Here is a 72,089-nt window from a genome sequence, read left to right on the forward strand (position 1 = left end):
CTGAGCATGCACCCATTCTCATCGATGGAGCTGAAGTGGAGCAGGTTGAGAGCTTCAAGTTCCTTGGTGTCCACATCACCAACAAACTAACATGGTCCAAGCACACCAAGACAGTTGTGAAGCGGGCACGACAAAACCTATTCCCCCTCAGGACAATAAAAATATTTGGCATGGGTCCTCAGAAGGTTCTACAGCTGCACCATCGAGAGCATCTGTTTGCATCACTGCCTGGTATGGCAACTGCTCGGCCTCCGACCACAAGGCACTACAGTGGGTAGTGCGAATGGCCCAGTACATCACTGGGGCCATTCGAGCTTCCTGCCATCCAGGACCTCTATACCAGGCGGTGTCAGAGGAAGGACCTAAAAATTGTCAGACTTCTGCCACCCTAGTCTTAGACTATTCTCTCTGCTACCGCACAGCAAGCGGTACTGGAGTGCCAAGTCCAGGTCCAAGAGGCTTCTAAACAGCTTCTAACCCCAAGCCATAAGACTCCTGAACATCTAGTAAAATGGCTACACAGACTATTAGCATTGCCCCCCCCCTCTCCACACCACTCTCGCTTGTCATTTATGCATACTCACTTAATAACTCTACCTACCTTTACAGCTGATGTCAGAAGTTTACATGCACCTTAGCCAAATACATTTAAACAAAGTTTTTCACAATTCCTGACATTTCATCCTAGTTAAAATACCCTGTCTTGGGTCAGTTAGGATCACCACTTTATTTTAAGAATGTGAAATGTCAGAATAATAGTAGAGAGAATGATTTATTTCAGCTTTAATTTCTTCCATCATATTCCCAGTGAGTTAGAAGTTTATATACACTCAATTAGTATTTGGGTGCATTGCCTTTAGATTGTTTAACTTGGGTCAAACATTTCGGGTAGCCTTCCACAAGCTTCCCACAATAAGTTTGGTGAATTTTGGCCCACTCCTCCTGACAGTGCTGGTGTAACTGAGTCAGGTTTGTAGGCCTCCTTGCTCACACACACCTTCTCAGTTCTGACCACACATTTTCTATAGGATTGAGGTCAGGGCTTTATCATGGCCACTCCAATACCTTGACTTTGTTGACCTTAAGCCATTTTGCAACAACTTTGGAAGTATGCTTGGGGTCATTGTCCATTTGGAAGACCCATTTGCGACCAAGTTTAACTTCCTGACTGATGTCTTGAGATGTTGCTTCAATATATCCACATAATTTTCCTTCCGAATGATGCTATTTATTTTCTGAAATGCACCAGTCACTCCTGCAGCAAAACACCCCCACAACATGATGCTGCAACCCCCGTGCTTCATGGTTGGGATGGTGTTCTTTGGCTTGCAAGCCTCACCCAAACATAACGATGGTCATTATAGCCAAAAAGTTATACTTTTGTTTCATCAGACCAGAGGTCATTTCTCCAAAAAGTATGATCTTTGTCCCCATGTGCAGTTGCAAACCGTAGTCTGGCTTTTTTATGGCGGTTTTGGAGCAGTGGCTTCTTCCTTGCCTTTCAGGTTCTGTTGATATAGGACTCGTTTTAGTGTGGATATAGATCATTTTGTACCTGTTTCCTCCAGCATCTTCACAAGGTCCTTTGCTGTTGTTCTGGGATTGATTTTCAGTTTTCACACCAAAGTATGTTCATCGCTAGGAGACAGAACGCGTTTCCTTCCTGAGTGGTTTGACGGCTGTTTGTCCCATGGTGTTTATACTTGCATACTATTGTTTGTTCAGATTAACATGGTACCTTCAAGCATTTGGAAATTGCTCCCAAGGATGAATCAGAATCTACAAAAAAAAATCTGAGGTCTAGGCTGATTTCTTTTGATTTTCACACGATGTCAAGCAAAGAGGCAGTGAGTTTGAAGGTAGGCCTTGAAATACATCCACAGGTACACCTCCAATTGACTCAAATGATATCAATTAGCCTATCAGAAGCTTCTAAAGCCATGACATAATTTTCTGGAATTTTCCAAGCTGTTTAAAGGCACAGTCAATTTAGCGTATGTAATCTTCTGACCCACTGGAATTGTGATGAAGTGAAATAATCTGTCTGTAAACAATTGTTGGAAACATTACTTGTGTCATGCACACAGTAGATGTCCTAACCGACTTGCCAAAACTATAGTTTGTTAACAATAATTTTGTGGAGTGGTTGAAAAACAAGTATTAATGACTCCAACCTAAGTGTATGTAAACTTCCGACTCCAACTGTACATACTACCTCAACCAACAGGTGCACGCACATTGACTCTGTACCGCCACCCCCCTGTATATATTGCAAAAATGTTTTCACTGCTGCTTTAATTACTTGTTACTTTCATCTCGTATTCTTATCCGCATTTTTTTTAAACTGCACTGTTGGTTAGGGGCTCGTAAGTAAGATTTTCACTGTAAGGTCTACACATGTAGCACTCGGCGCAAGTGACTATAAAAATTGGATTTGATAATTATCTGTACAAAACAGTTCATACTTGTGGAATATAAAAATACTTACTGTTTTACAGTTTCTTGAAATACTTGGCAAATGCAACTTATTTCTATGTATTTAGTATTTATTATGGGTCGCCATTAACTGCTGCCAAGGCACTATCTTCCTGGGGTCCGGACAAAGTAAGGCAGTTATACATGTATTGTAATGTTTTTAACATTGTATAACATATTTCACAACACACTGTGTGCCCTCAGGCCCCTACTCCACTACCACATAAGTCTTACACATAAAATCCATGTGTACGCATGTGTATAGAGCATATGTTACATGTGTGTGTATGTGTCTATGCTAATGTTTGTGTTGCTTCACAGTCCCCACTGTTCCATGAGGTGTTGTTTTTTAAATCTGATTCTACTGCTGCCATCAGTTACCTGATGTGGAATAGAGTTTCATGTAGTCATGGCTCTATGTAGTACTGTGCACCTCCCATAGTCTGTTCTGGATTTGGAGACTGTTAAGAGACCTCTGGTGGCATGGCTTGTGTGGTATGCATGGGTGTGCTAACTGCAGCTCTTTGTTAAGTGTTGCAGTCATTTCAGTCACTGTGGTAGCTGACGTGTATAGTGTTGAGTCATCCACATACATAGGCACACTGGCTTTACTCAAAGACAGTGGCATGTCGTTAGTAAAGATTGAAAAAAGTAAGGGGCCTAGACAGCTGCCCTGAGGAATTCCTGATTCTACCTGGATTATGTTGGAGAGTCTTCCATTTAAGAACACCCTCTGTGTTCTGGTAGATGGGTAACTCTTTATCCACAGTATAGCAGGGGGTGTAAAGCCATAACACGTGTTTTTCCAGCAGCAGACAGAAGGCAAAAGGCCTCCTGCGGGAACAGGGGCTGGGATTATAAATAAATATATTGGACGAACACGCATCACGACCAGAGAGAGACCACAACACTACATAAAGAGAGACCTAAGACCTCAACATAGCATGGCATCAACACATGATAACACAGCATGGTAGCAACACCACATGACAACAACATGGTAGCAACACAACATGGCTGCAGCACAAAATGTTAGCAGCACAAAACATGGTACAAACATTATTGGGCACAGACGACAGCACAAAGGCAAGATGGTAGAAACAACAAAACATCACGCAAAGCAGCCACAACTGTCAGATATAGTTACCCTTGAGTATGGTAGTCACTCTAATCACCTACTATGAAGCTCTGCTGTGCCCAGATATTTGTGTTCAAAATACACTTTTGTGGTAGAGTTTCTGTTACTGACATCCACCCAAATGGGTTATAAGATTGGTGAAATCCTTTTGCAAGCTGCTTGAACACACAGGCTTAAAATTAAAGCCATGGACTTTAAGTTGGAAGCATTTGTGGAAAACCCTACATGGGAGATGCTAGCTAAAAGTACAAAGGTGAATCTGCATGTCATTTCAAAGCATTATGATATCAAGGTGGCACCTGGCGATCCAACTGCAGTAGTCAGAGTTGATTGGTGCTGCTTTGGTGGAGGAGGAAACCCTTCCGGAGAGGGAGGTTGATGGACGGGGTCCTACGGGGGGTAGAGTACACCCCCATAGATGTGCAACTGAGAGAGGTAGAACTAAAGGCAAAATTTAAGCAACATAAATGAGCTTCAGCACAGGGAAAAACATCAGGAACGTGAGCATGCCATTCGCCTACAAGCGATACAGTGGATTCGGAAAGTATTCAGACCACTTGACTTTTATACATGTTGTTACAGCCTTATTATAAAACTGATTAAATTGCTTTTTCCCTCATCAATCTACACACAATACCACATAATGACAAAGCAAATGCAAGTTTAGAAATGTTTGCTAATTTATTAAAAATATAAAACAGAAATTCAAGAATTCAAGACCCTTTACTATGTACTTTGCTGAAGCACCTTTGGCAGCGATTACTGCCTTGAGTCTTGTGTATGACTCTAGATTATCATAATTGTTTTAATCAATTTTAGAATAAGGCTGTAACGTAGCAAAATGTGGAATCAGTCAAGGGGTCTGAATACTTCCCGAATGCACTGTAGATCTGGAAACACTCCAAATCACAGTCAGGCCATCCTGCACCTGTAAAAGAGTTTGATCTTGGTCGCAACAGCCGGCTTGTACCGCCTTTCAATGAAAAAGAGGTGGATGTATATTTTACTCTGAGCGAATTGCCACATGCCTAAATTGTCTGTGACATAGTTGGTCACTGCTCCTCTGAAGTGTTCTTTTTGAGAAAGGTTCAGAAAGTGTGCAACGCTTTAACTCTTGACCAGAGTTCCGATTATGACACTGTTAAAAGCTGCTATCCTTCAGCCTATCCTTCCGCCTATCCTTCAGCCTATCCTTCAGCCTATCCTTCAGCCTATCCTTCAGCCTATCCTTCAGCCTATCCTTCCGCCTATCCTTCAGCCTATCCTTCAGGCCATCCTTCAGCCTATCCTTCAGCCTATCCTTCAGCCTATCCTTCAGCCTATCCTTCAGCCTATCAGGCTGATTCCTTCAGCCTCATCCTCAGCCCAATCCTTCAGCCTATCAAGTTTCAGCCTATCCTTCAGCCTATCCTTCAGCCTATCCTTCAGCCTATCCTTCAGCCTATCCTTCAGCCTATCCTTCAGCCTATCCTTCAGGCTATCCTTCAGCCTATCCTTCAGCCTATCCTTCAGCCTATCCTTCAGCCTATCCTTCAGGCCATCCTTCAGCCTGTAAAAAGTTTATCCTTCAGCCTATCCTTCAGCCTATCCTCAGCCTATATTTCAGCCTATCCTCAGCCTATCCTTGACAGGCCATCCTTCAGCCTATCCTTCAGCCTATCTCTTCAGGCTATCCTTCAGCCTATCCTTCAGGCTATCCTTCAGCCTATCCTTCAGCCTATCCTTCCGCCTATCCTTCAGCCTATCCTTCAGGCCATCCTTCAGCCTATCCTTCAGCCTATCCTTCAGCCTATCCTTCAGCCTATCCTTCCGCCTATCCTATCATTCAGGCCGTCCTTCAGCCTATCCTTCAGCCTATCCTTCCGCCTATCCTATCATTCAGCCCATCCTTCAGCCTATCCTTCAGGCCGTCCTTCAGCCTATCCTTCAGCCTATCCTTCAGCCTATCCTTCAGGCTATCCTTCAGCCTATCCTTCAGCCTATCCTTCAGGCCATCCTTCAGCCTATCCTTCAGGCTATCCTTCAGCCTATCCTTCAGCCTATCCTTCAGCCTATACTTCAGCCTATCCTTCAGGCATCCTTCAGCCTATCCTTCAGGGAACTATCCTTCAGGCATCCTTCAGCCTATCCTTCAGCCTATCCTTCAGCCTATCCTTTGGCCTATCCTTCAGGGGTCTTCAAGAGGTCATGGACCTTGAGGATTTAAAGACGCTCATAATTCTCAAGCAGTTAAGAAATTCCCTTCACGAAAGGGTGCAACCTACATTTATGTGCACAAGGATCTCACTCTTGAGAAAGCTGCAGTTCTTGCAGATTAGTTAGTGTTCAAACTACCTTCACATACAACACATCCAGTAGTTATCCTTACGCACAAACCAATCCAGAGAAGTCACCTCCTACTGCGAGGTTTCAGTCCATTTCTACTGCGCCCAAAGATAAAGATCGGCAGAGAACTGGGTTTTCGTGTCCGCCAGTTAGTCATTACAACCATGAGAAAGGACACATTGTCTCTGTGTCCTAAGTTGAAGCCAAAAAATGAGAGAGAAAAAGCAGTTTCTTCTTGTGGGAGCACCCCAGCCCATTAAGTCTCTGGTTGGGAGCAATGTATCTCCTAAACAAGATTTTAGATCAGATGAAACCTTTGTTTCAAACGGGTTTGTGTCTCTTGCGGAGTGGCGATGCTGTTAAGCAGCCAGTGAGAATCCTTCATTTTGGAGGGTGTTTTGCCTTTGTCTGACACTGCAGCAAATGGCTACAGTGTGTTAGTACAAGCATGGAGATAAGTTGCATGGAAGTTCCTTTGTATAATATGGAACTCAAGTCTGATCTTTTTTCTGGTTCCGTTGAAGCCTAGCCTACCGATGAAGGGGTCTCGTTCATTTTGGGAAACATTTTGGCCGGAGGGAAGGTCGTGCAAAATCCTGTCATTTTGTAAGGAACCCAGAGAAGAGGAATTAGGTTATCAGTAAAGTACCCTAGAGTGTACGTGCTTTGTCTAAGAAAGTCGCCAGGATCAAGTTTATTGTTGAGGAGGATGTCAGCAATCTCACCATGGTCGAGCTGTCTAAGATATTTATGGGCCATCCTGATTTTGCTAAACCTGGTTGACCTTTCCTTTGAGAACCCAAAAGATTTGTGAGTTTGTAGTACCGCTGAAGGAAGAGAGGGTGCCTAAAGTGGAAACTTCCATGTCTAGGATGCAGCTGATTGCGAGAACAGTTAAAAGATGTTTCCCTCTCCCCTGTATTTGCTGAGATGCTCCCAGAGGAGGTGTTTGATGAAGTTTGTGTGGGTTAGTTTGACAGAGATGACGTTCTCGCACCACTTCTGGGCAAGACGATTGGCCCAGTATATCTCAAATTGTCGTTCCAGTTACGCTCCAACTAGAGCTACTGATGTTTGCTCACGATAGTAGTATGGCAGGAGAACCCCACCTGTTTTGTTTGGTTGTTGTCAGTGACTCTTTGTTCATTCCGCCTTCTGTTTGAGTTCCATTTTTGCTGGGGAACATAAAAAAACTGAAATAGTCTATTCATTCCTTTTCCAATTTAGTAGACATTTATCCAGAGCAACTTACAGAAGTTTGCATTCATTTGTAATACTTTTTTGAACTGGTCCCCTGTGGGAATTGAACCCACAACCCTAGCATTGCAAGCACCATGCTCTACCAACTGGGCTACATCATCACAACCCACTTGATGTCTCTATGAACTCAGTTACTGTGTTGTGCATTGTTTTTCTCCATGGTACACCTAGGTACAAACCTAGATGACCAGCCTATGTACAATACAGCAATGTACATTTACAGTGGCTTGCGAAAGTATTCACCCCCCTTTGGCATTTTTCTTATTTAATTTCCTTACAACCTGGAATTAAAATAGATTTTTGGGGTGGTTGTATCATTTGATTTACACAACATGCCTACCACTTTGAAGATGCAAAATATGTTTTATTGTGAAACAAACAAGAAATTAGACAAAAAAAAACAGAACTTGAGCGTGCATTACTATTCAACCCCCCCAAAGTCAATACTTTGTAGAGCCACCTTTTTCAGAATTTACAGCTGCAAGTCTCTTGGGGTATGCCTCTATAAGCTTGACACATCTAGCCACTGGGATTCTTGCCCATTCTTGAAGGCAAAACTGCTCCAGATCCTTCAAGTTGGATGGGTTCCGCTGGTGTACAGCAATCATTAAGTCATACCACATATTCTCAATTGGATTGAGGTCTGGGCTTTGACTAGGCCAATCCAAGACATTTAAATGTTTCCCCTTAAAACACTCAAGTGTTGCTTTAGCAGTATGCTTAGGGTCATTGTCCTGCTGGAAGGTGAACCTCCATCCCAGTCTCAAATCTCTGGAAGACAAACAGGTTTCCCTCAAGGATTTCCCTGAATTTAGCACCATCCATCATTCCTTCAATTCTGACCAGTTTCCCAGTTCCTGCTGATGGAAAAACATCCCCACCGCATGATGCTGCCACCACCATGCTTCACTGTGGGGATGGTGTTCTCAGAGTGATGAGCGGTGTTGGGTTTGCGCCAGACATAGCATTTTCCTTGATGGCCAAATAGCAACATTTTAGTCTCATCTGACCAGAGTACCTTCTTCCATATGTTTGGGGAGTCTCCCACACGCCTTTTGGAGAACACCAAACGTTTTTTCTGGCCACTCTTCCGTAAAGCCCAGCTTTGTGGAGTGTACGGCTTAAAGTAGTCCTATGGACAGATACTCCAATCTCCGCTGTGGAGCTTTTCAGCTCCTTCAGTGTTATCTTTGGTCTCTTTGTTGCCTCTCTGATTAATGCCCTCTTTGCTTGGTCCATGAGTTTTGGCAGGTCTTGGCAGGTTTGTTGTGGTACCATATTCTTTCCATTTTTTAATCATGGATTTAATAGTGCTCCGGGTGCTGTTCAAAGTTTATAACCCAACCCTGATCTGTACTTCTCCATATCTTTGTCCCTGACCTGTTTGGAGAGCTCCTTGGTCTTCATGGTGCCACTTGCTTGGTGGTGCCCCTTGCTTAGAGGTGTTGCAGAATCTGGGGCCTTTCAGAACAGGTGTGTGTGTATATATACTGAGATCATGTGACACTTAAATTGCACACAGGTGGACTTTATTTAACTAATTATGTGACTTCTGAAAGTAATTGGTTGCACCAGATCTTATTTAGTGTCACGGCTGTCAAAAGATTTGGACCAAAGCGCAGCGTGGTGAGGGTACATATTCCTCTTTTTTTTAAATGACGCCGACAAAACAAACAATACAAAACAACCGTGAAGCTTAAGGGCTATGTGCCACAAACAAAGACAACTTCCCACACAGAAAGGAGGGAAAAGGGATACCTACGTATGGTTCCCAATCAGAGATAACGATAGACAGCTGTCCCTGATTGAGAACCATACCCGGCCAAAACATAGAAACACAAAATCATAGAAAACAAAACATGGAGAATAGAGACATAAAAAGGCTTGTTTTTTGAAACAAGTTATTTTTTCATTTCACTTCACCCCTTTGCTATTTTGTGTACGTCCATTACATGAAATCCAAATAAAAATCCATTTAAATTACAGGTTGTAATGCAACAAAATACATTTAAATTACAGGTTGTAATGCAACAAAAAAAATGCAACAAAATGCCAAGGGGGTGAATATTTTTGCAAGGCACTAAGTGGTTTGTAAGGATGGTAAATTAATACTGCACATAAAGTGGTTTGTAAGGATGGTAAATTAATACTGCACATAAAGTGGTTGTTTTCCATGTTATTTGTTCAAGAAAAGTATTGAATTTGATGTTGGCTTGTCTTTGCCCATAACCTTGCATCTTTTGATGTAAATATTTGAGGACAGGGTTTTGTTCTTTCTGGAATCCATTAGAATAACAATCACAGAGAAAAGGAACAGCGTAACTCTAACCATTCCAGCGATTGAATCCTGCCAGATACTGTTCTTAACCCTTTAGAACCCAATAGAATTGTAGAATGCTGCTGTATATAACTGAGCATTTTCAAATATAAAGCTAATTTTATCACACATTTCAAACCCCAAATAACTTGCAATAGTAATTTGTTCTTGAGCTAACTTAGTTTTAAAGAGCACAATCTCTTCTTTAATATGACACCACATCCATGTCAACAGGAATAACCCTCATTGTGTCTTCCGTTGTGTGAAGACACTGAGAAAAACTATTAAAACTCAACTAAAAGTATTTAAATTGTAGTAAATTTCACTAAATTACTCACTTAAAATGTACAAACATATTATTATTATTTACATATAAATACAATTATACAAAATGTGACCAGAAGATAATATTCAGAAAGTATTTCAAGTCCCACACAAGGTAAGCTATTTGACGAACAACGATTCTTACTTCTGTAAAAATGCAAACAAATATTCAGAGACTATTTAAAAATAAAAAAATAAATTGTAAGACAAATTCCTATTTCACACTGTCACTTTAGTGTTTGAATTTAGCCTACAACATGTCATGGAACTTCTAGAAGCACGGCCCCATCTTGAAAAGTGGCACAGAACATGTCTGAGCACCCAAAGGAGGTTTCTACACATCTCCCACCCTCTCCCTGCGTCCACTCCAGATGCACACCACCCACCCTCTCTTGCACCCTTCAAACTTCACCTGCTTTCAAATGAGTTCAAACTTGGTCCACATGCCCTGGTGCCACACTCTTGGGAAGGGGCATCTGCAGGGTCCCCCACACAATGTACACATTTATGATGACAATGTTGAGCATCCCCCAAAACACACACTTCCACCATTTTCTACCTGTGTGTCCAACATTGTAATTGCTCCCCAGTTTACTTGGTGTAATCCATTACAAGTTCTGGAAAGAGTATAAGTTCCTACCACTTTTAAAAACAACCCCAAAACCCCTGCCATTGTCACTTTAGGCCCAGGTTGTGTGGTACAATGGTGAATGATGGGACAAGCCATGGAAACATAGGCTCCCCTATCGGGTGGGCTCTCCCTCTTCCCTCCCTCTTCCTCCTCTCCCTCTGCTTTATCCTCTCTCTCTCTCTATTCTCCCTCCTCTTTCTCTCTCCCTCCTGTCTCCCCTCTCCACTCCACATCTCTTTCCCTCCAATCATCTCTAACTCCTTTTCCTCTCTGCCTTTTGCTGCTGAGCCCTGATTCTCCACATCACTTCCTTTTCTTTCACTGACCTAGAGTAACAGAGGGAGAGGAGAGGAAAAACACATAGGATACAATTGTAGTCAGGAACATTCTCTCTCTCACTGTCTCGCTCACCGTCTCTCCCTCTCACTGTCTCTCTTCCTTCCTCTCTTTCTTTTTCTCAACCATACACATACTCTCTTCCTAATGAGTGGTTTCCATAATAAATTGTGTGATAGTTACACGCCTCCCAATTACACGCATGCACACACTCACTCTCTCTCTCTCTCTCTCTCTCTCTCTCTCTCTCTCTCTCTCTCTCTCTCTCTCTCTCTCTCTCCCTCTCTCCTCCAATAAACTCTTGCTTTCTTGCCTGACAGACTAACTAAAGAGTTTGCCAATGTAAGCTGATTAGTTACGAAGCTGGGACAGATTAATTGCATCGGTAGAAACAGGACAAAACCAGTAACTTGTTAGCTGGCTATGGAAACAAATATCCAACTCCTCATATGAGCTACATTGCACGGGCTTCTACTACCCTATAACACGACAGCTAAGCTGTCAAACAAGAAGAAAACAACACAAGCTCTCGCCAAATTTGCTGCTAAACACAACTTTTTCTTGCCTAACAGACTGACTAGTTAACTAACTAGCTATAGCAAGCAGCCTGGGCCATTTCCATAGGAATGACATCAGTATAAACAAGACTAAACAACCAACCAGTTAGCTGCATATATACAGCTAAACACTACAACTATTTCCCTGAGACAGAGAACAATCATTCTAATTCCACCACTGATGTGCTTGCCTGTACCAAGCAAGTAATCATGACAGGACCTGCTAATCTGTGAGCTATTCCCCAAGTGTTACAGCATCAAACATTGACAACAACAAACATATATCTGTTGTTTACTTATTTCACTCGTGTGTGAATCCGTATCACCAACCAACATAGATAAAGCCTCTTTCACAGTGAAGTGATGTCTTCGGTGCTGTGATTTTTAGTAATGAATTGAAAAAAAAATCTACTTCATTATACAACTACCTTTCCTGCCGAAGCAGAGATGCTGAAACATTTTTTTGCCTGCGCTAAGTACAGTACATCTACAATGCATTTAGAAAGACCCCTTGACTTTCTCCATTTTGTTACGTTACAGCCTTATTCTAAAATGGACTAAATATTTTTTTCCCTCATCAATCTACACACAATACCCCATAATGATGAAGTAAAAACAGGTTTTTCTTAACTTTAAAACCACATTTACATAAGTATTCAGACCCTTTACTCAGTACTTTGAGGCATCTTTGGAAGCAGCTACAGCATCAGGTCTTCTTGGGTATGACGCTACAAGCTTGGAACACCTGTATTTGGGGAGGTCCTCCCATTCTTCTGTGCAGATCCTCTCAAGCTCTGTCAGGTTGGATGGGGAGCGTCGCTGCACAGCTATTTTCAGGTCTCTCCAGAGATGTTGGATCTGGTTAAAACATCTTCGGGATCGTTATCCCTTCCACGGGACTGTTGAGCTAACGAAGACCAATGCGATTAGCATGCGGTTGTAAGTAACAAGAACATTTCCCAGGACATAGACATATCTGATATGGGCAGAAAGCTTAAATTCTTGTTAATCTCCCTGCACTGTACAATTTACAGTAGCTATTTCTGTGAAATAATACCATGCTATTGGTTGAGGAGAGTGCACAATTTTAAACATGAGTTATTAATTAACAAAATAGGCACATTTGGGCAGTCTTGATACAACATTTTGAACAGAAATGCAATGGTTAATTGGAACAGTCTAAAACTTTGCACATACACTACTTTGTACATCTAAATTGCACCTGGGCTGGAATAATACAATATGGCATTTCTCTTGCATTTCAAAGATGATGGTACAAAAAAATATACAAAAGAACGTTGTTATTTTTTCTTCTTTTGTATTATATTTTACCAGATCTATTGTGTTATATTCTCCTACATTCCTTTCACATTTCCACAAACGTCAAAGTGTTTCCTGTCAAATGGTACCAAGAATATGCATATCCTTGCTTCAGGGCCTGAGCTACAGGCATTTCAATTTGGGTATGTCATTTTAGAGTGGCTGGGCCACTCAAGGAAATTCAGAGACTTGTCCAGATGCCACTCCTGCATTGTGTTGGCTGTGTGCTTAGGTTCATTGTCCTGTTCGAAGGTGAACCTTCACCCCAGTCTGAGGTCCTGAGTGCTCTGGAGCAGGTTTTCATCAAGGATCTCTCTGTACTTTGCTCCAATCATCTTTCTATCGATTCTGACTAGTCTCACAGTCCCTGCCCCTGAGAATCATCCCCACAGCATGATGCTGCCACCACCATGCTTCACCGTAGTGATGGTGCCAGGATTCCTCCAGACATGACGCTTGGCATTCAGGCCAAAGAGTTCAATCTTGGTTTCATCAGACCAGAGAATCTTGTTTCTCAAGGTCTGAGAGTCCTTTAGGTGCCTTTCGGCAAACTCCAAGCGGGCTGTCATGTGCCTTTACTGAGGAGTGGCTTTCGTCTGGCCATTGGTGGAGTGCTGCAGACATGGTTGTCCTTCTGGAAGGTTCTCCCATCGCCACAGAAGAACTCTAGAGCTCTAACAGAGTGATCATTGGGTTCTTTGTCACCTCCCTGACCAAGGCCCTTCTCCCCTGAATGCTCAGTTTGGTCAGGTGGCCAGCTCTAGGAAGAGTCTTGGTGGTTCTACACTTCTTACATTTAAGAATGATGGAGGCCACTGTGTTCTTGGGGACCTTCAATGCTTCCCTTCAGTGTACCCTTCCCCAGATCTGTGACTCGACACAATCATGTCTTCGGAGCGCTACGGACAATTCCTTCGACCTCAGGGCTTGGTTTTTGCTCTGACATTTACTGTCAACTGTGGGACCTTATATAGACAGGTGTGCCTTACCAAGTCATGTCCAATCATTTGAATTTACCACAGGTGGACTCCAATCAAGTTGTAGAAACAACTCAATGATCAATGGAAACAAGATGCACCAGAGCTCAATTTCGAGTCTCATAGCAAAGGGTCTGAATACTTTTAAGTAGTTATTACTTTTAAATACTTATGAATACTTTTACATACTTGTTAATTATTTTCAATATATTTGCAAAAATGTCTAATCCTGTTTTCACTTTTCTTAATTTTTACAATTTTCTATATTGTAGATTAATAGTGAAGACATAACCTATGAAATAACACGCATGGAATCAAATAGCAACCACAAAAGTGTTAAAAAAAATAAAAATATATTTGAGATTCTTCAAAGTAGCCACCATTTGCCTTGATGACAGCTTTGCGCATTCTCTCAAACCAGCTTCATGAGATAGTCACAGTCTTCCACAGAGTTCCCACATATGCTGAGCACTTGTTGGCTGCTTTTCCTTCACTCTGCGGTCTGACTCATCCCAAACCATCTCAATTGGCTTGAAGTCAAGTGATTGTGGAGGCCAGGTCATCTGATGCAGCAATCCATCACTCTCCGTCTTGGTAAAATAGTCCTTACACAGCCTGGAGGTGTGTTGGGTCATTGTCCCGCTGAAAAACAAATGATAGTCCCACTAAGAGCAGACCAGATGTAATGGCGTATTACTGCAGAATGCTGTGGTAGCCATGCTGGTTAATTGTGCCTTGAATTCTAAATAAATCACTGATGGTGTCACCAGCAAAGCACCATCACACCTCCTCCTCCATGCTTCACGGTGGGAACCAGACATGCGGAGATCATCCGTTCACCTACTCTGCATCTCACAAAGACACGGCGGTTGGAACCAAAAATCTCAAATTTGGACTCATCAGACCAAAGGACAGATTTCCACTGGTCTAATGTCCATTTCTCGTGTTTTTTGGCCCAAGCAAGTCTCTTCTTCTTATTGGTGTCCTTTAGCAGTGGTTTCTTTGCAGCAATTCGATCATGAAGGCCTGATTCACGCAGTCTCTTCTGAACAGTTGATGTTGAGATGTGTCTGTTACTTGAACTCTGTGAAGCATTTATTCATTTATCCTCTGCAGCAGAGGTAACTCTGGGTCTTCCTTTCCTGTGGCGGTCCTCATGAGAGCCAGTTTCATCATAGTGCTTGATGGTCTTTGAGACTGCACTTGAAGAAACGTTCAAGTTCTTGAAATTGTCCAGATTGACTGACCTTCATGTCTTAAAGTAATGATGGACTGTCCTTTCTCTTTGCTTATTTGAGCTGTTCTGTCCATAGTATGGACTTAGCCCTATTTTGTAAAAGACCATCTTCTGTATACCATCCCTACCTTGGCACAACACAACTGATTAGCTCAAACACATTTAGAAGGAAAGAAATTCCACAAATTAACTTTAACAAGGCACACCTGTTAATTGAAATGCATTCCAGGTGACTGGAATAGTTATGATGTCTTCACTACATTGTAGAATAATAGTGACAATGTCAAAACTATGAAATAACACATATGGAATCATGTAGTAACCAAAAAAGTATATATTCAACTGTTCTCCAATGAGAGCTGGGCAAACAGAGAGAGACAGCTATGGTTTAGTCTCTGTGTACATGCTGTGTTTATTTGGGGTTGTACTTACTATGACTGTGATACGTGGTTGTCCCACCTAGCTATCTTCAGATGAATGCACTAATTGTAAGTCAGTCTTGATAAGAGCGACTGCTAAATTACTAAAATGTAAAATGCTGTACATGTAGGTGCCCATATTTTATGTATGGGATTTTACTATATGTGTTTCCACAGGTTTTATTTGTGGGTTTAATATGTGTTGATGTATAAGATATGAGTGTGGTAATGAGTATATTGACCTAGAGTCATGCCCGTCAATGGTGGGGGGTTGGGGTAGTGAGTATTGTTTATACGTGTGCATGCTAGTGTATCAGTCTCCTGCAGCTGCTGGCTCGTGGAGTGTGGCTTTTTGTGCTCTTCTCCCTCGGCTTTCCTCTCCTCTCTTCACCTTCAGAGGGAAGGACACACATTCCAGTGCTACTTCCCAATTCTGGCCCTGGGCGACTGGGCCTGGGTGACGTTCGGCCGGAGCTGATAAGTTATGGGGCCCCCAGCCTCCACAGCGCCAGCGCCATCCTTCCCCCACCATCCCCCTCCTCCTCCTGCCCCCCCCCGCGGCCTGGCTCATTGCACAGACGAGCCACTCCGGAATTCTACCCTGTGCCCCACTTCTGCCCCGTCCCTCCCTGCCAGAAAGGAGGAGGTATTTAAAGAGATAGGCCTGCTTATATTTTGGTGCTGATGGGTGACAACGCAGCCCCCCTTCTCCTCCTACTCTTTGTATTGGTTGGGGTGGGCTGGGGTGTGAAGAGTGGCAGCGACCTGTCTCAGTGGTCTCAGTGACACAGTCACCGTTGTATTGACCAGTGACTTGAGAGCAGAAGTAAAGTCATGCAACTGTGATCAGGTGTTGCCAAGGTTTTCTACAAATGGCTGCACAGTTAGTTAACCCGCGGAGAGGACTGCTTTCTTCTACTCCGTTTGCATTGACAGAGCTGAGAGTTCATCGGTTTGATGTTTGGCTTTGGGTTTCAGGCAGAATATTCGGCCTGGGTTGGGGCAGTTTTTGGTTTGTTAAGACAGGTTAGTCTGGTGTGTAATTTCTACCTCCAGAGAGGTATCAGGTTAACCTTCCTCACATGGATATATACACAGAGGGATGAAAATATAAATGAAAAAATAAAACATTTCAACACATTGAACACTGGCACTCTCAAACACGTGAAAGCGCGCGCACACACACACACACACACACACACACACACACACACACACACACACACACACACACACATATACTGTACATGTACTCCTTGCATTAAGCTTTCCACTCAGAACCAGTACCAAAACCCCAAGCGCAAAAAAGCCTCTGACCATGAATGTGTGTGTTACCCTGTGCCTGTGTGTGTATGCGAGCGTGTTTGTGTGTGCGTGCGTGTATGTGTGTCCGCCTCAATTGCTGGAGCCTATCCAGGGTTTCCGTGGCGACCACACAACACAGCGAGACAATCAGAAGCAGGCCCACGCAGCGCGGCGAGAGGACATTAACACAGGAACCGCGGGTCAGGGGGCTGAGGGAGAGGGGGAGAGATGGAGAGGAAGGGAGGGCGGCAGAGGAAGGCTGAGGGAGGGGGGGAGAAACGGGGGGGGGGGAGACGGAGAGGAAGGGAAGGCGGCAGAGGAAGGCTGAGGGAGGGGGAGAGGGGAGAAGGGAGGGTGGCAGAGGAAGGCTGGGGAGGGGGAGAAACGGGGGGGGGGGGAGAGACGGAGAGGAAGGGAAGGCGGCAGAGGAAGGCTGAGGGAGGGGGAGAAACGGGGGAGGGGGGAGACGGAGAGGAAGGGGAGAGGAAGGCTGAGGGAGGGGGAGATGGAGAGGAAGGGAGGGTGGCAGAGGAAGGCTGAGGGAGGGGGAGAAAGGGGAGGGGGAGAGACGGAGAGGAAGGGAAGGGAGAGGAAGGCTGAGGGAGGGGGGAGAAACGGGAGGAGGAGGGCGGCTGAGGGAGGGGGGAGAGATGGAGAGGAAGGGGGCAGAGGAAGGCTGAGGGAGGGGGAGGAGGGAGGGGGGAGACGGGAGAGGAAGGGAGGGGGGAGAGACGGAGAGGAAGGGAGGGAGAGGGAGGGGGAGGGAGAGGAAGGGGGCGGCAGAGGAAGGAAGGGGGGGAGGGAGGGAAGGGAGGGGCAGAGGAAGGCTGAGGGAGGGCAGCAGAGGGGGAGGAAGGAGGGCAGCAGGAAGGCTGAGGGAGGGGGATGACGGAGAGGAAGGGAGGGCGGCAGAGGAAGGCTGAGGGAGGGGGAGGACGGAGAGGAAGGGAGGGCAGCAGAGGAAGGCTGAGGGAGGGGGGAGGACGAAGAGGAAGGGAGGGAGCAGAGGAGAGGGGGAGAGATGGAGAGGAAGGGAGGGCGGCAGAGGAAGGCTGAGGGAGGGGGAGAAACGGGGGAGGGGGAGGGAAGGGGCAGAGGAAGGCTGAGGGGGGGAGAGATGGAGAGGAAGGAGGGTGGCAGAGGAAGGCTGAGGGAGGGGGAGAAACGGGGGGGGGGAGACGGAGAGGAAGGGAAGGCGGCAGAGGAAGGCTGAGGGAGGGGGGGAGAAACAGGGGGGGAGACGGAAAGGAGGGCGGCTGAGGGAGGGGGAAGGGGGAGAGGAGAGGAAGGAGGGCGGCAGGGAAGGCTGAGGGAGGGGGAGAGACAGGGAGGGGGAGAGCGGAGAGGAAGGGAGGGTAGCTGAGGGAGGGGGAGGGGAGAGGAAGGGAGGGCGGAGAGGAAGGCTGAGGGAGGGGGGAGCGACGGAGAGGAAGGGAGGCAGCAGAGGAAGGCTGAGGGAGGGGGAGCGACGGAGAGGAAGGGAGGGCAGCAGAGGAAGGCTGAGGGAGGGGGAGCGACGGAGAGGAAGGGAGGGGCGGCAGAGGAAGGCTGAGGGGGGGGGAGCGACGGAGAGGAAGGGAGGGCAGCAGAGGAAGGCTGAGGGAGGGGGAGCGACGAAGAGGAAGGGAGGGCAGCAGAGGAAGGCTGAGGGAGGGGGGGAGCGACGGAGAGGAAGGGAGGGCGGCAGAGGAAGGCTGAGGGGGGCAACGGAGAGGAAGGGAGGGCGGCAGAGGAAGGCTGAGGGAGGGAGGGAGCGACGGAGAGGAAGGGAGGGCAGCAGAGGAAGGCTGAGGGAGGGGGGGAGCGACGGAGAGGAAGGGAGGGCAGCAGAGGAAGGCTGAGGGAGGGGGGGAGCGACGGAGAGGAAGGGAGGGCGGCAGAGGAAGGCTGAGGGAGGGGGGGAGCGACGGAGAGGAAGGGAGGGCAGCAGAGGAAGGCTGAGGGAGGGGGAGCGACGGAGAGGAACGGAGGGCGGCAGAGGAAGGCTGAGGGGGGGCAACGGAGAGGAAGGGAGGGCGGCAGAGGAAGGCTGAGGGAGGGGGGGAGCGACGGAGAGGAAGGGAGGGCAGCAGAGGAAGGCTGAGGGAGGGGGAGCGACGGAGAGGAAGGGAGGGCAGCAGAGGAAGGCTGAGGGAGGGGGGGAGCGACGGAGAGGAAGGGAGGGCAGCAGAGGAAGGCTGAGGGAGGGGGAGCGAGGAGAGGAAGGGAGGGCAGCAGAGGAAGGCTGAGGGAGGGGGAGCGAGAGAGAGGAAGGGAGGGCAGCAGAGGAAGGCTGAGGGAGGGGGGGAGCGGAGAGAATGGAGGGCAGCAGAGGAAAGGCTGAGGTGGCGGGGGAGTGAAACAACGAAGGAAATGAAAAACAACAAATGAAAAGGAAATCCTTTAAAGCTCGTTTAGGCCTCTCTCTTTCATGCCACACCGCTATCAAGTGTTCACTTCAAATCTTCTTTGGCCATAGAACTGAATGGCTGGGCTGCATACAGAACTTCTACACGTGTGTCTGACTTTTATGAGGTGGGGTTAGTCAGAGATGGGCGCATGCGTGACTGAGTCTGTGTGTGTGTGTGGTTATGTGTGTGTTGGAGAGAATGTGGTGTGGGCGACCATGTGTCTGACCAATCTATATGTGTTGTAAAATGAACGTGTGTGTGTATGCGTGAGTGTGTATGCGTGAGTGTGTATGCGTGAGTGTGTATGCGTGAGTGTGTATGCGTGAGTGTATATGCGTGAGTGTATATGCGTGAGTGTATATGCGTGAGTGTATATGCGTGAGTGTATATGCGTGAGTGTATATGCGTGAGTGTATATGCGTGAGTGTGTATGTGTGAGTGTGTATGTGTGAGTGTGTATGTGTGAGTGTGTATGTGTGAGTGTGTATGTGTGAGTGTGTATGTGTGAGTGTGTATGTGTGTGTGTATATGTGTGTGTGTATATGTGTGAGTGTGTATGTGTGAGTGTGTATGTGTGTACACATCTGTGTTCCCCGGGGACGGCTCTAAAAATACTCTGCTCCTCAAGCCTTGTGGTGTCTGTCTGCTCTCCATCGTTGTCCCTGCAGCCCTCCTCTGCTCCTCAAGCCTTGTGGTGTCTGTCTGCTCTCCATCGTTGTCCCTGCAGCCCTCCTCCTCTCCTCTGCTCCTCAAGCCTTGTGGTGTCTGTCTGCTCTCCATCGTTGGCCCTGCAGCCCTCCTCCTCTCCTCTGCTCCTCAAGCCTTGTGGTGTCTGTCTGCTCTCCATCGTTGGCCCTGCAGCCCTCCTCCTCTCCTCTGCTCCTCAGCTCCCATCCCGCCATCCCTCAATTACACCCCCTCACAAACACTGTGGCCTCTCTCTCACAAACGCACACACTACACCCAGCTGCGTCCCTGCTCCACTTCCTCTGAGGATGGCCTCCAGTCTGGCAGACCACAGCCCAGAAAGAACGAGTTGGAGAGAAAGGGAGAGTAGGAAAAGAGGGAGGAAGAGGGGTAGAGAGAACGGGAGAAAGGGAAAGCACAGAAATAGGTGGAGATGGAATCAGGGAGAATATCCCATGAATAATAGGTGAGGAGATGGAATCAGGGACAATGTTCTGTGAATAATAGGTGAGGAGATGGAATCAGGGACAATGTTCTGTGAATAATAGGTGAGGAGATGGAATCAGGGACAATGTTCTGTGAATAATAGGTGAGGAGATGGAATCAGGGACAATATCCCATGAATAATAGGTGAGGAGATGGAATCAGGGACAATATTCTGTGAATAATAGGTGAGGAGATGGAATCAGGGAGAATATCCCATGAATAATAGGTGAGGAGATGGAATCAGGGACAATATTCTGTGAATAATAGGTGAGGAGATGGAATCAGGGACAATGTTCTGTGAATAATAGGTGAGGAGATGGAATCAGGGACAATGTTCTGTGAATAATAGGTGAGGAGATGGAATCAGGGACAATGTTCTGTGAATAATAGGTGAGGAGATGGAATCAGGGACAATGTTCTGTGAATAATAGGTGAGGAGATGGAATCAGGGACAATGTTCTGTGAATAATAGGTGAGGAGATGGAATCAGGGAGAATATCCCATGAATAATAGGTGAGGAGATGGAATCAGGGAGAATATCCCATGAATAATAGGTGAGGAGATGGAATCAGGGAGAATATCCCATGAATAATAGGTGAGGAGATGGAATCAGGGAGAATATCCCATGAATAATAGGTGAGGAGATGGAATCAGGGAGAATATTCTGTGAATAATAGGTGAGGAGATGGAATCAGGGAGAATATCCCATGAATAATAGGTGAGGAGATGGAATCAGGGAGAATATCCCATGAATAATAGGTGAGGAGATGGAATCAGGGAGAATATCCCATGAATAATAGGTGAGGAGATGGAATCAGGGACAATATTCTGTGAATAATAGGTGAGGAGATGGAATCAGGGAGAATATCCCATGAATAATAGGTGAGGAGATGGAATCAGGGAGAATATTCTGTGAATAATAGGTGAGGAGATGGAATCAGGGAGAATATCCCATGAATAATAGGTGAGGAGATGGAATCAGGGAGAATATTCTGTGAATAATAGGTGAGGAGATGGAATCAGGGAGAATATTCTGTGAAAAATAGGTGAGGAGATGGAATCAGGGAGAATATCCCATGAATAATAGGTGAGGAGATGGAATCAGGGAGAATATCCCATGAATAATAGGTGAGGAGATGGAATCAGGGACAATGTTCTGTGAATAATAGGTGAGGAGATGGAATCAGGGAGAATATTCTGTGAAAAATAGGTGAGGAGATGGAATCAGGGACAATGTTCTGTGAATAATAGGTGAGGAGATGGAATCAGGGAGAATATCCCATGAATAATAGGTGAGGAGATGGAATCAGGGAGAATATTCTGTGAATAATAGGTGAGGAGATGGAATCAGGGACAATGTTCTGTGAATAATAGGTGAGGAGATGGAATCAGGGAGAATATTCTGTGAATAATAGGTGAGGAGATGGAATCAGGGAGAATATTCTGTGAATAATAGGTGAGGAGATGGAATCAGGGAGAATATTCTGTGAATAATAGGTGAGGAGATGGAATCAGGGAGAATGTTCTGTGAATAATAGGTGAGGAGATGGAATCAGGGAGAATATTCTGTGAATAATAGGTGAGGAGATGGAATCAGGGAGAATGTTCTGTGAATAATAGGTGAGGAGATGGAATCAGGGACAATGTTCTGTGAATAATAGGTGAGGAGATGGAATCAGGGACAATGTTCTGTGAATAATAGGTGAGGAGATGGAATCAGGAGAATATCCCATGAATAATAGGTGAGGAGATGGAATCAGGGACAATGTTCTGTGAATAATAGGTGAGGAGATGGAATCAGGGACAATATCCCATGAATAATAGGTGAGGAGATGGAATCAGGGAGAATATCCCATGAATAATAGGTGAGGAGATGGAATCAGGAGAATATCCCATGAATAATAGGTGAGGAGATGGAATCAGGGAGAATATCCCATGAATAATAGGTGAGGAGATGGAATCAGGGAGAATATCCCATGAATAATAGGTGAGGAGATGGAATCAGGAGAATATCCCATGAATAATAGGTGAGGAGATGGAATCAGGAGAATATCCCATGAATAATAGGTGAGGAGATGGAATCAGGGACAATATTCTGTGAATAATAGGTGAGGAGATGGAATCAGGGAGAATATCCCATGAATAATAGGTGAGGAGATGGAATCAGGGACAATGTTCCATGAATAATAGGTGAGGAGATGGAATCAGGAGAATATCCCATGAATAATAGGTGAGGAGATGGAATCAGGGAGAATATTCTGTGAATAATAGGTGAGGAGATGGAATCAGGGACAATGTTCTGTGAATAATAGGTGAGGAGATGGAATCAGGGAGAATATCCCATGAATAATAGGTGAGGAGATGGAATCAGGGAGAATATCCCATGAATAATAGGTGAGGAGATGGAATCAGGGAGAATATCCCATGAATAATAGGTGAGGAGATGGAATCAGGGAGAATATCCCATGAATAATAGGTGAGGAGATGGAATCAGGGAGAATATCCCATGAATAATAGGTGAGGAGATGGAATCAGGGAGAATATCCCATGAATAATAGGTGAGGAGATGGAATCAGGGAGAATATTCTGTGAATAATAGGTGAGGAGATGGAATCAGGGAGAATATCCCATGAATAATAGGTGAGGAGATGGAATCAGGGAGAATATCCCATGAATAATAGGTGAGGAGATGGAATCAGGGAGAATATCCCATGAATAATAGGTGAGGAGATGGAATCAGGGAGAATATTCTGTGAATAATAGGTGAGGAGATGGAATCAGGGAGAATATCCCATGAATAATAGGTGAGGAGATGGAATCAGGGAGAATATTCTGTGAATAATAGGTGAGGAGATGGAATCAGGGAGAATATTCTGTGAAAAATAGGTGAGGAGATGGAATCAGGGAGAATATCCCATGAATAATAGGTGAGGAGATGGAATCAGGAGAATATCCCATGAATAATAGGTGAGGAGATGGAATCAGGGACAATGTTCTGTGAATAATAGGTGAGAGATGGAATGGAATATTCTGTGAAAAAGGAGGAATGGAATCAGGGACAATGTTCTGTGAATAATAGGTGAGGAGATGGAATCAGGGAGAATATCCCATGAATAATAGGTGAGGAGATGGAATCAGGGAGAATATTCTGTGAATAATAGGCGAGGAGATGGAATCAGGGACAATGTTCTGTGAATAATAGGTGAGGAGATGGAATCAGGGACAATGTTCTGTGAATAATAGGTGAGGAGATGGAATCAGGGAGAATATTCTGTGAATAATAGGTGAGGAGATGGAATCAGGGAGAATATTCTGTGAAAAATAGGTGAGGAGATGGAATCAGGGAGAATATCCCATGAATAATAGGTGAGGAGATGGAATCAGGGACAATGTTCTGTGAATAATAGGTGAGGAGATGGAATCAGGGACAATGTTCTGTGAATAATAGGTGAGGAGATGGAATCATGGGGAGAATATCCCATGAATAATAGGTGAGGAGATGGAATCAGGGACAATATCCCATGAATAATAGGTGAGGAGATGGAATCAGGGACAATGTTCTGTGAATAATAGGTGAGGAGATGGAATCAGGGAGAATATCCCATGAATAATAGGTGAGGAGATGGAATCAGGGAGAATATCCCATGAATAATAGGTGAGGAGATGGAATCAGGGAGAATATTCTGTGAATAATAGGTGAGGAGATGGAATCAGGGAGAATATTCTGTGAATAATAGGTGAGGAGATGGAATCAGGGAGAATATCCCATGAATAATAGGTGAGGAGATGGAATCAGGGAGAATATCCCATGAATAATAGGTGAGGAGATGGAATCAGGGACAATATTCTGTGAATAATAGGTGAGGAGATGGAATCAGGGACAATATTCTGTGAATAATAGGTGAGGAGATGGAATCAGGGAGAATATCCCATGAATAATAGGTGAGGAGATGGAATCAGGGAGAATATCCCATGAATAATAGGTGAGGAGATGGAATCAGGGACAATGTTCTGTGAATAATAGGAGAGGAGATGGAATCAGGGAGAATATCCCATGAATAATAGGTGAGGAGATGGAATCAGGGAGAATATCCCATGAATAATAGGTGAGGAGATGGAATCAGGGAGAATATCCCATGAATAATAGGTGAGGAGATGGAATCAGGGAGAATATCCCATGAATAATAGGTGAGGAGATGGAATCAGGGAGAATATCCCATGAATAATAGGTGAGAGATGGAATCAGGAGAATATCCCATGAATAATAGGTGAGGAGATGGAATCAGGGACAATATCCCATGAATAATAGGTGAGGAGATGGAATCAGGGAGAATATCCCATGAATAATAGGTGAGGAGATGGAATCAGGGACAATGTTCTGTGAATAATAGGTGAGGAGATGGAATCAGGGAGAATATCCCATGAATAATAGGTGAGGAGATGGAATCAGGGAGAATATCCCATGAATAATAGGTGAGGAGATGGAATCAGGGAGAATATCCCATGAATAATAGGTGAGGAGATGGAATCAGGGACAATATCCCATGAATAATAGGTGAGGAGATGGAATCAGGGACAATATCCCATGAATAATAGGTGAGGAGATGGAATCAGGGAGAATATCCCATGAATAATAGGTGAGGAGATGGAATCAGGGACAATGTTCTGTGAATAATAGGTGAGGAGATGGAATCAGGGAGAATATCCCATGAATAATAGGTGAGGAGATGGAATCAGGGACAATGTTCTGTGAATAATAGGTGAGGAGATGGAATCAGGGAGAATATCCCATGAATAATAGGTGAGGAGATGGAATCAGGGACAATATCCCATGAATAATAGGTGAGGAGATGGAATCAGGGAGAATATCCCATGAATAATAGGTGAGGAGATGGAATCAGGGACAATATCCCATGAATAATAGGTGAGGAGATGGAATCAGGGAGAATATCCCATGAATAATAGGTGAGGAGATGGAATCAGGGACAATATCCCATGAATAATAGGTGAGGAGATGGAATCAGGAGAATATCCCATGAATAATAGGTGAGGAGATGGAATCAGGAGAATATCCCATGAATAATAGGTGAGGAGATGGAATCAGGGAGAATATTCCATGAATAATAGGTGAGGAGATGGAATCAGGAGAATATCCCATGAATAATAGGTGAGGAGATGGAATCAGGGAGAATATCCCATGAATAATAGGTGAGGAGATGGAATCAGGGAGAATATCCCATGAATAATAGGTGAGGAGATGGAATCAGGAGAATATCCCATGAATAATAGGTGAGGAGATGGAATCAGGAGAATATCCCATGAATAATAGGTGAGGAGATGGAATCAGGGAGAATATCCCATGAATAATAGGTGAGGAGATGGAATCAGGGAGAATATCCCATGAATAATAGGTGAGGAGATGGAATCAGGGAGAATATCCCATGAATAATAGGTGAGGAGATGGAATCAGGGAGAATATCCCATGAATAATAGGTGAGGAGATGGAATCAGGGAGAATATCCCATGAATAATAGGTGAGGAGATGGAATCAGGGAGAATATCCCATGAATAATAGGTGAGGAGATGGAATCAGGGAGAATATCCCATGAATAATAGGTGAGGAGATGGAATCAGGGAGAATATCCCATGAATAATAGGTGAGGAGATGGAATCAGGGACAATATCCCATGAATAATAGGTGAGGAGATGGAATCAGGGAGAATATCCCATGAATAATAGGTGAGGAGATGGAATCAGGGAGAATATCCCATGAATAATAGGTGAGGAGATGGAATCAGGAGAATATCCCATGAATAATAGGTGAGGAGATGGAATCAGGAGAATATCCCATGAATAATAGGTGAGGAGATGGAATCAGGGAGAATATCCCATGAATAATAGGTGAGGAGATGGAATCAGGTAGAATATCCCATGAATAATAGGTGAGGAGATGGAATCAGGTAGAATATCCCATGAATAATAGGTGAGGAGATGGAATCAGGGAGAATATCCCATGAATAATAGGTGAGGAGATGGAATCAGGGAGAATATTCTGTGAAAAATAGGTGAGGAGATGGAATCAGAGAGAATATCCCATGAATAATAGGTGAGGAGATGGAATCAGGGAGAATATTCTGTGAATAATAGGTGAGGAGATGGAATCAGGGAGAATATTCTGTGAAAAATAGGTGAGGAGATGGAATCAGGGACAATATTCTGTGAAAAATAGGTGAGGAGATGGAATCAGGGAGAATATTCTGTGAATAATAGGTGAGGAGATGGAATCAGGGACAATATTCTGTGAAGAATAGGTGAGGAGATGGAATCAGGGAGAATATTCTGTGAATAATAGGTGAGGAGATGGAATCAGGGAGAATATTCTGTGAATAATAGGTGAGGAGATGGAATCAGGGACAATGTTCTGTGAATAATAGGTGAGGAGATGGAATCAGGGACAATGTTCTGTGAATAATAGGTGAGGAGATGGAATCAGGGAGAATATTCTGTGAATAATAGGTGAGGAGATGGAATCAGGGAGAATATCCCATGAATAATAGGTGAGGAGATGGAATCAGGGACAATGTTCTGTGAATAATAGGTGAGGAGATGGAATCAGGGACAATATTCTGTGAATAATAGGTGAGGAGATGGAATCAGGGACAATGTTCTGTGAATAATAGGTGAGGAGATGGAATCAGGGAGAATATTCTGTGAAAATAGGTGAGGAGATGGAATCAGGGACAATGTTCTGTGAATAATAGGTGAGGAGATGGAATCAGGGACAATGTTCTGTGAAAATAGGTGAGGAGATGGAATCAGGGAGAATATTCTGTGAAAATAGGTGAGGAGATGGAATCAGGGACAATGTTCTGTGAATAATAGGTGAGGAGATGGAATCAGGGAGAATATTCTGTGAATAATAGGTGAGGAGATGGAATCAGGGAGAATATCCCATGAATAATAGGTGAGGAGATGGAATCAGGGACAATGTTCTGTGAATAATAGGTGAGGAGATGGAATCAGGGACAATGTTCTGTGAATAATAGGTGAGGAGATGGAATCAGGAGAATATCCCATGAATAATAGGTGAGGAGATGGAATCAGGGACAATATCCCATGAATAATAGGTGAGGAGATGGAATCAGGGAGAATATCCCATGAATAATAGGTGAGGAGATGGAATCAGGGACAAGGTGAATAATAGGTGAGGAGATGGAATCAGGGAGAATATCCCATGAATAATAGGTGAGGAGATGGAATCAGGGACAATGTTCTGTGAATAATAGGTGAGGAGATGGAATCAGGGAGAATATCCCATGAATAATAGGTGAGGAGATGGAATCAGGGAGAATATCCCATGAATAATAGGTGAGGAGATGGAATCAGGGAGAATATCCCATGAATAATAGGTGAGGAGATGGAATCAGGGAGAATATCCCATGAATAATAGGTGAGGAGATGGAATCAGGGAGAATATCCCATGAATAATAGGTGAGGAGATGGAATCAGGTAGAATATCCCATGAATAATAGGTGAGGAGATGGAATCAGGGAGAATATCCCATGAATAATAGGTGAGGAGATGGAATCAGGGAGAATATCCCATGAATAATAGGTGAGGAGATGGAATCAGGGAGAATATCCCATGAATAATAGGTGAGGAGATGGAATCAGGGAGAATATCCCATGAATAATAGGTGAGGAGATGGAATCAGGGAGAATATCCCATGAATAATAGGTGAGGAGATGGAATCAGGGAGAATATCCCATGAATAATAGGTGAGGAGATGGAATCAGGAGAATATCCCATGAATAATAGGTGAGGAGATGGAATCAGGGAGAATATCCCATGAATAATAGGTGAGGAGATGGAATCAGGGAGAATATCCCATGAATAATAGGTGAGGAGATGGAATCAGGGAGAATATCCCATGAATAATAGGTGAGGAGATGGAATCAGGGAGAATATCCCATGAATAATAGGTGAGGAGATGGAATCAGGGAGAATATCCCATGAATAATAGGTGAGGAGATGGAATCAGGGACAATATCCCATGAATAATAGGTGAGGAGATGGAATCAGGGAGAATATCCCATGAATAATAGGTGAGGAGATGGAATCAGGGAGAATATCCCATGAATAATAGGTGAGGAGATGGAATCAGGGAGAATATCCCATGAATAATAGGTGAGGAGATGGAATCAGGGAGAATATCCCATGAATAATAGGTGAGGAGATGGAATCAGGGAGAATATCCCATGAATAATAGGTGAGGAGATGGAATCAGGTAGAATATCCCATGAATAATAGGTGAGGAGATGGAATCAGGGAGAATATCCCATGAATAATAGGTGAGGAGATGGAATCAGGGAGAATATTCTGTGAAAAATAGGTGAGGAGATGGAATCAGAGAGAATATCCCATGAATAATAGGTGAGGAGATGGAATCAGGAGAATATTCTGTGAATAATAGGTGAGGAGATGGAATCAGGGAGAATATTCTGTGAAAATAGGTGAGGAGATGGAATCAGGGACAATATTCTGTGAAAATAGGTGAGGAGATGGAATCAGGGAGAATATTCTGTGAATAATAGGTGAGGAGATGGAATCAGGGACAATATTCTGTGAATAATAGGTGAGGAGATGGAATCAGGGAGAATATTCTGTGAATAATAGGTGAGGAGATGGAATCAGGGAGAATATTCTGTGAATAATAGGTGAGGAGATGGAATCAGGGACAATGTTCTGTGAATAATAGGTGAGGAGATGGAATCAGGGACAATGTTCTGTGAATAATAGGTGAGGAGATGGAATCAGGGAGAATATTCTGTGAATAATAGGTGAGGAGATGGAATCAGGGAGAATATCCCATGAATAATAGGTGAGGAGATGGAATCAGGGACAATGTTCTGTGAATAATAGGTGAGGAGATGGAATCAGGGACAATGTTCTGTGAATAATAGGTGAGGAGATGGAATCAGGGACAATGTTCTGTGAATAATAGGTGAGGAGATGGAATCAGGGAGAATATTCTGTGAAAAATAGGTGAGGAGATGGAATCAGGGACAATGTTCTGTGAATAATAGGTGAGGAGATGGAATCAGGGACAATGTTCTGTGAAAAATAGGTGAGGAGATGGAATCAGGGAGAATATTCTGTGAAAAATAGGTGAGGAGATGGAATCAGGGACAATGTTCTGTGAATAATAGGTGAGGAGATGGAATCAGGGAGAATATTCTGTGAATAATAGGTGAGGAGATGGAATCAGGGAGAATATCCCATGAATAATAGGTGAGGAGATGGAATCAGGGACAATGTTCTGTGAATAATAGGTGAGGAGATGGAATCAGGGACAATGTTCTGTGAATAATAGGTGAGGAGATGGAATCAGGGAGAATATCCCATGAATAATAGGTGAGGAGATGGAATCAGGGACAATATCCCATGAATAATAGGTGAGGAGATGGAATCAGGGACAATGTTCTGTGAATAATAGGTGAGGAGATGGAATCAGGGACAATATTCTGTGAATAATAGGTGAGGAGATGGAATCAGGGAGAATATCCCATGAATAATAGGTGAGGAGATGGAATCAGGGACAATGTTCTGTGAATAATAGGTGAGGAGATGGAATCAGGGAGAATATTCTGTGAATAATAGGTGAGGAGATGGAATCAGGGAGAATATCCCATGAATAATAGGTGAGGAGATGGAATCAGGGAGAATATTCTGTGAATAATAGGTGAGGAGATGGAATCAGGGAGAATATCCCATGAATAATAGGTGAGGAGATGGAATCAGGGAGAATATCCCATGAATAATAGGTGAGGAGATGGAATCAGGGACAATGTTCTGTGAATAATAGGTGAGGAGATGGAATCAGGGAGAATATTCTGTGAATAATAGGTGAGGAGATGGAATCAGGGAGAATATCCCATGAATAATAGGTGAGGAGATGGAATCAGGGACAATGTTCTGTGAATAATAGGTGAGGAGATGGAATCAGGGAGAATATTCTGTGAATAATAGGTGAGGAGATGGAATCAGGGAGAATATCCCATGAATAATAGGTGAGGAGATGGAATCAGGGAGAATATCCCATGAATAATAGGTGAGGAGATGGAATCAGGGACAATGTTCTGTGAATAATAGGTGAGGAGATGGAATCAGGGAGAATATCCCATGAATAATAGGTGAGGAGATGGAATCAGGGAGAATATCCCATGAATAATAGGTGAGGAGATGGAATCAGGGAGAATATTCTGTGAATAATAGGTGAGGAGATGGAATCAGGGAGAATATTCTGTGAATAATAGGTGAGGAGATGGAATCAGGGAGAATATTCTGTGAATAATAGGTGAGGAGATGGAATCAGGGAGAATATTCTGTGAATAATAGGTGAGGAGATGGAATCAGGGAGAATATCCCATGAATAATAGGTGAGGAGATGGAATCAGGGAGAATATCCCATGAATAATAGGTGAGGAGATGGAATCAGGGACAATGTTCTGTGAATAATAGGTGAGGAGATGGAATCAGGGAGAATATTCCATGAATAATAGGTGAGGAGATGGAATCAGGGAGAATATTCTGTGAATAATAGGTGAGGAGATGGAATCAGGGAGAATATTCTGTGAATAATAGGTGAGGAGATGGAATCAGGGACAATATCCCATGAATAATAGGTGAGGAGATGGAATCAGGGAGAATATTCTGTGAATAATAGGTGAGGAGATGGAATCAGGGAGAATATTCTGTGAATAATAGGTGAGGAGATGGAATCAGGGAGAATGTTCTGTGAATAATAGGTGAGGAGATGGAATCAGGGAGAATATTCTGTGAATAATAGGTGAGGAGATGGAATCAGGGAGAATGTTCTGTGAATAATAGGTGAGGAGATGGAATCAGGGAGAATATTCTGTGAATAATAGGTGAGGAGATGGAATCAGGGACAATGTTCTGTGAATAATAGGTGAGGAGATGGAATCAGGGACAATGTTCTGTGAATAATAGGTGAGGAGATGGAATCAGGGACAATATCCCATGAATAATAGGTGAGGAGATGGAATCAGGGACAATGTTCTGTGAATAATAGGTGAGGAGATGGAATCAGGGACAATGTTCTGTGAATAATAGGTGAGGAGATGGAATCAGGGACAATGTTCTGTGAATAATAGGTGAGGAGATGGAATCAGGGACAATGTTCTGTGAATAATAGGTGAGGAGATGGAATCAGGGAGAATGTTCTGTGAATAATAGGTGAGGAGATGGAATCAGGGACAATGTTCTGTGAATAATAGGTGAGGAGATGGAATCGGGGAGAATATCCCATGAATAATAGGTGAGGAGATGGAATCAGGGACAATATTCTGTGAATAATAGGTGAGGAGATGGAATCAGGGACAATATTCTGTGAATAATAGGTGAGGAGATGGAATCAGGGAGAATATCCCATGAATAATAGGTGAGGAGATGGAATCAGGGACAATGTTCTGTGAATAATAGGTGAGGAGATGGAATCAGAGTGAATAATAGGTGAGAGATGGAATCAGGGACAATGTTCTGTGAATAATAGGTGAGGAGATGGAATCAGGGACAATATTCTGTGAATAATAGGTGAGGAGATGGAATCAGGGAGAATATCCCATGAATAATAGGTGAGGAGATGGAATCAGGGACAATATTCTGTGAATAATAGGTGAGGAGATGGAATCAGGGACAATATTCTGTGAATAATAGGTGAGGAGATGGAATCAGGGAGAATATCCCATGAATAATAGGTGAGGAGATGGAATCAGGGACAATGTTCTGTGAATAATAGGTGAGGAGATGGAATCAGGGAGAATATTCTGTGAAAAATAGGTGAGGAGATGGAATCAGGGAGAATATCCCATGAATAATAGGTGAGGAGATGGAATCAGGGACAATGTTCTGTGAATAATAGGTGAGGAGATGGAATCAGGGAGAATATTCTGTGAAAAATAGGTGAGGAGATGGAATCAGGGAGAATATCCCATGAATAATAGGTGAGGAGATGGAATCAGGGACAATGTTCTGTGAATAATAGGTGAGGAGATGGAATCAGGGAGAATATTCTGTGAATAATAGGTGAGGAGATGGAATCAGGGAGAATATCCCATGAATAATAGGTGAGGAGATGGAATCAGGGACAATGTTCTGTGAATAATAGGTGAGGAGATGGAATCAGGGACAATGTTCTGTGAATAATAGGTGAGGAGATGGAATCGGGGAGAATATCCCATGAATAATAGGTGAGGAGATGGAATCAGGGAGAATATCCCATGAATAATAGGTGAGGAGATGGAATCAGGGACAATGTTCTGTGAATAATAGGTGAGGAGATGGAATCAGGGACAATGTTCTGTGAATAATAGGTGAGGAGATGGAATCAGGGACAATGTTCTGTGAATAATAGGTGAGGAGATGGAATCAGGGACAATGTTCTGTGAATAATAGGTGAGGAGATGGAATCAGGGAGAATATCCCATGAATAATAGGTGAGGAGATGGAATCAGGGACAATATTCTGTGAATAATAGGTGAGGAGATGGAATCAGGGACAATATTCTGTGAATAATAGGTGAGGAGATGGAATCAGGGAGAATATCCCATGAATAATAGGTGAGGAGATGGAATCAGGGACAATGTTCTGTGAATAATAGGTGAGGAGATGGAATCAGGGAGAATATCCCATGAATAATAGGTGAGGAGATGGAATCAGGGACAATATTCTGTGAATAATAGGTGAGGAGATGGAATCAGGGAGAATATCCCATGAATAATAGGTGAGGAGATGGAATCAGGGACAATATTCTGTGAATAATAGGTGAGGAGATGGAATCAGGGAGAATATCCCATGAATAATAGGTGAGGAGATGGAATCAGGGACAATGTTCTGTGAATAATAGGTGAGGAGATGGAATCAGGGACAATGTTCTGTGAATAATAGGTGAGGAGATGGAATCAGGAGAATATTCTGTGAATAATAGGTGAGGAGATGGAATCAGGGAGAATATCCCATGAATAATAGGTGAGGAGATGGAATCAGGGACAATGTTCTGTGAATAATAGGTGAGAGATGGAATCAGGGACAATGTTCTGTGAATAATAGGTGAGGAGATGGAATCAGGGACAATGTTCTGTGAATAATAGGTGAGGAGATGGAATCAGGGACAATATTCTGTGAATAATAGGTGAGGAGATGGAATCAGGGACAATGTTCTGTGAATAATAGGTGAGGAGATGGAATCAGGGACAATGTTCTGTGAATAATAGGTGAGGAGATGGAATCAGGGACAATGTTCTGTGAATAATAGGTGAGGAGATGGAATCAGGGAGAATATCCCATGAATAATAGGTGAGGAGATGGAATCAGGGACAATGTTCTGTGAATAATAGGTGAGGAGATGGAATCAGGGAGAATATCCCATGAATAATAGGTGAGGAGATGGAATCAGGGAGAATATCCCATGAATAATAGGTGAGGAGATGGAATCAGGGAGAATATTCATGAATAATAGGTGAGGAGATGGAATCAGGAGAATATCCCATGAATAATAGGTGAGGAGATGGAATCAGGGAGAATATCCCATGAATAATAGGTGAGGAGATGGAATCAGGGACAATGTTCTGTGAATAATAGGTGAGGAGATGGAATCAGGAGAATATCCCATGAATAATAGGTGAGGAGATGGAATCAGGGAGAATATCCCATGAATAATAGGTGAGGAGATGGAATCAGGGAGAATATCCCATGAATAATAGGTGAGGAGATGGAATCAGGGAGAATATCCCATGAATAATAGGTGAGGAGATGGAATCAGGGACAATGTTCTGTGAATAATAGGTGAGGAGATGGAATCAGGGAGAATATCCCATGAATAATAGGTGAGGAGATGGAATCAGGGACAATATTCTGTGAATAATAGGTGAGGAGATGGAATCAGGGAGAATATCCCATGAATAATAGGTGAGGAGATGGAATCAGGGACAATGTTCTGTGAATAATAGGTGAGGAGATGGAATCAGGGAGAATATCCCATGAATAATAGGTGAGGAGATGGAATCAGGGAGAATATCCCATGAATAATAGGTGAGGAGATGGAATCAGGGAGAATGTTCTGTGAATAATAGGTGAGGAGATGGAATCAGGGAGAATATTCTGTGAATAATAGGTGAGGAGATGGAATCAGGGAGATATCATGAATAATAGGTGAGGAGATGGAATCAGGGACAATATTCATGAATAATAGGTGAGGAGATGGAATCAGGGACAATATTCTGTGAATAATAGGTGAGAGAGATGGAATCAGGGGATGGAATATTCTGTGAATAATAGGTGAGGAGATGGAATCAGGGAGAATATTCTGTGAATAATAGGTGAGGAGATGGAATCAGGGACAATGTTCTGTGAATAATAGGTGAGGAGATGGAATCAGGGAGAATATCCCATGAATAATAGGTGAGGAGATGGAATCAGGGACAATGTTCTGTGAATAATAGGTGAGGAGATGGAATCAGGGACAATGTTCTGTGAATAATAGGTGAGGAGATGGAATCAGGGAGAATATCCCATGAATAATAGGTGAGGAGATGGAATCAGGGACAATGTTCTGTGAATAATAGGTGAGGAGATGGAATCAGGAGAATATCCCATGAATAATAGGTGAGGAGATGGAATCAGGGACAATGTTCTGTGAATAATAGGTGAGGAGATGGAATCAGGGACAATGTTCTGTGAATAATAGGTGAGGAGATGGAATCAGGGACAATGTTCTGTGAATAATAGGTGAGGAGATGGAATCAGGGACAATGTTCTGTGAATAATAGGTGAGGAGATGGAATCAGGGACAATGTTCTGTGAATAATAGGTGAGGAGATGGAATCAGGGAGAATATCCCATGAATAATAGGTGAGGAGATGGAATCAGGGATAATAGGTGAGGAGAGAATCAGGGGAATATTCTGTGAATAATAGGTGAGGAGATGGAATCAGGGATGGAATATCCCATGAATAATAGGTGAGGAGATGGAATCAGGGAGAATATCCCATGAATAATAGGTGAGGAGATGGAATCAGGGACAATGTTCTGTGAATAATAGGTGAGGAGATGGAATCAGGGAGAATATCCCATGAATAATAGGTGAGGAGATGGAATCAGGGAGAATATCCCATGAATAATAGGTGAGGAGATGGAATCAGGGAGATGAATCTGAGGAGATGGAATCAGGGAGAATATCCCATGAATAATAGGTGAGGAGATGGAATCAGGGACAATGTTCTGTGAATAATAGGTGAGGAGATGGAATCAGGGACAATGTTCTGTGAATAATAGGTGAGGAGATGGAATCAGGGACATGAATAATAGGTGAGGAGATTCAGGGTGAATAATAGGTGAGGAGATGGAATCAGGGAGAATATTCCATGAATAATAGGTGAGGAGATGGAATCAGGGACAATGTTCTGTGAATAATAGGTGAGGAGATGGAATGTTCTGTGAATAATAGGTGAGGAGATGGAATCAGGGAGAATATCCCATGAATAATAGGTGAGGAGATGGAATCAGGGAGAATATCCCATGAATAATAGGTGAGGAGATGGAATCAGGGAGAATATCCCTGTGAATAATAGGTGAATGGAATCAGGGAGGTGAGTGAGATGGAATCAGGGAGAATATCCCATGAATAATAGGTGAGGAGATGGAATCAGGGACAATGTTCTGTGAATAATAGGTGAATAGATGGAATCAGGAGATGGAATAGGTGAGAATGGAATCAATGTTCTGTGAAAAATAGGTGATGAATAATAGGTGAGGAGATGGAATCAGGGACAATATTCTGTGAATAATAGGTGAGGAGATGGAATCAGGGACAATATTCTGAATAATAGGTGAGGAGATGGAATCAGGGGTGAATAATAGGTGAGGAGATGGAATCAGGGACAATATTCTGTGAAAAATAGGTGAGGAGATGGAATCAGGGACAATGTTCTGTGAATAATAGGGAGGAGATGGAATCATAGGTGGAGAATGGAATCCCATGAATAATAGGTGAGGAGATGGAATCAGGGACAATGTTCTGTGAATAATAGGTGAGGAGATGGAATCAGGGACAATGTTCTGTGAATAATAGGTGAGGAGATGGAATCAGGGACAATGTTCTGTGAATAATAGGTGAGGAGATGGAATCAGGGACAATGTTCTGTGAATAATAGGTGAGGAGATGGAATCAGGGACAATGTTCTGTGAATAATAGGTGAGGAGATGGAATCAGGGACAATGTTCTGTGAATAATAGGTGAGGAGATGGAATCAGGGACAATGTTCTGTGAAAAATAGGTGAGGAGATGGAATCAGGGAGAATATTCTGTGAAAAATAGGTGAGGAGATGGAATCAGGGACAATGTTCTGTGAATAATAGGTGAGGAGATGGAATCAGGGAGAATATTCTGTGAAAAATAGGTGAGGAGAGAGAATCAGGGAGAATTTTCCATGAATAATCAGACTTCTATCATTAGCATTCCCAGTTACAGGGAGGCTTTGCAACTGACCAAGACATAGTAACTAACACACCAAGACATAGTAACCAAGACATAGTAACTAACACACCCAGACATAGTAAATAACACACCAAGACGTAGTAACACACCCAGACATAGTAACTAACACACCCAGACATAGTAACTAACACACCCAGACATAGTAACTAACACACCCAGATATAGTAACTAATACACCCAGACATAGTAAATAACACACCAAGACGTAGTAACTAACACACCAAGACGCAGTAACCAACACACCAAGACGTAGTAACCAACACACCAAGACGTAGTAACCAACACACCAAGACGTAGTAACCAACACACCAAGATGTAGTAACCAACACACCAAGACGTAGTAACCAACACACCAAGACGTAGTAACCAACACACCAAGACGTAGTAACCAACACACCAAGACGTAGTAACTAACACACCAAGACGTAGTAACCAACACACCAAGACGTAGTAACCAACACACCAAGATGTAGTAACCAACACACCAAGACGTAGTAACCAACACACCAAGACGTAGTAACCAACACACCAAGATGTAGTAACCAACACACCAAGACGTAGTAACCAACACACCAAGACGTAGTAACCAACACACCAAGACGTAGTAACCAACACACCAAGACGTAGTAACTAACACACCCAGACATAGTAAATAACACACCAAGACGTAGTAACACACCCAGACATAGTAACTAACACACCCAGACATAGTAACTAACACACCCAGACATAGTAACTAAAACACCCAGACATAGTAAATAACACACCAAGACGTAGTAACTAACACACCAAGACATAGTAACCAACACACCAAGACGTAGTAACCAACACACCAAGACGTAGTAACCAACACACCAAGACGTAGTAACCAACACACCAAGACGTAGTAACCAACACACCAAGACGTAGTAACCAACACACCAAGACGTAGTAACCAACACACCAAGACGTAGTAACCAACACACCAAGACGTAGTAAATAACACACCAAGACGTAGTAACCAACACACCAAGACGTAGTAACTAACACACCAAGACATAGTAACTAACACACCCAGACATAGTAACTAACACACCCAGACATAGTAAATAACACACCAAGACGTAGTAACCAACACACCAAAACGTAGTAACTAACACACCAAGACGTAGTAACTAACACACCAAGACGTAGTAAACAACACACCAAGACATAGTAACTAACACACCAAGACATAGTAACTAACACACCAAGATGTAGTAACCAACACACCAAGACGTAGTAACCAACACACCAAGATATAGTAACCAACACACCAATACATATTAAACCAAGACATAGTAACCAACACACCAAGACGTAGTAACCTACACACCAAGATGTAGTAACCAACACCCCAAAATGTAGTAACAAACACACCAAGAAGTAGTAACCAACACACCAAGAAGTAGTAACCAACACACCAAGACGTAGTAACCAACACACCAAGACGTAGTAACCAACACACCAAGACGTAGTAACCAACACACAAAGACGTAGTAGCCATAGTCCGCTTCAGCTCTATTAGTTGATGCAAGACACCTCTAACCGTTCATCTGTTTCTCTCTCTTTTTCTGTTTTTCTCTTTCCCTCTCTGTCTCCCCCCTGTCTCCCCGCCTGTCTGTCTGTCTCCCCCTGTCTCCCCCCTGTCTGTCCCCCTGTCTCCCCCTGTCCCCCTGTCTGTCTCCCCCCTGTCTGTCTGTCTGTCTGTCTGTCTGTCTGTCTGTCTGTCTGTCTGTCTGTCTGTCTGTCTGTCTGTCTGTGTCTCTTTCTCTCTTTCTTTCTGTCTCTTTCTTTCTGTCAATCTCTCTCTTTCTTTCTTTATTTTTTATTTTTTCTTCCTCTCTCTTTCTGTCTCTGTCTACCTCTCCCAGATATCCGTGTGATGGCAGCCTCTCGCAGGACCATGTCTGAGGATGTGGTGTCTGATGGGGGTGGGGACACCTGTACAGGGCGTGGCCGGGTGGCTCAGCTCATGAAGACCTTCAGTGTGACATGCCCCACCCCCTCCACACAGACCCCTCTCCCCCGCGGCAACAAGCCCTCCATCCCCACCAAACCCAGCCACCTGCGTCTCGTTGCCAGCCCCTCACTCAGGTAATCCACAGGACAGGACCAGATAACCAGGCCCACCGCCCTGTCCCCCATTCCATCCCCACCCAGGCCCCACTGGACATTGCTGGACATCCAGCCTGGGGCCTCAGCCACTGGGGACAGGCATGCAGGCCACATGAGTCTCTCAGGAACACAACCAAACGTTTGACTCGATTGCTATTACTCCAAAAGCAATGCAATGGTATAGAGATTTTAAAATGTTTACTTTTGTTTACTTTTTAAAAATGTTTACCATGTTTTATTTTAAATTGTACAGTACTGTAAATTCTCTCTGTGGGAAAGGCGAACCAATAGCGTTGATCGTAAACAGCATCTTCCTTTGTATCCTGCTTTTGCCTTTTTATATTCACAAAGGTATTTGGGTGGTTCCACTAATTAGATGCCTTTTGAGTAGTGTAACTGAGTTTTATTTCACCTCATTTTAACATTCCGTCAATGTTCAACTTAATAAAAAACATGTTTTCCCGTCTCAAGAGGTAAAAGAAAATGACTATAGTAAGGCCTATTAAGTGCTGAATAAAGTAACAGGATTGACGACTTCATCTTAAATCAGCCATAACTCCCCTCGTGACAGAGGGAATGGAAGCTTTTTGTGTGCAACAGGGACGGGCAATTGAATGCAAGCTTCACAATTTTATATTTTTGTTACCGTCCAATGCAGCTGTTTTTAATCTCAATATCAAATCATTTCTGGGTAACAGTGAAGTACCTTCATGTGATAGTTTTCAATTGAAATGGTCAACAAGAAAACAAAAATAGCTTCTTAGCAAAGAACAATTTCTCAAGCAAGAATTTTGCTGCAGGACTGTCTGGGAGTGGTCTGAGTAGGCTGGGGAGAATGTAAACCTAGCTGCAGAGAGGTTTGGAACTCTCTTTCTTATTGGTCTATTAACAAATTTACCGGTGATGTCACCAGGCAGGCCAGAACGTCATTCCACCAAAACAGGCCGACATTTCAGGTCTTTTTTTTTTCTTCAAACATTTCTTACACTAAAATGGCATTATCATCTTTTTCACAGTTTCACAGTATTATTCCAACCTCTAAGTGTGGAAATATATATAACATCACGTTTTGGACTAAATATGTATAGCCTGTCTGTCTATAGGTAACAGGGTTGATGCTCGACCTGCTCAGTTCTCCACCACAAAACAACAGAAAATGGCCAATGACTATTAGATGTTCAATGTTTCTTCAAAAAATTGTTTTTTAAATGAATAGTTTTAGCATATTAAAATGCGATTTCTGTTCATGTAACAGACTTGACCTTAAAATGGCCAGGTTTTCTTTACCTTTTAAAATGAATAACTAATCACATGAAATAAATAATCATCTTCAGAAATGACTTTATCAAAGCAACAAAATAACTAGGGCTTCACAAGGAAGGTGAAAATGTGGATACATCTTGGTTAAGTGGGTTAAAGTCTAGAAGTTACAATCAATCAAAGCAAGCAATGCCGGCGTAGAAGCACAGTGGCTAGAGGGTGCACAGAGAGACGTCAGAATGCAGAATGCAGAGAGCAATTTAGCAAGTCTTTATTCACATTGGATTTATTGAATTGTCCATGTGGTCTATATTAAAAGGCACTTCATTTAATATAACCGGCTTTTAAAGTTAATTATTTGTGCACAATTCCTTAAAATATCCCTTATTTCATGGAACAACCCTATCATTGACCATATCATACCATGTATTCATTCACCTGTTGATATTGTTTTTGAAATATTATCATTTACAAATCCTACTTCATTGATACACTTATCATACAATACATTCACAAAGCCTGTACAATGCTATCAAGGTCATAACCTGTACTTGTGATCTCCAAAAGGTATGACAAATGTAAACTTGAATGACATAGTACATGCAGTAATATGTGTTTCGTCATTATGAGGTGTTGGCTACTATATAGAGAGAAACTGTGCTAATGTTGACAGGGCCAAATAGTTCATACAGAGCTGTCATGACCAAGGAGATGGGTGGATTACAGTATGGACAGACCGGTAGAACAGGATCAGTGAGGTGGTTCCTCCTTGATCCCTGGGAACAGCACTCACCGCTCGCTTACTGCCACTTCTCCCATGACTTTAACCTGGCCAAAGCAGCACGGTGTGCGACTTACCTACCTGAGATGGAACAATGACTGTGTCAAATGCCTCCTCTCTGTGTCCCAGTGGACCAAACACTGGCAAGCCACACGGTCCATGCCAAATAATACTCCTCAGCTCTGGCAAGCCACACGGTCCATGCCAAATAATACTCCTCAGTTCTGGCAAGCCACACGGTCCATGCCAAATGATACCCCTCAGTTCTGGCAAGCCACACGGGCCATGCCAAATAATACTCCTCAGTTCTGGCAAGCCACACGGTCCATGCCAAATAATACTCCTCAGTTCTGGCAAGCCAAACGGGCCATGCTAAATAATACTCAGCTCTGGCAAGCCACACGGTCCATGCCAAATAATACTCCTCAGTTCTGGCAAGCCACACGGTCCATGCCAAATAATACTCCTCAGTTCTGGCAAGCCACACGGGCCATGCTAAATAATACTCAGCTCTGGCAAGCCACACGGTCCATGCCAAATAATACTCCTCAGTTCTGGCAAGCCAAACAGGCCATGCTAAATTATACTCAGCTCTGGCAAGCCACACGGTCCATACCAAATAATACTCCTCAGTTCTGGCAAGCCACACGGTCCATGCCAAATAATAATCCTCAGCTCTGACAAGCCACACGGTCCATGCTAAACAATAATCCTCAACTCTGGCAAGCCACACGGTCCATGCCAAATAATAATCCTCAACTCTGGCAAGCCACACGGTCCATGCTAAACAATAATCCTCAGCTCTGGCAAGCCACACGGTCCATGCCAAATAATAATCCTCAGCTCTGGCAAGCCACACGGTCCATGCCAAATAATAATCCTCAGCTCTGGCAAGCCACACGGTCCATGCCAAATAATAATCCTCAGATCTTTGTTATTATTCTCTCAGTTTTCTGATTGGTTGCACTCTTTGTTGTTTTTGACTGTGTCTTGTGTGATGAGTGCTGTCCTACAAGGTGTGTGCTGCACTTTGTGTGTGATCTCAATCACAGTAGAACAATAAAAATCATTTGACTCATCCAGGCGCTGGTGATGTATGTTTTCTCAGAAAATGTCTGTGTGTGTGTGTGTGTGTGTGTGTGTGTGTGTGTGTGTGTGTGTGTGTGTGTGTGTGTGTGTGTGTGTGTGTGTGTGTGTGTGTGTGTACTACAGAATTATCTCTCTTCGTCGACTTTATAACCACCATTTTATTGTGGCACAGAAATATATAGGAAATATCCACCCAGTAAACTTTTGTTCCTTTTAGATTCCAAAAGAGGAGAAACTCCCTATAGGCTTTCCCTCACAGCTCCCTATTTTGGTAGTTAATATAAAACATCACTTGCCTCATTTAACCTCTCTTGGCTGCCCCCTGCTTGCCAGTCAAAGCAAAGCATTATACCTCTGAGGAGACGCAGTGCCCGCCAGAGAGGAAAAGAGTAGCTTTAGGACAGAGAGGAGGATAGTAGCTTTAGGACAGAGAGTAGGATAGGAGCTTTAGGACAGAGAGGAGGAGAGTAGCTTTAGGAGAGAGAGGAGGAGAGGGACACGGGCAGAGAGGAGAATATGGACATGGACATAGAGGAGAGGGACACGGACAGAGAGGAGGAGAGGGACACAGACAGAGAGGAGGAGAGTAGCTTTAGGACAGAGAGGAGGAGAGTAGCTTTAGGACAGAGCGAAGGAGAGCAGCTTTAGGACAGAGAGGAGGAGAGGAACACGGACAGAGTGGAGGAGAGGGACACAGACAGAGTGGAGGAGAGGGACACGGACAGAGTGGAGGAGAGGGACACAGACAGAGTGGAGGAGAGGGACACGGACAGAGTGGAGGAGAGGAGAGGGACACGGACAGAGAGGAGGAGAGGGACACGGACAGAGTGGAGGAGAGGGACACGGACAGAGAGGAGGAGAGGGACACGGACAGAGAGGAGGAGAGGGACACGGACAGAGTGGAGGAGAGGGACACGGACAGAGTGGAGGAGAGGGACACGGACAGAGAGGAGGAGAGGGACACGGACAGAGAGGAGGAGAGTAGCTTTAGGACAGAGCGAAGGAGAGCAGCTTTAGGACAGAGAGGAGGAGAGGGACACGGACAGAGTGGAGGAGAGGGACACGGACAGAGTGGAGGAGAGGGACACGGACAGAGTGGAGGAGAGGGACACGGACAGAGAGGAGGAGAGGGACACGGACAGAGAGGAGGAGAGGGACACGGACAGAGAGGAGGAGAGGGACACGGACAGAGAGGAGGAGAGGGACACGGACAGAGAGGAGGAGAGGGACACGGACAGAGAGGAGGAGAGGGACACGGACAGAGAGGAGGAGAGGGCCACGGACAGAATGGAGGAGAGGGACACGGACAGAGTGGAGGAGAGGGACACGGACAAAGTGGAGGAGAGGGACACGGACAGAGTGGAGGAGAGGGACACGGACAGAGAGGAGGAGAGGGACACGGACAGAGTGGAGGAAAGGGACACGGACAGAGTGGAGGAGAGGGACACGGACAGAGTGGAGGAGAGGGACACGGACAGAGTGGAGGAGAGGGACACGGACAGAGTGGAGGAGAGGGACACGGACAGAGAGGAGGAGAGGGACACGGACAGAGTGGAGGAGAGGGACACGGACAGAGTGGAGGAGAGGGACACGGACAGAGTGGAGGAGAGGGACACGGACAGAGTGGAGGAGAGGGACACGGACAGAGTGGAGGAGAGGGACACGGAGAGAGTGGAGGAGAGGGACACGGACAGAGTGGAGGAGAGGGACACGGAGAGAGTGGAGGAGAGGGACACGGACAGAGTGGAGGAGAGGGACACGGACAGAGTGGAGGAGAGGGACACGGAGAGAGTGGAGGAGAGGGACACGGACAGAGTGGAGGAGAGGGACACTGAGAGAGTGGAGGAGAGGGACACTGAGAGAGTGGTGGAGAGGGACACGGACAAAGTGGAGGAGAGGGACACGGACAGAGTGGAGGAGAGGGACACGGACAGAGTGGAGGAGAGGGACACGGACAGAGTGGAGGAGAGGGACACGGACAGAGTGGAGGAGAGGGACACGGACAGAGAGGAGGAGAGGGACACGGACAGAGTGGAGGAGAGGGACACGGACAGAGTGGAGGAGAGGGACACGGACAGAGAGGAGGAGAGGGACACGGACAGAGTGGAGGAGAGGGACACGGACAGAGAGGAGGAGAGGGACACGGACAGAGAGGAGGAGAGGGACACTGAGAGAGTGGAGGAGAGGGACACTGAGAGAGTGGTGGAGAGGGACACGGACAAAGTGGAGGAGAGGGACACGGACAGAGTGGAGGAGAGGGACACGGACAGAGTGGAGGAGAGGGACACGGACAGAGTGGAGGAGAGGGACACGGACAGAGTGGAGGAGAGGGACACGGAGAGAGTGGAGGAGAGGGACACGGACAGAGAAGAGGAGAGGGACACGAACTGAGAGGGACACGTAGAGAGAGGAGGAGAGTAAATGAGCCTGTAACCTCAGTGTGGTAAATGAGCTTGTAACCTCAGTGTGGTAAATGAGCCTGTAACCTCAGTGTGGTAAATGAGCTTGTAACCTCAGTGTGGTAAATGAGCCTGTAACCTCAGTGTGGTAAATGAGCCTGTAACCTCAGTGTGGTAAATGAGCCTGTAACCTCAGTGTGGTAAATGAGCCTGTAACCTCAGTGTGGTAAATGAGCCTGTAACCTCAGTGTAGTAAATGAGCCTGTAACCTCAGTGTGGTAAATGAGCTTGTAACCTCAGTGTGGTAAATGAGCCTGTAACCTCAGTGTGGTAAATGAGCCTGTAACCTCAGTGTGGTAAATGAGCCTGTAACCTTAGTGTGGTAAATGAGCCTGTAACCTTAGTGTGGTAAATGAGCCTGTAACCTCAGTGTGGTAAATGAGCCTGTAACCTCAGTGTGGTAAATGAGCCTGTAACCTCAGTGTGGTAAATGAGCCTGTAACCTCAGTGTGGTAAATGAGCCTGTAACCTCAGTGTGGTAAATGAGCCTGTAACCTCAGTGTGGTAAATGAGCCTGTAACCTCAGTGTGGTAAATGAGCCTGTAACCTCAGTGTGGTAAATGAGCCTGTAACCTCAGTGTGGTCCTTCTTCTTCAGACCCACGTGTTTGATTACTCATCCAGACAGAGTGGAGGTAGTTCTATTGTTAGGGAGGATGAGGAGGAGTGATGTCAATTTTTATGAGGAGGCAGCACGGCCTTGTGATGTCACGCAAGGTTTTATCTCGACACAGTCAGGGGGATGAGACTCTTTGGAAGTCCACACATCAGCCTTGTGGAGAATGTTCACACATCCCACGCACACACATTCACATAGCAAAACACGCTTGTGCACACACGGACTCTCACACTGAAACACACACACACACATACTGACACAGCCATGCATACAGACACTCACACTGAAACACACACACACACATACTGACACAGCCATGCATACAGACACTCACACTGAAACACACACACACACACACATACTGACACAGCCATGCATACAGACACTCACACTGAAACACACACACACACACACACATACTGACACAGCCATGCATACAGACACTCACACTGAAACACACACACACACACACACATACTGACACAGCCATGCATACAGACACTCACACTGAAACACACACACATACTGACACAGCCATGCATACAGACACTCACACTGAAACACACACACACACACATACTGACACAGCCATGCATGCAGACACTCACACTGAAACACACACACACACATACTGACACAGCCATGCATACAGACACTCACACTGAAACACACACACACATACTGACACAGCCATGCATACAGACACTCACACTGAAACACACACATACTGACACAGCCATGCATACAGACACTCACACTGAAACACACACACACACATACTGACACAGCCATGCATGCAGACACTCACACTGAAACACACACACACACACACACACACTGACACAGCCATGCATACAGACACTCACACTGAAACACACACACACACATACTGACACAGCCATGCACACAGACACTCACACCGAAACACACACACACACATACTGACACAGCCATGCATGCAGACACTCACACACAGAGAGACACAACTATGAGACGGTGCCTAACTAGATCTCTCTCCCTGTGAGCGCAACAATGGCTGTTCTCTGACGCACAGAGACGTCGCTGAGCAATTTCCAGGCGAGTGCAGGAGGCCCCCACACACACAATTCTCATCCCACCCCCCACCATCAGGGCCCTCGATGAGAGATAAAAAAAAAGTGACTGTTGTTGTTGACTGCAGAGATGGACGCCTCTGTTTTCCTCCTCCTCTGCCTCTATCTCCTGATGCCCACAGAATGAGAAGTTAAAGATTAAAAGGCGAGGAAGAAAAGCACTGCGTTATGAGGCGTTTCACTGACCTCTACCCCTACCAGCCCCTCCACCACCCCACTCTTCCCCTACCAGCCCCTCCACCACCCCCCTCTTCCCCTACCAGCCCATCCACCACCCCCCTCTTCCCCTACCAGCCCCTCCACCACCCCACTCTTCCCCTACCAGCCCCTCCACCACCCCACTCTTCCCCTACCAGCCCCCCACCCCACCACCCCACCCTCTTCCCCTACCAGCCCCTCCACCACCCCCCTCTTCCACCACCCCCCTACCAGCCCATCCACCACCCCCTCTTCCCCTACCAACCCATCCACCACCCCCTCTTCCCCTACCAGCCCCTCCACCACCCCCTCTTCCCCTACCAGCCCCTCCACCACCCCCCCACCCTACCCCTACCAGGCCCTCCACCACCCCCTTCTTCCCCTACCAACCCATCCACCACCCCCCTCTTCCTCTACCAACCCATCCACCACCCCCCTCTTCCTCTACCAGCCCACGCACCACCCCCTCTTCCCCTACCAGCCCATCCACCACCCCCTCTTCCTCTACCAGCCCGTCTCCCCCACCATCACCCCCCCACACATATCATCTCCCCCCCCCAACCACCCTCTCTACCCCCACCAGCCCCATTCCCAGCACCCCAGCCCTGAGGAGTGGAGCATAGCAAGGAAAGAGTGGGGGTCCGGGGCCATGTGATACGGCTTCACCCCCAGGCAGAGCGAGCAGGGGCCTGCTATGTCTCTCTTGCATGATTAATCTGTCTGAGGGGCAGGAGGACTGCCACAGCCCTGCCTGACTTGTTAACTCCCTGCTAACCATGTCTTCACACTCACTCACACTAGCACACAGCACACACTGGCACAGACGCGGAGATGTGCACCTAAACAATCACAGGATCTCACACCTCGGAGTACAGTTGGAGACTACTGTAGGTGGATTCACCTGTATAGAGTCTCACATTCAGCAACTCTGATGTCCTACTGTACTGTAGCTTTTCTTAAGCCAGCCTAAAGGCACAAGTCCTCCAAAGTCATTCACGGCGCAACATACAGTATATCCAATGACACTGGTACTGTTGTTTCTACCTACAGAATAGGCTCCAACGCATGGCCTTAGACATGCCTGGGAGAATAAAGAATAGAATTAAGAAGCTAATGAAAGTCTATCTATGGGCTGGATAGGACTATATACTGATACTATGACGTGGATAGGAACCTCAGAGGGACCATGTGATTGGCCTCCAGCTCTGTGACCATCATCTCCTCGTGAGGGTGTTTTTCTGTCTAATTCACCTGAGGCAGACAGAGAGATGTGTCATACTGCTCCTTATCTCTCAGACAGGGGGCTCCAGTTATGTCATGGTCAAATCACAATGACAGAAACCCAGCACCGAGGCAACATAATGTTGTCTTAAAAAGTGACTCAGATATTCACCAACTGGACATGACACATACACACATACACACGATACAAACACAATACAATACAAAATAATCACATTCTTACATACAGTGTCCTATATTTGGCCACTGGTTCATTATGGTGATGTCCAGCCCTGGTGTTAAGGTGTCTTCAGGTTGGCTGAGGTGCTTAGCACAGCACGAGGCTAGTGACCAGGCAGCCAGCCAGCCAGGCAGGGAGGCAGGCAGGCAGGGAGGCAGGCAGGGAAGCAGGCAGGGAGGCAGGCAGGGAGGCAGGGAGGCAGGCAGGAAGGGAGGCAGGCAGGCAGGGATAGGGTTAACATCCTGCAGTCCGCTCCGCATTAACTGGAAAGGAATGAAGTGTCAAGCGTGTTCTCACCGCAGTGAGACGGTCTAAACCCCGCCTCCTCCCAGCCGTCCCTCCACCAACCTCACCCCCCCACCCTGCCCGCCTGCCCCCAGCAACCTCCCACAGCCGTGACCAAATTATTTTCTAGCCTCCCGAGATTCGCCTCGCCAGACAAAAATCTCCAGCACAGTCCTGATTCAGTGCACAAGCACGCAGCCTCCCTCTTCTGACAACGCCTCTCTGCCGCCACTTTGAAGAAAATAGGCGTCCTTTTAAAACATTTTTTTTATAAAGGGCCTCCACACAAAACAACTCCCCTCTCACAAGGTCCATATTCTCTCTCCCCCCTCACTTTTTCTCTCACTCCGTGTTTTAGGTTACCATGATTTTTAGAATGTTGTGTCAAAAAGTTGGTAGTGTCACGGTTAGTGTCTCGGTCTAAAAGTGTAAGAGGAGAGTCAAGTGTAAAAGGGAGAATAAGGGAAACTGATGGACACCTCATGATCAAGAGGAGAGAAGGGGGGAGAGAGTAGACAGAGAGAGGTGGAGAGGGAGGGAGAGAGAAAATAAGCCCCACCAGCAAGCAGGCCATACAGCCCTGCCAAACTGCTAGAGGAAAAAAAAAATGGTTTTATTTATAGTGCGCTGTATCCATGGCAACCGGAGAGGTCAGGCAAGCTGGGCCTGCGCTTCACCCCGCTCTGGGGATTAGGATTTCACAGAGGTTCTCAGATGTGCGGAAGGTGGGCTTGAGCGGCTCGCCAACGCAGGCAGCCCTTCTGCCTAGTGGGAAAGCTGGGCCCTCCGAGGGAAGAGGGGGGGAGCAGCCAAGAGTCCAGGGAATTCTCTGGGAATAGCGATTTGGTGGTGGGGGGGGACTCACATGCATGGAGAGAGGTGTGGAGACAGCTTTAATGAGCTAGCCCCTGTTAGAAGGGGGGCTCGCTGGAGTTTATCTGGTTGGCTTTGTTTTTCACTCTCCTTTTCACCCAAATATAAGAACAACAAAGGGTCAGGTATGGTCAGGGAACACATTTTCTCTTTTTACATTATCAAACCCTCAAAATCACCTTATAAATAATGAACACAGACCTTAATGTACCCCTGGAAGGATACCAATCCTGGCACTCTTTACAATGCATGTGCACAAAACACAGCAGAAATGAAAAGGAAGACAAAACAGTCCTGAATCGGGGTGAAATAATATTCTTCCTCATTGTGATCTAATATAGGATTGAAAATTGGAAGACTAAACTGATATTGTGATTCTCAGCAGAGTCATCTGGGAGGGTCATTATCCAGTGATCCTGAGAGACCAACTGTGTTGGAGAGACGCTGCATCATCGTTACTGCATGTCCAACCAGAAGAAGGCTCTGTGAGGCTCTGTGAGGCTCTGTGAGGCCCTCTGAGGCTCTGTGAGGCTCTGTGAGGCTCTGTGAGGCTCTGTGAGGCCCTCTGAGGCTCTGTGAGGCTCTGTGAGGCAGGGAGGGACATTGTTTTGGCCTTGTTATTTTCATGCAGAGGACTGTGTGAGAGAGTCCTTCCAAATCCTGGCGTGGGAGCCAGTTGGAGTAGACCAGCGTGAGGGAGAGGGGGAGAGAGAGTAGCAGAGAGAAAGAGTAACGGAGAGAGAGGGGGGTGACAGGGGGTGAGGGTTTGACTTGCCCTCCAAGAACTGCACCATGTGAGCGGTAGTGTACAGACCACCAGATTCCTCCTGGGGCAGGGGACGCAGCCAGGGGACGCGATCATCGTTGCTAGGAGACAGGCATTGGGGCTAGTGTTGCCATGCTGAGGGTCTAATGTGGAACAGGGATGGGACTCTACTACACACTGTCTAGGAGCCCATGTGACAGGAAAACAAGCAGCTCAAGATATATGGGTGGTTTCCCAGACAGTGTTGGAGGGTGTAGTGTCTCTAGGGGGCACCATCAGCACCAGCAACACCTGCGGCTGCGTCAATTGGCTGGCTCAGCCAACATGGCCTCTGTGAGCTGTGACCACTCCAATCATTGTGGTTGCCAGGATACCGTAGATGTTGCAAGCACATGATGGCTGTTATTGCCTGTGGGGTGGTCGGTATAGCTTTCTGGGATGGTCACAGTTACAGGGGGGAGGGGGAAGAGGTGGAGTAAGAGAGAGTGTCCATGTTGCTAGGAGATGAGCTCTGCCAGTGATGGCTGCGTGTTAGGTTGTTAGAGTGAGTGAGAGCGAGTGTAGATTGCCAATCAAGTTCATTAGGCACGTCAGTCCAGAGCATGGCGCTCAGGTCAGGGTTGTGCTGATTTCAGTCCTCACCAATGCTGGCTCAGGTTACAGTGAGATTGACTGACAGGGAACAGTGAAATATGTGAGGCCCTCAGAGGGTTTGTGTAACTGTGGTCCATCCCCAGGCGACAGAGAGAGAGCCCGGCCACGCCAGTGCAGGCCATTCTATCCTCTTTATGGAAGAGGACACAGCAGGAAGACATTTATCTGTATCCTGGGAACAAAGACCACACACAACCAGATCACACATGCACACACATGTACGGTACACACACATGTACACATACAGTGGGGCAAAAAAGTATTTAGTCAGCCACCAATTGTGCAAGTTCTCCCACTTAAAAAGATGAGAGAGGCCTGTAATTTTAATCATAGGTACACTTCAACTATGTCAGACAAAATGACATAGTAGGATTTTTCATGAATTATTTGCAAATTATGGTGGAAAATAAGTATTTGGTTAATAACAAAAGTTTCTCTCAATACTTTGTTATATACCCTTTGTTGGCAATGACAGAGGTCAAACGTTTTCTGTAAGTCTTCACAAGGTTTTCACACACTGTTGCTGGTATTTTTGCCCGTTCCTCCATGCAGATCTCCTCTAGAGCTGTACATGCTCCTCCCACCTTCCTCTTCTGACACACACGCCTACACACAGAGTCCATTAGCCATTCAGACTACACTGAGCACACAATGATACATACTGTACAAACACGCATGCACAATACACACACACACACAGATTCTCCAAGATGTGTCTTTCAGTTTAGACATACGATAATGAAGTCATTTTCAAATGTGACCCGATTCAGGAAACAAGGCGTATGTCGCAAGTCAAGACTTCACAGGAGAGCTGTGTGAAAGGGAAAAAATAGTTTTGATATAAAAAGGTGTATTTTGGCAGAAATGCCTTCAAGAACATATGAACTGTCATGTGCCTTATTAATATCAAATTTGTATGCAAATTACAGTAAACCAGTTTAAAATCGGAATGTTGTAATAATTACAGATTCCTTAGTTTGACCAAAGATGATCCATTATTTTGACAAGATAGCCGAGTGACCGCTCTAACAATGGACATACATGTCTTCAATGATTGAAGGCATGCGAGATCAGGTGGGACCATTCTAGACAATGAGAGGGCAGATAAACTTGTGAACAACAGGCACAACTAAGTATTTCTTCTCAAAGTTGCCGGAATGCCACGTGCATCCACTTATATCAGTACATTTGTAACAGCCTAAACATTGCGAAACTTCTATTCGATCAAATAAACCTGACGTATTTCAACACTCTCTCATAGTGGAGATCCTCTTGTTTTGCCTTTGATTTGACAAAGTGCTTTCAATTGTAATACTATTTCCTGTTTCCGGTCATCTGCTCTCTGCCAGTGGATGGAGGGTATAAATGCTTAGGCATTTAGGTTTATGGTAGGTTGAGATTTAAAATGACCGCCTGTCCCTTTAAGGGGTAATTACATTTGTTGTGAGTCCTAGGGACTAGTCAGGCTGATCTTCAGTCTTAATATTAATTTGAATAGTTTTTAACAGTTCAATAATTTACCTTGAGCCTTGTCCAGTATCTTGTTGGATTATTTGTACATTTTGTAAATACTAGCACTTGTTTCGAGAGACATGAAGTAAAAACCATGCACTGGATATTCTGCTTCCTGCCTCTCCTTGCCTATTCTTGCTCACCAACACCAGCCAGACAGCTCCAACCATCCAGGGCAACTAAGGGATATACCAACCATCTGTCTGGTCGTGTTGGGGTGTCTGTCTGATAGTGTTGGGGTGTCTGTCTGATAGTGTTGGGGTGTCTGTCTGGTAATGTTGGGGTGTCTCTCTGGCAGTGTTGGGGTATCTGTCTGATAGTGTTGGGGTGTCTGTCTGGTAGTGTTGGGGTGTCTGTCTGGTAGTGTTGGGGTGTCTGTCTGGTAGTGTTGGGGTGTCTGTCTGGTAGTGTTGGGGTGTCTGTCTGATAGTGTTGGGGTGTCTGTCTGGTAGTGTTGGGGTGTCTGTCTGATAGTGTTGGGGTGTCTGTCTGGTAGTGTTGGGGTGTCTGTCTGGTAGTGTTGGGGTGTCTGTCTGGTAGTGTTGGGGTGTCTGTCTGGTAGTGTTGGGGTATCTGTCTGGTAGTGTCGGGGTGTCTGATAGTGTTGGGGTGACTGGTAGTGTTGGGGTATCTGTCTGGTAGTGTTGGGGTGTCTGTCTGGCAGTGTGGGGGTATCTGTCTGATAGTATTGGGGTGTCTGTCTGATAGTGTTGGGGTGTCTGTCTGGTAGTGTTGGGGTATCTGTCTGGTAGTGTTGGGGTGTCTGATAGTGTTGGGGTGTCTGTCTGGTAGTGCTGGGGTGTCTGTCTGGTAGTGTTGGGGTGTCTGTCTGGTAGTGTTGGGGTATCTGTCTGGTAGTGTTGGGGTGTCTGTCTGGTAGTGTTGTGGTGTCTGTCTGGTAGTGTTGGGGTGTCTGTCTGGTAGTGTTGAGGTGTCTGTCTGATAGTTGGGGTGTCTGTCTGGTAGTGTTGGGGTGTCTGTCTGGTAGTGTTGGGGTGTCTGTCTGGTAGTGCTGGGGTGTCTGTCTGGTAGTGTTGGGGTGTCTGTCTGGTAGTGTTGGGGTATCTGTCTGGTAGTGTTGGGGTATCTGTCTGGTAGTGTTGGGGTGTCTGTCTGGTAGTGTTGTGGTGTCTGTCTGGTAGTGTTGGGGTGTCTGTCTGGTAGTGTTGGGGTGTCTGTCTGATAGTTGGGGTGTCTGTCTGGTAGTGTTGGGGTGTCTGTCTGGTAGTGTTGTGGTGTCTGTCTGGTAGTGTTGGGGTATCTGTCTGGTAGTGTTGAGGTGTCTGTCTGATAGTTGGGGTGTCTGTCTGGTAGTGTTGGGGTGTCTGTCTGGTAGTGTTGTGGTGTCTGTCTGGTAGTGGTGTCTGTCTGGTAGTGTTGGGGTGTCTGTCTGGTAGTGTTGGGGTGTCTGTCTGGTAGTGTTGGGGTGTCTGTCTGGTAGTGTTGGGGTGTCTGTCTGGTAGTGTTGGGGTGTCTGTCTGGTAGTGTTGGGGTGTCTGTCTGGTAGTGTTGTGGTGTCTGTCTGGTAGTGTTGGGGTGTCTGTCTGGTAGTGTTGGGGTGTCTGTCTGGTAGTGTTGTGGTGTCTGTCTGGTAGTGTTGGGGTGTCTGTCTGGTAGTGTTGTGGTGTCTGTTTGGTAGTATTGGGGTATCTGTCTGGTAGTGTTGGGGTGTCTGTCTGGTAGTGTTGGGGTGTCTGTCTGGTAGTGTTGGGGTGTCTGTCTGGTAGTGTTGTGGTGTCTGTTTGGTAGTATTGGGGTATCTGTCTGGTAGTGTTGGGGTGTCTGTCTGGTAGTGTTGGGGTGTCTGTCTGGTAGTGTTGGGGTGTCTGTCTGGTAGTGTTGGGGTGTCTGTCTGGTAGTGTTGGGGTGTCTGTCTGGTAGTGTTGGGGTGTCTGTCTGGTAGTGTTGGGGTGTCTGTCTGGTAGTGTTGGGGTGTCTGTCTGGTAGTGTTGGGGTGTCTGTCTGGTAATGTTGGGGTGTCTGTCTGGTAGTATTGGGGTATCTGTCTGGTAGTGTTGGGGTGTCTGTCTGGTAATGTTGGGGTGTCTGTCTGGTCGTGTTCAGTTTTTTGTCTGTTGAGTTGTTGATCTAGTATTGTTGGGGTCATTGGCGGTCGGTGACGTTTAAGATCAGGGAGAACAATACACATGTTTTATGAGCATGGCCTTATTTCTATTACAGCATATTGGATGACTGTCATTCATATTCAATTCTATAACGATGTGCGCTGAGAGTTGGGAAGCAAGTTCAGGAAGTGAGTGTTTAAATCAAATAAACGGAACACAATACCAAACAAGAAACACAAACAGACCATAGACATGAAACTGAAACAGACACAATGACGCCTAGAGAAGGAACCAAAGAGAGTGACACCTATAGGGAAGGTAATCAGGGAGTGACACCTATAGGGAAGGTAATCAGGGAGTGACACCTATAGGGAAGGTAATCAGGGAGTGACACCTATAGGGAAGGTAATCAAGGAGTGACATATATAGGGAAGGTAATCAGGGAGTGACACCTATAGGGAAGGTAATCAGGGAGTGACACATAGGGAAGGTAATCAGGGAGTGACACCTATAGGGAAGGTAATCAGGGAGTGACACCTATAGGGAAGGTAATCAGGGAGTGACACATATAGGGAAGGTAATCAGGAGTGACACATATAGGGAAGGTAATCAGGGAGTGACACATATAGGGAAGGTAATCAGGGAGTGACACATATAGGGAAGGTAATCAGGGAGTGACACATGTAGGGAAGGTAATCAGGGAGTGACACGTATAGGGAAGGTAATCAGGGAGTGACACCTATAGGGAAGGTAATCAGGGAGTGACACCTATAGGGAAGGTAATCAGGGAGTGACACATATAGGGAAGGTAATCAGGGAGTGACACCTATAGGGAAGGTAATCAGGGAGTGACACATATAGGGAAGGTAATCAGGAGTGACACCTATAGGGAAGGTAATCAGGGAGTGACACATATAGGGAAGGTAATCAGGGAGTGACACATATAGGGAAGGTAATCAGGGAGTGACACCTATAGGGAAGGTAATCAGGGAGTGACACATATAGGGAAGGTAATCAGGGAGTGACACCTATAGGGAAGGTAATCAGGGAGTGACACATATAGGGAAGGTAATCAGGAGTGACACATATAGGGAAGGTAATCAGGAGTGACACATATAGGGAAGGTAATCAGGGAGTGACATGTTTAGGGAAGGTCATCAGGGAGTGACACCTATAGGGAAGGTAATCAGGGAGTGACACCTATAGGGAAGGTAATCAGGGAGTGACACATATAGGGAAGGTAATCAGGGAGTGACACCTATAGGGAAGGTAATCAGGGAGTGACACATATAGGGAAGGTAATCAGGGAGTGACACCTATAGGGAAGGTAATCAGGGAGTGACACATATAGGGAAGGTAATCAGGGAGTGACACATATAGGGAAGGTAATCAGGGAGTGACACCTATAGGGAAGGTAATCAGGGAGTGACACATATAGGGAAGGTAATCAGGGAGTGACACCTATAGGGAAGGTAATCAGGGAGTGACACATATAGGGAAGGTAATCAGGGAGTGACACATATAGGGAAGGTAATCAGGGAGTGACACATATAGGGAAGGTAATCAGGGAGTGACATGTTTAGGGAAGGTAATCAGGGAGTGACACCTATAGGGAAGGTAATCAGGGAGTGACACATTTAGGGAAGGTAATCAGGGAGTGACATGTATAGGGAAGGTAATCAGGGAGTGACACATATAGGGAAGGTAATCAGGGAGTGACACATATAGGGAAGGTAATCAGGGAGTGACACATATAGGGAAGGTAATCAGGGAGTGACACATATAGGGAAGGTAATCAGGGAGTGACACATATAGGGAAGGTAATCAGGGAGTGACACATATAGGGAAGGTAATCAGGGAGTGACACATATAGGGAAGGTAATCAGGAGTGACACATATAGGGAAGGTAATCAGGGAGTGACACATATAGGGAAGGTAATCAGGGAGTGACACATATAGGGAAGGTAATCAGGGAGTGACACATATAGGGAAGGTAATCAGGGAGTGACACATATAGGGAAGGTAATCAAGTGACACATATAGGGAAGGTAATCAGGGAGTGACACATATAGGGAAGGTAATCAGGGAGTGACACCTATAGGGAAGGTAATCAGGGAGTGACACATATAGGGAAGGTAATCAGGGAGTGACACCTATAGGGAAGGTAATCAGGGAGTGACACCTATAGGGAAGGTAATCAGGAGTGACACATATAGGGAAGGTAATCAGGGAGTGACACCTATAGGGAAGGTAATCAGGGAGTGACACCTATAGGGAAGGTAATCAGGGAGTGACACATATAGGGAAGGTAATCAGGGAGTGACACATATAGGGAAGGTAATCAGGGAGTGACACATATAGGGAAGGTAATAGTGACACATATAGGGAAGGTAATCAGGGAGTGACACATATAGGGAAGGTAATCAGGGAGTGACACATATAGGGAAGGTAATCAGGGAGTGACACCTATAGGGAAGGTAATCAGGGAGTGACACATATAGGGAAGGTAATCAGGGAGTGACACCTATAGGGAAGGTAATCAGGGAGTGACACCTATAGGGAAGGTAATCAGGGAGTGACACATATAGGGAAGGTAATCAGGGAGTGACACCTATAGGGAAGGTAATCAGGGAGTGACACCTATAGGGAAGGTAATCAGGGAGTGACACATATAGGGAAGGTAATCAGGGAGTGACACATATAGGGAAGGTAATCAGGGAGTGACACATATAGGGAAGGTAATCAGGGAGTGACACATATAGGGAAGGTAATCAGGGAGTGACACATATAGGGAAGGTAATCAGGGAGTGACACATATAGGGAAGGTAATCAGGGAGTGACACATATAGGGAAGGTAATCAGGGAGTGACACCTATAGGGAAGGTAATCAGGGAGTGACACCTATAGGGAAGGTAATCAGGGAGTGACACATATAGGGAAGGTAATCAGGGAGTGACATATATAGGGAAGGTAATCAGGGAGTGACACATAGGGAAGGTAATCAGGGAGTGACACATATAGGGAAGGTAATCAGGGAGTGACACATATAGGGATGGTAATCAGGGAGTGACACATATAGGGAAGGTAATCAGGGAGTGACACATATAGGGAAGGTAATCAGGGAGTGACATATATAGGGAAGGTAATCAGGGAGTGACACATATAGGGATGGTAATCAGGGAGTGACACATATAGGGAAGGTAATCAGGAGTGACACATATAGGAAGGTAATCAGGAGTGACACATATAGGGAAGGTAATCAGGGAGTGACACATATAGGGAAGGTAATCAGGGAGTGACACCTATAGGGAAGGTAATCAGGGAGTGACACCTATAGGGAAGGTAATCAGGGAGTGACACCTATAGGGAAGGTAATCAGGGAGTGACATATATAGGGAAGGTAATCAGGGAGTGACACATATAGGGAAGGTAATCAGGGAGTGACACATATAGGGAAGGTAATCAGGGAGTGACATATATAGGGAAGGTAATCAGGGAGTGACACCTATAGGGAAGGTAATCAGGGAGTGACACATATAGGGAAGGTAATCAGGAGTGACACATATAGGGAAGGTAATCAGGGAGTGACACATATAGGGAAGGTAATCAGGGAGTGACACATATAGGGAAGGTAATCAGGGAGTGACACATATAGGGAAGGTAATCAGGAGTGACACATATAGGGAAGGTAATCAGGGAGTGACACATATAGGGAAGGTAATCAGGGAGTGACACATATAGGGAAGGTAATCAGGGAGTGACACATATAGGGAAGGTAATCAGGAGTGACACATATAGGGAAGGTAATCAGGGAGTGACACATATAGGGAAGGTAATCAGGGAGTGACACATATAGGGAAGGTAATCAGGGAGTGACACATATAGGGAAGGTAATCAGGGAGTGACACATATAGGGAAGGTAATCAGGGAGTGACACCTATAGGGAAGGTAATCAGGGAGTGACACCTATAGGGAAGGTAATCAGGGAGTGACACCTATAGGGAAGGTAATCAGGGAGTGACATATATAGGGAACATAATCAGGGAGTGACACCTATAGGGAAGGTAATCAGGGAGTGACACATATAGGGAAGGTAATCAGGGAGTGACACATATAGGGAAGGTAATCAGGGAGTGACACCTATAGGGAAGGTAATCAGGGAGTGACACATATAGGGAACATAATCAGGGAGTGACACATATAGGGAAGGTAATCAGGGAGTGACACATATAGGGAAGGTAATCAGGGAGTGACACATATAGGGAAGGTAATCAGGGAGTGACACATATAGGGAAGGGAGTGACACATATAGGGAAGGTAATCAGGGAGTGACACATATAGGGAAGGTAATCAGGGAGTGACACATATAGGGAAGGTAATCAGGGAGTGACACATATAGGGAAGGTAATCAGGGAGTGACACATATAGGGAAGGTAATCAGGGAGTGACACATATAGGGAAGGTAATCAGGGAGTGACACATATAGGGAAGGTAATCAGGGAGTGACACATATAGGGAAGGTAATCAGGGAGTGACACATATAGGGAAGGTAATCAGGGAGTGACATATATAGGGAAGGTAATCAGGAGTGACACCTATAGGGAAGGTAATCAGGGAGTGACACATATAGGGAAGGTAATCAGGGAGTGACATATATAGGGAAGGTAATCAGGAGTGACACCTATAGGGAAGGTAATCAGGGAGTGACACATATAGGGAAGGTAATCAGGGAGTGACACATATAGGGAAGGTAATCAGGGAGTGACACCTATAGGGAAGGTAATCAGGGAGTGACACCTATAGGGAAGGTAATCAGGGAGTGACACATATAGGGAAGGTAATCAGGGAGTGACACATATAGGGAAGGTAATCAGGGAGTGACACATATAGGGAAGGTAATCAGGGAGTGACACATATAGGGAAGGTAATCAGGGAGTGACACATATAGGGAAGGTAATCAGGGAGTGACACATATAGGGAAGGTAATCAGGGAGTGACACATATAGGGAAGGTAATCAGGGAGTGACACATATAGGGAAGGTAATCAGGGAGTGACACCTATAGGGAAGGTAATCAGGGAGTGACATATATAGGGAAGGTAATCAGGGAGTGACACCTATAGGGAAGGTAATCAGGGAGTGACACATATAGGGAAGGTAATCAGGGAGTGACATATATAGGGAAGGTAATCAGGGAGTGACACCTATAGGGAAGGTAATCAGGGAGTGACACATATAGGGAAGGTAATCAGGGAGTGACACATATAGGGAAGGTAATCAGGGAGTGACACATATAGGGAAGGTAATCAGGGAGTGACACATATAGGGAAGGTAATCAGGGAGTGACACATATAGGGAAGGTAATCAGGGAGTGACACATATAGGGAAGGTAATCAGGGAGTGACACATATAGGGAAGGTAATCAGGGAGTGACACATATAGGGAAGGTAATCAGGGAGTGACACATATAGGGAAGGTAATCAGGGAGTGACACATATAGGGAAGGTAATCAGGGAGTGACACCTATAGGGAAGGTAATCAGGGAGTGACACATATAGGGAAGGTAATCAGGGAGTGACACCTATAGGGAAGGTAAATCAGGGAAGTAATGGAGTCCAGGTGAGTCTGACAACACGCAGGTGCACGTAACGATGGTGACAGGTGTGTGCCATAGTGAGCAGCCTGGTGACCTAGAGGCCGGAGAGGGAGCACACGTGACACATTCACCCAGTTCAATGTGACATTTAGGCTACTATATGATACTCTAATCTTTCGTGTACCCATCATGAGGTTGTTACAACCTGGCCTATGAGTGAAAGTTTACAACATAGGTGCACAGATCGAGAGAAAAATTTGAGTAATCAATGTGACAGACAGTGAACCATTCAGTACCGCTTTGCACACTCTTGACTGCATCTAGCTGATCTAGGGTGTAATCATTAGTCCAACAGTTACAAACAAGAGTTTCTATTGGACAAATTCAGCTATGTTCATCCCCATTTTGTTCCATATGCTTCCGTTTAAGAAACGTCATTCAACAGAATCGGCAAAATGAATACACCCCTGATCACAAGCAAACACAGTTGACTTTCATAGCAGCCACATATAAATAGCATGATCATTTTGCTCGCAGTAGAATTCCTTCTTCCATCAATGAAACATGGTGAAGCCCCAAAATTGCCCTCGCTAGAAGCATGTGTTTCAGACATAAGGAAGTGGATGGCTGCAAACTGTCTACTTTTAAACTCGGACAAAACAGAGATGCTTGTTCTAGGTCCCAAGAAACAAAGTGATCTTCTGTTGAATCTGACAATTAATCTTAATGGTTGTACAGTCGTCTCAAATAAAACTGTGAAGGACCTCGGCGTTACTCTGGACCCTGATCTCTCTTTTGAAGAACATATCAAGACCATTTCAAGAACAGCTATTTACGATCTACGTAACATTGCAAAAATCAGAAACTTTCTGTCCAAAAAGGATGCAGAAAAATTCCATGCTTTTTTCACTTCTAGGTTAGACTACTGCAATGCTCTACTTTCCGGCTACCCGAAATAAAGCACTAAATAAACTTCAGTTAGTGCTAAATACGGCTGCTAGAATCCTGACTAGAACCAAAAAATGTGATCATATTATTCCAGTGATAGCCTCCCTACACTGGCTTCCTATCAAAGCAAGGGCTGATTTCAAGGTTTTACTGCTAACCTACAAAGCATTACATAGGCTTGCTCCTACCTATCTCTCTGATTTGGTCCTTTCGTACATACCTACACTTACGCTACGGTCACAAGACGCAGTCCTCCTAATTGTCCCTAGAATTTCTAAGCAAACAGCTGGAGGCAGGGATTTCTCCTATAGAGCTCCATTTTTATGGAACGGTCTGCCGACCCATGTCAGATACGCAAACTCGGTCTCAACCTTTAAGTCTTTACTGAAGACTCATCTCTTCAGTGGGTCATATGATTGAGTGTGGTCTGGCCCAGGAGTGGGAAGGTGAACGGAAAGGCTCTGGAGCAACGAACCTCCCTTGCTGTCTCTGCCTGGCCGGTTCCCCTCTTTCCACTGGGATTCTCTGCCTCTAACCCTTTTACAGGGGCTGAGTAACTGGCTTACTGGGGCTCTTTCATAACGTCCCTGGGAGGGGTGCGTCACCTGAGTGGGTTGAGTCACTGATGTGATCTCCCTGTCTGGGTTGGCGCCCCCCCCCCTTGGGTTGTGCCGTGGCGGAGATCTTTGTGGGCTATACTCAGGATGGTAAGTTGGTGGTTGAAGATATCCCTCTAGTGGTGTGGGGGCTGTGTGGTGGGGTTATATCCTTCCTGTTTGGCCCTGTCCGGGGGTGTCCTCAAATTGGTCCACAGTGTCTCCTGACCCCTCCTGTCTCAGCCTCCAGTATTTATGCTGCAGTAGTTTATGTGTCAGGGGGATAGGGTCAGTTTGTTATATCTGGAGTAGTTCTGCTGTCCTATTCGGTGTCCTGTGTGAATTTAAGTGTGCTCTCTCTAATTCTCTCTTTCTCTCTTTCTTTCTCTCTTTCTTTCTCTCTCTCGGAGGACCTGAGCCCTAGGACCATGCCTCAGGACTACCTGACATGATGACTCCTTGCTGTCCCCAGTCCACCTGACCGTGCTGCTGCTCCAGTTTCAACTGTTCTGCCTTATTATTATTGGACCATGCTGGTCATTTATGAACATTTGAACATCTTGGCCATGTTCTGTTATAATCTCCACCCGGCACAGCCAGAAGAGGACTGGCCACCCCACATAGCCTGGTTCCTCTCTAGGTTTCTTCCTAGGTTTTGGCCTTTCTATGGAGTTTTTCCCAGCCACCGTGCTTCTACATCTGCATTGCTTGCTGTTTGGGGTTTTAGGCTGGGTTTCTGTACAGCACTTTGAGATATCAGCTGATGTACGAAAGGCTATATAACTACATTTGATTTGATCTTCTATTTTAAAGAAACGAAGAACACTTCAACAAACTTACAAAACAACAAAACGAACGTGAAGCTATATAGAATAAGTGCAGACACAGGGAACTAATACATAGACAATCACCCACCCCATCTCACGCCCTGACCATACTAAAACAAAGACAAAACAAAGGAACTCAAGGTCAGAACGTGACAAAAACGTCAAACTTTTTTAATGTTTCACTATTTTTATTTGTATGAAATTCATTGAGGAGGATGGTCCTCCGCTTCCTCCTCCGAGGAGCCTCCACTCATTGTGGTACATGTTGGGGTTGGGGTATCTACTTGGTGTTGATGGGGTGTGGTAGTGTTGTTGTGTGTCTAGTGGAGTTGAGCTGTGCGTCTGCTATAGTGTTTAGCATCTCAGAGGCTGCTGTCCTACATACTGTACATAGACTTGAAATCACTGGGCACTAATGGAACACTGGTCACTTTAATAATATTTACATATTTTGCATTACTCATCTCATATGTATAGATTGTATTCTATTCTATTGTACTGTATTTTAGTTTATGCCACTCCGACATTGCTTGTCCAAATATTTATATATTCTTAATTCCATTCCTTTAGTGTGGATGTATGTGTGTTGTGTGTCTTATTGTGAAATAGTTAGATATTCCTAGTTAGATATTACTGCACTGTTGGAGCTAGAAACACAAGCATTTCGCTACACTCGCAATAACATCTGCTTAACATGTGTATGTGACCAATACAATTTGATTTGATATAGCTGTGTGTCAAGTGGAGTTGACCTGTTTGTCTAGTGGAGTTGAGCTGTGTGTCTAGTGGAGTTGAGCTGTGTGTCTAGTGGAGTTGAGCTTTGTGTCTAGTGGAGTTGAGCTTTGTGTCTAGTCGAGTTGAGCTTTGTGTCTAGTGGAGTTGAGCTGTGAGTCTAGTGGAGTTGAGCTGTGTGTCTAGTGGAGTTGAGCTGTGAGTCTTGTGGAGTTGAGCTGTGTGTCTAGTGGAGTTGAGCTGTGTGTATAGTGGAGTTGAGCTGTGAGTCTAGTGGAGTTGAGCTGTGAGTCTAGTGGAGTTGAGCTGTGAGTCTAGTGGAGTTGAGCTGTGCGTCTAGTAAGTTATGTGTCTAGTCTTAAGAAGCCAGAGCAGGAAGGAGGCTTGGGGCTCTGGTTATCAGGAGGTACAGACACAAAGGCCTGTGTGTTCCTCAGTAATTGGATCTGCTCCACCCTGGTGCCCCCAAGACCCTAACCCACCCCTCCTCCTCCTCCTCCTCCTCCTCCTCTGTTTCCTCCTCCTCCCTTCCTCCTCCTCGCCTCCCTCCTCCTCCTCTTCCCCTGTTTCCTCCTCCTCTGTTTCCTCCTCCTCCTCCCCCTCCCCTCCATCCTCCTCCTCCTCTTCCTCATACGTTCCCTCCTCCTCCTATTCCTCCACCTCCCTACACACAACCCCTTCATATGCAACACCACACCAATCACATCACACACACAATAGATCTGAGGGGTTGTGCATCATGAGTTCAGTATTAACACCCTCTAACTCATTTTGTGCATCAGTGTTTTCCTTATTTGTTTTGATCCGCATCATCATTGGAAATGTGTTTGTGTCATGCTTATTCCTGGCTTTAGGGGTACTTTATTAGGTTTAACTTCAAACTTAACCGGAGACTCTTTAGTTGAAATATAATTTATAGTTATATATATTGTTTTACCTTTATTGAAGGCAGGGAGTCATACTGAGATCACGGTCTCTTCTGCAAATGAGCCTTGCATGAACACATCAATAAACAACAATTATACAATATATATCTATATATATACATGAAATACACTATACATATCTATATATACATGAAATACACTATACTTATCTATGTATACATTAAATACACATCTATATATACATCAAATACACAATAGATATCTATATATACATCAAATACACAATACATATCTATACATACATCAAATACACTATACATATCTATATATACATCAAATACACAATACACATCTATATATACATCAAATACACAATAGATATCTATATATACATCAAATACACAATACATATCTATATATACATCAAATACACAATACATATCTATATATACATCAAATACACAATACATATCTATATATACATCAAATACACAATAGATATCTATATATACATCAAATACACAATACATATCTATATATACATCAAATACACAATACATATCTATATATACATCAAATACACTATACATATCTATATATACATCAAATACACAATACATATCTATATATACATCAAATACACAATACATATCTATATATACATCAAATACACTATACATATCTATATATACATCAAATACACAATACATATCTATATATACATCAAATACACTATACATATCTATATATACATCAAATACACAATACATGAAAAGCAAAACACAATCATATGAAGAAAACACATTTTTCAGTCAAAAGGCCCTCTTGAATGCCCTAGAGGCACCAACTCCACCAACTTGAAAGAATTTTGGAGATCATTCCACATGAGAGGCGCAAAAAAACCTAAAAACAGATTTACATAACACGGTGGCGCTTGAAGAGACTCCCAGGGTTAGTCTTCCCTGAGTCCGGGTCATTTATACGTCCGAAGGTTAACAATGAGGTAAAGTATGGCAGTAGTTTCTGCAAGAGGGCTTTATAGACAGAAACATTGAAACGCATCAAACTGGGAGACTTCAAGAAAGGCCAACCTACTTTCTGATACAAAATGCAAAGATGTGTACTGGACCTATCGCCGTAATAAAATGCAATGTGCTATGATGATAACCTGCTTCCAATGGCTTCGATAGAGTGGCAACTGCATAGACGATATCGCCATAGTCAATAACTGAATGTTGACAATGATTTGCTATTTAACGAAAGACTGGACCTGTTCCTATAGAAGAAGCATATTTTAATTCTTAATTTGTTAACAAACTCATCAAAATGTTTTTTGAAAGATAGCTTTTCGTCAATCCATATGCCCAAATATCAACAGTTGAAGTTGGAAGTTCTCATACACTAACGTTTGATTCATTGAAACTCGTTTTTTCAACCACTCCACAAATTTCTTGTTAACAAACTATAGTTTTGACAAGTCGGTTAGGACATCTACTTTGTGCATGACACAAGTAATTTTTCCCAAAATTGTTTACAGACAGATTATTTCACTTATAATTCACTGTATCACAATTCCAGTGGGTCAGAAGTTTACATACACTAAGTTGATTGTGCCTTTAATGAGCTTGAAAAAAATCCAGAAAATTATGTCATGGCTTTAGAAGATTCTGATTGACATCATTTGAGTCAATTGGAGGTGTACCTGTGGATGTATTTCAAGGCCTACCTTCAAACGCAGTGCCTCTTTGCTTGACATCATGGGAAAATCTAAAGAAATCAGCCAAGACCTAAAAAAAAATATTGACCTCCACAAGTCTGGTTCATCCTTGGGAGCAATTTCCAAATTCCTGAAGCTACCACGTTCATCTGTATAAACAATAATACGCAAGTAAAAATACCGTGGGACAACGCAGCCGTCATACCGCTCAGGAAGGAGACGCGTTCTGTCTCCTAGAGATGAATATACTTTGGTGCGAAAAGTGCAAATCAATCCCAGAACAACAGCAAAGGACCCAGCAAATGACCCTGCTGGAGGAAATAGGTACAAAGTATCTATATCCACAGTAAAACGAGTCCTATATCAACATAACCTGAAAGGTTGCTCAGCAAGGAAGAAGCCACTGCTCCAAAACTGTCATAAAAAAGCCAGACTACGGTTTGTAACTGCACTTTTGGAGAAATGGCCTCTGGTCTGATGAAACAAAAATAGAACTGTTTGGCCATAATGACCATCGTTATGTTTGGAGGAAAAGGGGGAGGCTTGCAAGCCGAGGAACACCATCCTAACCGTGAAGCACGGGGGTGGCAGCATCATGTTGTGGGGGTGCTTTGCTGCAGGAGGGGCTGGTGCACTTCACAAAATAGATGGCGTCATGAGGCAGGAAAATTATGTGGATATATTGATGCAACATCTCAAGACATCAGTCAGAAAGTTAAAGCTTGGTCGCAAATGGGTCTTTCAAAATGACAATGACCACAAGCATACTTCCAAAGTTGTGGCAAAATGGCTTAAGGACAACAAAGTCAAGGTATTGGAGTGGCCATCACAAAGCCCTGACCTCAATCCTATCGAAAATGTGTGGGCAGAACTGAAGAAGCGTGTGCGAGCAAGGAGGCCTACAAACCTGACTCAGTTACACCAGCTCTGTCAGGAGGAATGGGCCAAAATTCACCCAACTTATAGTGGGAAGCTTGTGGAAGGCTACCCAAAATGTTTGACCCAAGATAAACAATTTAAAGGCAATGCTACCAAATACTAATTGAGTGTGTGTAAACCTCTGACCTACTGGGAATGTGAAAGAAAAGCTGAAATAAATAATTCTCTAAACTATTATTCTGACATTTCACATTCTTAAAATAAAGTGGTGATCCTAACTGACCTATGACAGGGAATTTTTACTCTCCAGAGATATTCGATCAGGTTCAAGTCCTGGCTCTCGCTGGTCCACTCAAGGACATTCGGAGACTTCTCCTGAAGCCACTCCTACATTGTTTTGACTGTCTGCTTAGGGTTGTTGTCCTGTTCGAAGGTGAACCTTCTCCCCAGTTTGAGGTCCTGAGCGCTCTGGAACAGGTTTTCATCCAGGATCTCTCTGTACTTTGCTCCGTTCATCTCAATCCTGACTAAACTCCCAGTCCCTGCTTTTGAATAACATCCCCACAGCATGATGCTGCCACCACCATCCTTCACCGTAAGGATGGTGCCAGGTTTACTCCAAACAAGACGCTTGGTATTCAGGCCAAAGAGTTCAATCTTGGTTTCATCAAACCTGAGAATCTTGTTTCTCATGGTCTGAGTCTTTAGGTGCCTTTTGGCAAACTCCAAGCAGGCTGTCATGTGCCTTTAACTGAGGAATGGCTCCGTCTGGCCACTCTATCATAAAGGCCTGATTGGTGGAGTGCTGCAGGCATGGTTGTCCTTCTGGAACCCTTCCCCAGATCTGTGCCTCGACACAATCCTGTCTCTGCGCTCTAGGGACAATTCCTTCGACCTCATGGCTTGGATTTTGCTCTGACCTCCACTGTCAACTGTGGCACCTTATATAGCCAGTAGTGTGCCTTTCCAAATCATGTCCAGTCAATAGAATTTACCACAGGTGGGCTCCAATCAAGTTGTAGAAACAGCTCAAGGATGATCAATGGAAACAGGATGCACCTGGGCTCAATTTCGAGTCTCATAGTAAAGGGTCTGCTTACTTATGTAAATAAGGTATTTTAGTTTTGAATTTTTTTTATAAATGAGCAAAAATGTAAAAAAAAACTGTTTTCACTTTGTCACTATTGGGTATTGTGTGTAGATTGCTGAGAAAAAAAGTATATTTAATACATTTTAGAATTTTTTTAAAATTAAAGGGGTCTGAATACTTTCCAATGTCACTGTACATCACAGAAGATATAAAAACATCGGATTTTCAGATGGTTTTTGAAATAATCTTTTAATTATGAAATTAACAAAAATAGCAATAACTTTCCAACCATGAGGCCACTAGTTCATTTGACTGCAGGAAAGGACCCTGTACCAATTTCAGTTCAACAAAGGCCTTTTACAGGGCAAAAAATACAAATTGAAGCTCTGAAAGAGCCTGGTCAGCTGTCTGAGCTGTCTGGGCAAAAGCATACGCCACAATGTCATCTGCATACAGGTAAAAAAAATAATAATAATTTATAGATAAACTAATATTGTTCATGTAAATTGTTAAAATAACCTGACCAAGAACCCATCCCTGTGGGACACCCTTTGTTTTGTCCAGAAAACCTGATTTAACAAGATCAGTAAATATATATATATATAATACAAAACATAATAATTTCAAACCTTGGACGGGTATACAATCACGTGTCTCTACTATGCTTGGGAATACTTGGGAACAGATTTCCTAAATTAAAATCACCTGAAGCTGATTTCCTGGTGTTTTTATATTATTTTATGTCCAACAATGAAAATTCTAAGTAATAATAATAATAATATATATTTCTCAGTAATGATGCCAGTCTGACACAACTTGCTTAGGCAGGGAAGGAGAGGAATGTCCATGCTTCAGTGCATTCATTGTTTCTCCAAAATGTATCACCAACAGTCTGAGATAGATCTTGGTTGGTTGAGCTTTGTTGAGGATGTGCATCTATTACTCAATTGCCTGAAATTATGCCAGTCAGTTGTTCTAGTCTTGGCCCAGGCCTGATTTCTCATCATAAGATCTGAGAGTTCTTTAGAGAATCAAGGACTTGTTCCATGTTTAATCTAAGGCAGGTATTCCCAAACTGGGGTATGCAATGCTGTCGGGGGTACGCCAAATAAAAATGTGATTCGCATTTTTTTTTTAAATATCTCTTCACATTTTCAAACAATCCCATTTATATTTTCCAACAGGGCTATACATTTGGGTGAGGTTTTTTTTCTCGCTTGAGTAGCCTCGTTTCACTGCCAAAAATAAAATTAAACCATTTTAGTATTCCACAAAATAACAACACAATGTCAAACAGAGGTTTCCCAGTCAAATAATTAACATCCAATGACATTAACCGTTACTCTTGAGGGAATTCCACTAACGTTCCATATGTAGCCAAACGTAGCTGCTGCTCATATTGGTATCTGTACTGATGGCGCAAAAGCTATGACAGGGAGACATAGTGGAGTGGTAACGCGCGTGCAAGCAGTTGCTCCTGACGCCACTTGGGTACACTGCAGCATCCACCGAGAGGCTCTCGCTGCCAAGGGAATGCCTGACCGCTTGAAAGATGTTTTGGACACTACAGTGAAAATGGTTAACTTTGTTAAAGCAAGGCCCCTGAACTCTTGTGTATTTTCTGCATTATGCAATGATATGGGCAGCGATCATGTAACGCTTTTACAACATACAGAAGTGCGCTGGTTATCAAGGGCAAAGTATTGACATGGTTTTTTGAATTGAGAGACGAGCTTAAAGTTTTCTTTACTGACCATAATTTTCACTTGTCTGACCGGTTGCATGATGACAAGTTTCTCACAAGACTGGCCTATCTGGATGATGTTTTTTCTCGCCTGAATGATCTGAATCTAGGATTACAGGGACTCTCCGCAACTATATTCAATGTGCGGGACGAAATTGAGGCTATGATTAAGAAGTTGGAGCTCTTCTCTGTCTGCATTAACAAGGACAACACACAGGTCTTTCCATCATTATATGATGTTTTGTGTGCAAATGAACTCAAGCTTACGGACAATGCCAAATGTGATATAGTGAAGCACCTGAGTGAGTTGGGTGTGCAATTACGCAGGTACTTTCCTGAAACGGATGACACAAACAACTGGATTTATTATCCCTTTCATGCCCTGTCTCCAGTCCACTTATCGACATCTGAACAAGAGAGCCTCATCGAAATTGCAACAAGCCGTTCTGTGAAAATGTAATTTAATCAGATGCCACTGCCAGATTTCTGGATTGGGCTGCGCTCAGAGTATCCTGCCTTGGCAAATGGCGCTGTTAAGACACTGATGCCCTTTGCAACCACATACCTATGTGAGAGTGGATTCTCGGCCCTCACTAGTATGAAAACCAAGTACAGGCACAGACTGTGTGTGGAAAATGATTTAAGACTGAGACTCTCTCCAATACAACCCAACATTGCAGAGTTATGTGCATCCTTTCAAGCACACCCTTCTCATTCACCTGAGGTGATAAATACGGTTTTATATGTAAGATGGTTAAATAAAGAGCACAATTATTGATTATTATTATAATATTATTTGTTTCCTGGTCCTACAAGAGCTCTTTGTCACTACCCACGAGCCGGTTTGTGACAAAAACTCACATTCAATCTTATGTTTAATAAACGTATCGTATAGTGTGTGTGGCAGGCTTACAATGATGGCAAAAAACATCATTTGAGAGTGATATTTAGAGAACATCATGCAACAAGAGTTGATTTCACACATATCTCCCTAAAATATATATTATTATTTCACCTTTAGCCAGGTAGGCCAGTTGAGAACAAGTTGTCATTTACAACTGCGACCTGGCCAAGATAAAGCAAAGCAGTGCAACACAGTCAACAACACAGAGTTACACATGGAATGAACAAACATACAGTCAATAGCACAGTAGAGAAAAAACAAGTTTTTTTTACAGTGTGTGCAAATGAGGGGCTCGTGTCATGCACCCATATATCAAGATGGTCCATATTTGACATCAAACTTTGTTCGTTGATATGTAACAGCCCAAGCCCTCATGATTTGAAGACAGCAGGGGTATCCATATTTGTGATATTTGAAATAATAGCACAGGGCAAGCTTACCACAGTGGGCTTCACTTTTGGGACAACAGTAATTGAGCTAACAGTGGAATTCAACTTTATGTCAAAAGATTATTACTGTAGCAGTACGATGATAACGCTGTGAAATGGTGGGAATAGGATGAGTTACCTGAGCAGGGGTTTTTGAGTCAAGGTTTTATAAGAGCCTCCTCTATGTTGGCAGAGAGAACCCAGGTTACACAAAACTGGCTCCGTTGCCAAACGTGTGATTCCTCAACGTTTAGTTTTGTTTTGCTCAACACTTCAGGATCCAGTCTTTACCCACAACCCGGAGGTTATCGACCCAAAGATTGGGAAACAGTTCTAAACACACCCTTCATATTGCTGTTCAGCATGCACTCTATGTGAAACAGTTCTAAACACACCCTTCATATTGCTGTTCAGCATACACTCTATGTGAAACAGTTCTAAACAGCATGCACTCTATGTGAAACAGTTCTAAACACACCCTTCATATTGCCTATGTGAAACAGTTCTAAACACACCCTTCATATTGCTGTTCAGCATGCACTCTATGTGAAACAGTTCTAAACACACCCTTCATATTGCTGTTCAGCATGCACTCTATGTGAAACAGTTCTAAACACACCCTTCATATTGCTGTTCAGCATGCACTCTATGTGAAACAGTTCTAAACACACCCTTCATATTGCTGTTCAGCATGCACTCTATGTGAAACAGTTCTAAACACACCCTTCATATTGCTGTTCAGCATGCACTCTATGTGAAACAGTTCTAAACACACCCTTCATATTGCTGTTCAGCATGCACTCTATGTGGATCATGCATTTTTCTTGGATGTTTCTCTGATTTGGTTCGAACGCCATAATTCAGATGTTCTAAAACATATTTTGAGGTGTGCAGCTAGAAATTATGACTTATTAAAGTCTAATTATTTTGTATTGGACTTTATTTTATATTGTGAAGGTGTCTGGTTACACATTGTCCTCTGAAAATGACTGCCATTTTCTGTGAGAACGCCGGGTCCCCTTTCTCTGCCGTAGATTTGGCCCTGTCCCTCTCTCTCTCTCTCTCTCTCTCTCTCTCTCTCTCTCTCTCTCTCTCTCTATTTTCTCTCTCTCTCTCTCTCTCTCTCTCTCTCTCTCTCTCTCTCTCTCTCTCTCTCTCTCTCTCTCTCTCTCTCTCTCTCTGTTTCTCTCTCTCTCTCTCTCTCTCTCTATCTCTCTCTCTCTCTCTCTCTCTCTCTCTCTCTCTCTCTGTTCTCTCTCTCTCTCTCTCTCTCTCTCTCTCTCTCTCTCTCTCTCTCTCTCTCTCTCTTTCTCTCATTCGTATTGTCCAACGATTCTGTTGACGTCTCTCTTTTATTTGTTCCTCATTTCTCTTTTCCCCATCCAACACAATGAACAGCGCCCAACAGAAGCACGGGGTGTTTGGCGCCAGGCAGGCATCTCCGCTCCATGGCTCCAGAGAGACAGGCTCCAGCTAGCACTGTGAGAGAGGAACTTGGTTATGCTCCGGTTCTGGTGCTGGCTCACCGGCAGGCCCCCGCGGCTTCGGTCCCGCTCCAGGACGGATGGCAGCAGAGTGGACAATGGAACTCAGTCTATACAGGGGGTGTTGGGGGGGGGACTGGCTAGTCCAGCAAGAGGGACTTATCCTCCCAGGGCAAACGCACGCCACCAGCTGCTGACCCCTTCCTATGCTTTCATTAAAACAGCCT

General features: G+C 44.6%; 1 protein-coding gene and 1 long non-coding RNA gene across 2 annotated transcripts; both read left to right on the top strand.

The window, feature by feature from the left end:
- Positions 1 to 20,457: 20,457 nt before the first annotated feature.
- Positions 20,458 to 38,419, top strand: LOC127930717 (uncharacterized). The gene is made up of 16 exons (XR_008139036.1): positions 20,458 to 21,476; positions 21,682 to 21,722; positions 22,415 to 23,111; positions 23,387 to 23,591; positions 23,717 to 24,126; positions 24,494 to 24,739; positions 24,945 to 25,026; positions 26,291 to 26,372; positions 27,430 to 28,576; positions 29,025 to 29,311; positions 29,722 to 29,967; positions 30,173 to 30,418; positions 32,252 to 32,456; positions 34,133 to 34,337; positions 34,543 to 34,788; positions 36,622 to 38,419. It is a non-coding gene; the product is annotated as an uncharacterized LOC127930717 (long non-coding RNA).
- Positions 38,420 to 38,507: 88 nt separating this feature from the next.
- On the top strand, positions 38,508 to 42,015 carry LOC127930716 (antho-RFamide neuropeptides type 1-like). Its single transcript, XM_052520811.1, has one exon. It carries the CDS (start codon positions 40,974 to 40,976, stop codon positions 41,616 to 41,618), a length of 645 nt encoding a protein of 214 aa, XP_052376771.1. The 5' UTR covers positions 38,508 to 40,973; the 3' UTR covers positions 41,619 to 42,015.
- The last annotated feature ends 30,074 nt before the right edge of the window (positions 42,016 to 72,089 follow it).

This window comes from Oncorhynchus keta, chromosome 6 (genome assembly GCF_023373465.1).
Source record: "Oncorhynchus keta strain PuntledgeMale-10-30-2019 chromosome 6, Oket_V2, whole genome shotgun sequence".
Lineage (NCBI taxonomy): Eukaryota > Metazoa > Chordata > Actinopteri > Salmoniformes > Salmonidae > Oncorhynchus > Oncorhynchus keta.

Coding starts and splice junctions, on each gene's coding strand:
- LOC127930716 (XM_052520811.1), top strand. CDS start 40,974: ATGACTTTAACCTGGCCAAAGCAGCACGGTGTGCGACTTACCTACCTG.